This window comes from Brienomyrus brachyistius, unplaced genomic scaffold, assembly GCF_023856365.1.
Source record: "Brienomyrus brachyistius isolate T26 unplaced genomic scaffold, BBRACH_0.4 scaffold57, whole genome shotgun sequence".
In the NCBI taxonomy this organism is placed as follows: domain Eukaryota; kingdom Metazoa; phylum Chordata; class Actinopteri; order Osteoglossiformes; family Mormyridae; genus Brienomyrus; species Brienomyrus brachyistius.
Genome location: NW_026042332.1, coordinates 476,212 through 535,116, shown reverse-complemented (window position 1 = coordinate 535,116; position 58,905 = coordinate 476,212). Strand labels below are relative to the sequence as shown.

Sequence of the window (58,905 nt, the reverse complement as noted above, 5' to 3'; positions counted from 1 at the left end):
TCTGTTCCTAGTGTTTTATTTCCAGTTAATGTTTTCTAGTTTTTGGTATTTGTAAAGATCCCTAGTTTCTGTGTTTAATTATTATTAGTTCCACCTGTTGCCCGTTTTCTTGTGCCAGTTTTTGTTAATTGTTCTTTCCTTGTTAACCATCTGTATTTAAGTACCTGATTCTGATCCAGGTTGCTTGTGGAGTCATTGACTGTGTTTTCGGTGATTCTGTGATGTTGGTCATTTGGTTTTGTTATGCTTGCTTCCCTACCTGTTCTCCATATTGCACATTTTTGCCTTTGTAATCATTTTTTGTTCTGTTAGCTATATTATTCTCCTGGTTAGTTTTGACCCTTTGTGATCTTTTTGTTTTGCAGTGTTCCTAGTGTCCTCATTATCTATAATAAATGCCTGTTGTTTCCTGGAGCCGCAAGTGGATTGTCACCTCCTTTTTTCCTGCCTGAACCATGCCCTGAATCTGTGACAAGAACTCCCCAAGACCTTGACAGTCTCCAATGCTCTAGAGTCTAGTGGCGCTGTGCTTTACATCACTGCATCCGGCTCTTTGCAAAGGTTCCCGTTGGTGAGGGTCGCTCAGCAGTTTGCAGCAACCAGGCCTCAGGCCAGGGAGCTTCTGGGATGGTGCACCAATAGGAAAAGAGTAAAGGACCAAGTTGGAAATGATGAGTCAGTCCAGTCAATAGAAATACACCACATTTGTACTGGAAAATGAAGATATTACAAGACGTACGAGGAAAGTTAAAGATCAGAGCAAAAATATGGGACTACATTTAAATGTGAATAAAATATGACCATCAAGATGACAGCTAATGATCATCAACAACAAAGGATCCAGCCACCATGAAATAAGTCACTGACTTAGCTGTGATAAAGGACCTGGAAGTATTGACACTCATGCTTCTCTAAGATTAGGCATTTTCAAGGTTTGGAATTTTCTGTGACTCTTTGATGTGAAAACTGGGTACGGAGGAAGCAGGAAAGGAAGAAACGATCAGATTAAAGGTGTTTTATTGTGGGTAAATTCGAGAAAATCATGATGCTTGGAATAGCTGAAAGTAGAAGGAAAGGGACAAGGCTGATGGAGTCGATCAATGCATCAATGAACGTGCCATTGGGAAGCCTCGAGTGCCAGACAGAAGATTCTGGAAGGAGGGTTTTTATATAATTTTCATTGCCATTATTGTCATGACCTGCTCGTCGGCTCCTCATGTGTGCCACGCCCCCTGCTTACCCACGTGTTCTTTCCCGATCGTACCCAGCTGTGTCTGATTATTTTCAATCAGTCCTGTGTATTTCAGTCCGTGTCTTACCTGAATCCTTTGTCTGTCATTGATGTCAGTTGCTGTCGAATGTTTCTTGCCCCGTATCTCGCCATTAAATCCCCGTTTGTCCTGTATCCTGCCTATTTCGCCTGCTTTTGCTTGCTCTCGGAACCGTCCGAGCCCCGATCGCCCAGCGCCCCATTCCTGGGTGTGACAATAATTATTATTATTATTATTTATGAACCACTTAATCCACTTACTATCTGTTTAGTGGGCCTCTCCTCTTTTTCCGTCTTCTTTTACGGTATCGTCTGCTTATTCATTCTGAAATATTTGTCATCGTCTCCCTGCCACGACACTTAAAATTATCTTTTGGTCACACCTGTCATGCCCGGCTTGTCCGCTCCTCGTGTGTGCCACGCCCCCTGGTTACCCACGTGTTCTTCCCTGATCGTACCCAGCTGTTTCTTGTTATTTTGGCTTCGTCTGGTGTATTTAAGTCCAAGTCGTGTCTGTATTCCTTGTCTGTCATTGATGTTAGTTGGCGTCGAATGTGTCCCGTCCTGAGTTTCCCCATTAAATCCCCGTTTACCCTGTATCCTGCCTGTTTGCCTGCTTTTCGCTTGCTCTCCGACCCGTGTGGCCACCTGATCGCCCAGCGATCCATTCCGTTCGTGACAACACCATGCCAAAGTCACAGTGTCCTGGACACCATCCCCCCCCCTCCCCCCAAATGCTGACCTTACACCAAATGACACTTCAAGTGATTTCACTGTTGAAGACAAACTTCCAAGGCTGGAATAAAACAACGATAGTTTGGCTGGAGTTGTGTCGTGCTCCCGTCATCTTGATCAGGATAGCTGTCTTAAGTCTTGAGTCTTTTCTCATCTTGAGGTTCCATTATCAAAGGACATTAGTCTTGGCTTCTGCAAATAATGACATGGACATTGTCATTAACCATTAGGTGGCCTCTCTTCAGCGCCAAACAGGGAGCAGCGAAGCAGGTACAGGATATATAGGTAGGGTAGATAGCATAAGTGGGGACTCGAGTCACTGACTCACATCTCGACTTGGTCTTAAGTCACAAATTTGATGACTTGTGACTTAAGGCAGAACCGATGAAAAGACTTGGACTTAGACTTTAGAGCAAATGACTTGAGACTTGGACCCGACTTGGACCTTATGACTCGAGATGAGGTTATAGTCCCCCCTCTGGATACCATAACATTAATTTTATAATTTCACTGCATATTAATTCTCTGCTGTCTGCAAGTTTCTTATGCTGAATGCAAGGTCTCCTGAGATATCTGTCCAAAAAACTACATAAACATACATAACATGCGCTGCAAAAAATGACTTTTCAAATTTAAGATGAACTGCTTATGTTTTTAAAGAAGACGGCCTAAAACTAGCAAAATTATCTGCCAGTGCAGTAAAAAAATGTACTTGGTAAGATTTCCTAAAATAAAACAATATGCCTAAATGCAAGCAAATTAATATTATTCATAAGCTGTGTTGTTAGTTTATTAACATTAGAAATAAAATTAGAATTTTGTCTAAATATAAGAAAATTATACTTGCTTAGATTTTCATTTTGTTTTCAGTGTGAATGTAAAAACTATACCAGAGAGAGACTCTCTTAAACCTACTGTGGCGGGTTTTAATCACTAAAGATTAAAAAAAACAAATGACATAGATAGGGGCTCAATTTACATGACTCACAACTTGACTTGGACTTATAGTTGATGACTTGTGACTCGACAGCAACAATGATGGAAAGACATGGACTTGTGGACATGTGACTTGTGGACATGTGACTTGTGGACATGTGACTTGAGACTTAACTTGCACTTGCAATGTTTTGACTCAAGACTTGACTCGGATTCACCAAGAAGTGACAGACATCTGGTAGACAGACATGGAGGGGTTGCTCCTTTGCTGTCCCTGTTCACACAGCCAGGGTTGTGTTCACATTCTCTGGTGTTGTCTCTATTTTGCTGTTTTTTTTTTATAGCAAACCACAGCACACACAAGAGCAGGAGTAGCCGAAAGTTGCTTCTGTTTCCATTATTCAAGTTTTTCTCTTCTTGTGAATTTTCACCAGGAGCATGATGGGAAATAATCTCAAAAGGAATCTAGTTGCAGTCTTGCAAATAGTGACCCTGCAGGATCCCCAAAGTCATAGTTTGTGACTCTGAAACTAATGACACATTATTTTGAGATGTGAGTGGGTGTCAGACATTAGTCTTTAAAGTCTCCTGAAAGTCTTCTAGTGTATGCAGGGGCGCTGTAAAGGGGGGGTAAACGATGACGATTCTCGGGGCCCATAACTGAGAGGGGGCCCAGAGAAGCCCCCAATAAAATTGTGTCTCAGCTGTGTTGGGGGCCCTGTCAAGATTGTATTCATGGGGCCCAAAATCCTTAGCAGCGCCCTGAGTGTATGGTTACCATAAGTCAGCAGCACCTCAGAATTTGGTGCCATAGGTAGCTGGCTGTCTATGTTGGCTAATGGGTTGACCTGCACTGGCTAGGAGTTGACAATGACTTGAAGGTGCCTATTAATAAATAAAATAAACTGTAAAGAAGAATAATCTGATAATGTAGATAGTGGGAATGAGAAAAAAACTGTGGCGGAAATGTTCAAATTTCCATTATATTGCGAATGTTCTCAGAGTTCAGGTATGACACCTGGCATCTGTGAGCTAAGCTGCCAGCACTGTCATCCTTATCACACCTGTCAGCTCTTCCATGTGTCTCCGGTCTCCCTCCTGCTCTCGTATGTCCTCTGCCCCCGGTCTTACTGCTCTCCCACAGTCTCGTTCAATGGGCCCATTCTATGTCGCACCAGCTTCACTCTCCTTCCAGCAATTATCAGCACAATACTGCACTTGAGTCCGTCACCATCTGGCCTGGAGATGACAGATTATGCTCAGACATCTGGGCCACAGCACCAAGGGGAGGAGGTACCCGCGCGTGCCGGTGACCCCCGGTGCTCACACGGTCAGCCTCGTTGGCCTGCTCCCAGCAAAGTAGTTTGATAACCTGAGCACAACCACTCAAATCCATCTCCAGCAACTGAATGACCGGGCTGTGCACACAAACACTGCCTTCAGGGTGCTGTCGTCCATGAGGAGGCCCTCTGCACTCCATAACTGAATCCGTCATTGAGTAGTCAGTCATAATCGTCAGATACTTTAGGTTTTCCTCATCAGTAATGTGCTTCGTACAATCCTAATAAATGTATAATAATAATAATAATAATCATCATCATAACTAATTATTATCTTTTATACAGCTAGAGAATTAAAGTAAGTGCCAGAAATTTCGGTAATGCTTTACATTAACTGCTCCTTCATAATGCATTCATGGAACATTGATAAACATCATATCTTAACATCGTAACATACCTTAACAGTTTTAATATACACTTGTGAAACATTATATGAATATAATGTTTGTTATTAATGTATATTTATTAATTTAACATGTTGGAACACTTTCCACGTATGTTGTGTTCATTACATCGTAAGTTGAGGGGCATCTGCATACACATTTGAGAATTGAGGGTCTTAGGGTGCAGGGTTAGGCTATTTATCCGGCACTTCTGTGGGACGGAGTGGTGGATCTAAAGTTAGGGATCTGTGCCAGGAACTTGAAGGTTGCTGGTTCAAATCCCATAAATGGCCCACGTGATTCTACTCTGTTGGGCCCTAGAGCAAGGTCCTTAACATGCAATTGCTTTGTCCTGAGTGCGATGTTAATCTACATCCAGCCCTATAAGGAGGTCATCCAGCTTACAGGGAATAACTTGGGGGTTGGTGGCCGGATTGGCTCTCCAGCCACTGTAAAAAAAACTCACACTGGTCCATTTGGACTAGTGTGGTGTTGAGGTATCACCTGCCGCCAGGGACGGATTATGGGTTGTGTGGGCCCCTGGGCAAAATGTTCACGAGGGCCCCCCCCCCCACCACCACCAGCACCACCACCACAACCACCACAATTCAAGGGCCCTTGGCAGCCAAACGCCCTCCCTATAGGGTCAGGGGCCCTTGTAGGCAGAGGATCAAAGAATGTAGGCCCTCTAAAATAGACAAACAAAAATACATTGTTCATAAGCGTTGCAAATTGTTTTGGACTAGGGGCCCCACGGGCCCCCTGCACCCCAAGGGCCCCTGGGCAGCGGCCCCGCTGGCCCGGTCCGTAATCCGTCCCTGCCTGCCACATGGCTGCACTCAGGTTCTCATCCCTGAGGTGGTTTGTCTTGTGGTGGGTGTGGCAACGCACTGTTATCAGTGCATGCTGCTTACCTTACCTCTGTAGGTCAGCATACGCAGGACACTTAACTCTCTGAGCCAGACAACACCCCACAATGTAGGGATTCAATGATTTGTATTTGTCATAATCATGGTATATAGTCAAGGGCGGCATGGTGGTGCAGTGGTTTACACTGTTACCTCACACCTCTGGGACCCGGGTTCAAGTCACCGCCTGGGTTACATGTGTGTGGAGTTTGCATGTTCTCCCCATGTTGTCGTGGGGTTTCCTCCGGGTACTCCGGTTTCCCCCCACAGTCCAAAAACATGCTGAGGCTAATTGGAGTTGCTAAATTGCCCGTAGGTGTGCGTGTGTGAGTGAATGGTGTGTGAGTGTGCCCTGCGATGGGCTGGCCCCCCATCCTGGGTTGTTCCCTGCCTCGTGCCCATTGCTTCCGGGATAGACTCCGGACCCCCCGCGACCCAGTAGGATAAGCGGTTTGGAAAATGGATGGATGGATGGATGGTATATAGTCATACTGTAACCTGCAGTGAAATTAAATGATGCCACTTAGCCTAAGCAGATAATTTCAGACCTTGGGAAGAGACCTGAGTGTGAATCCACACACAGGGAGCAGAAGTGGCAATCGAAGACGCACCCTGCAGGCATGCTCCCTCCTGATCCGACAGGGTTCCCACTCAAGCTGTTAACTGTTAAAAATTCATTACAAATGTACATGCATACTAATTACAACCTGCACTGTGAATATGCAACTATATATCCTAGCAAAATGTAATTCAGTTGATTGTGAAACCCATGAACCCGTAATCGTCTTGCGTGATGAGCTTACACCTTTACTTTGCTGCCATCTATTGGATTTAGGTAGAACTGCATTTCTGTAAATAAGCCAAACGTATTTAATATGCAGCATAAGCCCTATTGGGGTAAGTGGCTATTCATCCAGGACGTACGCAGTTCACTTACATTAGTTTGGTAGAGCTATACAAACCATTCAGCATTTAAAATACTACCGGTCTGATAGGTGCTAATGCACACCATACACCTCTCCACTTAATGTACCACTAATCGTGAGAGAAAGGGATTAAACGGGACCCCTCACATCTCGAGTAGGATCGTGTCTGTACAAAGTGAGAGAGCCTAACCGGTCATGCAGAAACAGGGCAGCTGTTGGACCGGCTCTCAGTGCCGTGTGAAAGGGAGGCACTTTCAATCTTCCGGGCAAGAGGGGACAGGTGCTGAGGCACTCGCCGCGTGTTGTAACAAATTAGCAAATACATTTACAATAAATTACTATTTGGCCTGGTATGACTAACAGAAGCTGCATTTTACTGAAATAGCATTTTCGTCTGACGAATACAATCGCATCTCCAGTAATGTTACTTATTGTAACCCAGATGGAAATGGAACGATTGATCCTCCCGTCGCTAAATTATACAAATAATATCGGCAATACCTTGGCATTAGTCCGTATCAAATCGAAAAATACAAAGTCTGTGGTATTTGCAGGGGCGTCCTAATTAAGTCTATTTTAGGGGGGCTTTCGCTTAAAATGTTTTCTCTGATTGTGATACTGATGTGTACTTGTGTCTCATCTAAAATTTTCAGCAATTGAAAGTATTCCCCACAATGCCCCACTGCTGTTCACCACTGACGAACAATTTCTGCAATTCCAGATCTTTAGGCAGAAATATGTTGTCTGTATAGGATATTGGATATTGGATATTGTTACACAAAAATACTTCTTTTTCTAGGCTAAATGAATAAAGCTGTACATTTGAACTATTCTGTTTCATTCGGTTTTCACATCAGCCACTAGGTAAATATCCCCTTTTAAACTATTGACAATACAAACAGTAAAGGATAATATGTATTGCAAGGATAATAGTAAATATATTATAAAGTATAACAAGTCTAACCTTTCCACTGTAAAGCTGAAAATAGTTTTGATAGATTGGTTGCTATGCTATGACGATTTGCTAAGGGAATGTCAACATAGGTTAGGTACGTAATCATTACACATTTAAAAAAATGATCACATTTCAGTATTTTTGTATATTTGTGGGGTTTCCCCCCACAGTCCAAGAACATGCTGAGGTTAAGTGGAGCTACCAAATCTCCCATGTGAGTGAATGGTGTGTGAGGGTGCCCTGTGATGGGCTGGCCCCCCATCCTGGGCTATTCCCTACCTTGCACCCATATCCTCTGGGTTAGTCTCCGGACCTCCGTGATTCTATATATTCTAAGCTGGATGAGTCCTGCATTTCAGAGACTTGAGCATAAATTTCCTGAGATTTAAACACAAAACAAGTGCGAGCATTGTAGGTTAAGTAAGGTGCTTTGTGCTGTTCTCCTGCACCACTTACTCAAATTGGTAGTAACTCATCAGTTTTCTTGCAGCAAATCTCTCTAAAAGACAATAAAACTGGGATTTGCTGTTTACACAGAGATGTTGGGTGCCTGACGTCACAGACAAAACTGGATGCCACCTAACAACTGGATACCACACCTACTACACTGTAGGCATCCAAATCCAGTAACAGGATGCAGCTGCCTCAAACAGACAAGAACCAGCAGTTCCAGAATGCTCATTTTAGGACTGCAGGTTCGGTGCCGTGCAGAGGAAGGTCACACGTGTCAATGCAGCTCCTCTTCTTTAATTTGCACTCAAGGTAAAACCCTGCAGCACGCTGAATATAACCTAAAGATTCCACAAATCATTAGCAAACAGCTGAGATGAGTTTAAACATATTAACCATGATCCTCAGTCCAAACATATTAACCATGATCCTCAGTCCAAAACAGTCTTATTCGAGCCTGTGGTTTGTCCTGAAGTCATCGGAATAAAACACAGTATCTGTTAGGAATGGAACACGTAGGATCTCAGCATATTTCACATTATCATTTCTGAAAATAAACTATCTGGTAATTAACTGAACAGAATGCATGGCTGGACCAAATACCCTCAACACGAAGGGTATGGTGAGCTGAGTGTCAGAGCACCAGAAATACCCAAAGTCCGGCCAGACCGGCGCTGGAATCTCTGCTGATGACTTCATGCTTATGTCAAGGTGAAAGTTACTTCCATTTCCTTGACAGAGGGTCGAGGTCTCTGGATTGGCGAGGTAATTATGCCTTACTGCAGGACAGGGAGCAGGCTGCTGAGGCCTCAATTAATATAATCCGTGATACTATAATAATACACCCATGGCTGTGTTTTTCAAAGGAATAGCTACCTTTAATATTCATTTACCTTCACCCATGTAGTACATACATGTTTGTAGACATCAGTGAGAGTAGCAAGCTGAAATTACACAGAAAATCCTTAGCAGTATTCATGATGCACCAGATCTGAAAAGGAGTGTACAGAAGTGGGGGCTGGATCCGGGCACAGACAAATTAGGCTGCTGCCTGGGCCCTGATCAGCTCAAGGGGCCCCAGGCAAAGTCATGAGAAAAATATATCTTATATACATGTCAATGCAGTTGCTTTGGGGCCACTGATTACCTGGGTTGCAGAGGAAATTAAACGATCATTTTCTTGATAGGGAGCCATCATGAGTAAAGCTTTGCCCAGGGTCCTTGAAATGGTAGAACCAGTTCTGTACATAACATGATAGTTTCTGGACAGCAGGGTTAGACAGGCCCCACTCCTCCCACCTGGGGGCGCTGTGGCTTTGAGAAAGTACACCCGGATTACAGTGGGAGTTGGCATCTGCTCCAGTGTGGTACATCCAGTCGGCAGCGGGCCCACCCCTACCCCAGAGGAGTGGCTGACGGTATGAAGCTTTCCTTTCTGCTTTGTGAATGTTACAAGTAAGAAGTGCAGTGGGGTCCCATACCTGTGTCTCACTGCGAGTGTTTGTGTGAATCAGTACAGCATGAATTACTTCATCAGTGACAGTAATTCACTGAATAATGAATAATTAGATTTGGCACTTTGATGCCAACTACAGGAACAGTTTTCTTTAGCATATCAGTGGCATGATAACACAGGATAGCAAGGTCACATGACGGTACGATGTCAGCCAATCAGGAGCGTTCTGCAGCTGGCATGGAGTACTGCTGAGGTATGAAGCAGAGCCTCATTCCTAATAGGTGGCTAACGCCCATCTGGGGCAGCAAGAGCACAGACATGGGACATAGCGGTCACTATACTTTATTTTTTGGGGGGGGGGGGGGGGGTGGAATAGCATACAATTTACCTGTACAATATTAAACAATCACTTCCAACCAGGCCTCTGAAACTGTTAAATGCTCGCAAAACAATAAAAATGGCAAGTACACTTGGACAGCAGTAAAGTCGCTTGTGCAAACCACACGCGGAACATCGGGGGGATGGTGAGCGCGGCCCAGCCGGGTTCAGCTCAGCAGAACCGCGCCGTCATTGGAACCCGAGAGTGCGGCTCGCACAGCACTGTGGGTCGTATCCTGGGCGACGCTCCCGGAGCAGGAGGTCACGCGTGTGCTAGGAAGCAGACCAGCGGGCAAGCAAACGGGGGCGCCTGAGGTAAACGAGATGCCGTCTGTACTGACCAGTCTTGGGTGGGGGGGACACGAATTAATACCACTAAAAATGTGTATATATATACACACACACATATATACATGTATGCATATATACAAAATGTATTTATGGAATAATTACTTTATAAAGATCCTTTTTTGCTTTGTGATACCTTAAAAAAATACAACAGATACAAGCTCATGCTATATTCACAATCTAAAAACAACATACATATTTACATAATGTGCATTTGCTGTGAAGTCTGGTGCCAAAGCATTTGGCTTTCATTTGGGGGGGGGGGGGGATGCAGATCTCCAACACTTAAAAGAAGGCCCAGGCCTGAATGTCAAGCATCGATACGGTACTGAGTGCCGTGAAAATGGCGCCACCTTCAGGATCCAAGAAGGGTCTCACTTTAAAGGGACACCTGGGCAGGACCAGCTGTGGGCAGGGAACCCAGTGGCTGCCTTATCAATATAATCATTATTCGTTATTCTTCTCCAGCAAAAGAGCGCATGATGCAGTAGCAGCTGCATATATGCCCATGTGCCTCTCCCGGCTCGGCACGTCACCGAGGGCGACCTCATGCCCACCCACCACAAAGTACCGATGCAGCCAATGCCAGCCTTCCAGTGACCGGCTCGCTGGTGGGTGGACACCCTCATAAACTCCTCCCCTGCCTCAGAAAAGTTGGCACCTGATGATGGTGAGCACGAGTGCCTGGCGATCTCGTGAATTAATGAGCTCTCCACAGGATAACTCGTTTAAAAATACACACGGCCTCGTAGGCGATGCCCATTGCATATAATCAGCATAATAGAGCATAGTACTGTATCCCTGAATGCTGCTGTGGTGTGAATGAGATTTTGCCATTTGAGACGTCCCCGAGCAGGACGTAGACTGACGCAGATGTCCCAGCGCCAAATGTCACCGACTCCCATGTGATTTTACCAGAAGGAAGAAAATAAGGAAGAAAGCAAGTTTTTATTGCTAAGCCGTGGACAGGTTGGGGTTTTCTGGGGCACAAGAGCACTCATGGGAGCTTTACTTACTCAGAAATGTTCTGAGGGCAGAATGAAAAATAACTGGTTCAGAGAATCAACAAATCAGATTGTAGAAGACGTGGGTCCAAGTAACTAGAGAAGTCAGGGCCAACCAATCAGATGTCTTGGTCACGCCTCCTCCAGTTGCTTGCACCCATCATGTTTCATTTTGCCCTCAGAACATTTTTGCGTAAATAAAATTCCCATGAGCCACGGGAGTGTGAAGGTCACAGGACACGAGGTGACATGAGGGCATCGAGGCGAGTGAGAGAGCTAACTGACGTCAGGCTCCGAGAGGAATGCCGATCCTGAGCTGCTGGGCACAGCTGAGGGGGGGGCATTGGTGAGCCTCGGAAAGCGATCCTGTGGAGAGTGGGCTGGGCGCGCCGATGGAGAAAGGAGAAGCACGATTCCAAGTCCTGAGGACAGGAACTTGTGCACATGATCAGAAAATTTCGGCCTGAGCAAAAACTGAAAACCAAAAGGTACGCGACTTCCTCCCCAAGCATTTCACTGACACAGCAAACCTAAACGAGGAAGAGGGCCTTTTTAATCACCTGTACTCTTAAATGATTGTATGTTTTCCATCAAACCAAAAAAATGTAAATGTTTCAGAAAAAAATACTTTAAAACACCAGGGAAAAACAATAATACACAGAACACTAAAAGCACATTTTAAAAAAGGCAAAACACTGTTTTATGTACCGATGGCCGTTATGGAATTGGCAGAGTCTGGCCACAGTTTGGGTAATATCTTACCAGGCATCAATACTGAAGCCACAAGCCAAACCGGCACCGATTGATTGAAGTGTTTTCTGTGAGAGGTGAGCTGAGGTATACCTGGTTGTGGGAGGTTTATGGTTTTTTTTTAAATAAAATTTGGAAGTGACTCCTTACAGATATCGTTGACTATGGTGTCATTTTGCTTTTCTCCACTGATATATGTACAGCAGCACACTAAACATTCAGAAGCTGTTGCTTACTGGCATCACAAGAGTCATTTATATAAAGAGTAAAACAGCAAATTCAGTGAGAAAAAAGGCCGCCCTTCTCAAATGAGCGCTTTCTGTCTCCCTTTCTCTTTCCTCATAGAAAAACTAGCAGGTGTCTATTTTTAAGTCTTTTTTTTCTTCTTTGATACAAAAGGAAATCTGCAAAAGTCTGATTTCGGTGGCGGCGTCCTTTCCACGTCTCCCCGTTCGGTCTTGGCTCCCGGTGCAAGATGCCGGTCTCCAGGCAGGAGTGTAGGTGAGAGTATTGGGTCCGAACCCATCTGAATGTGCACAGGGCTCTGTGTCCCTGCCCCACACCCCCCACAAGTCAGCTGCTCTGGGGGGTGGGTGCAATCGTCTGCTTTTAGTGCTCTGGGGACATCGCCACTTCCCCCATACCAGGATCCTGAACCTCAGACCACTTACCCCTCCCCCCCCGTCCCAACACCCCGATTGCAGTGCCCGCCACGCCCATCATAGGCTGGACTCCTTGGGTGGGAAGTCCATGTTGGTCACCATGGTGACAACGGTGACGATCTCCTCGGTGACGGCGACGCTTGCTTGCCGCTGCATCTGCACGACTCGTTCCTCCACGCAGCCGGCTGACAGTCGCGCCTCCGCCTCATGGTCCCAGCACTCCTCGATGGTCTCGCAGAGCATGGTCAGGCCCTGAATGGGAGGGAGGCGGAGTCAGCTTTGGCCCCACCCCCAATGGAACCCTACCCTGAGGGTCACTAGTCACACACCCCACTACAAATGTGCTGGGATGCCACTGTCAGGGACAGGGGGATATTAGTATTAAATTTGTGAAATGTTTCCTGACATCTACTTCTCAAAGAACGGTCGTATAAACAATGTAATTGTAGGATTTAGTCCAACTATAAATCACATTAACAAAGACATTGTCCACAAAGGCTCCACTGTCACCGACCAATTCCCTGTACCAGGATGTCAGGTCAGTGCTGTAATCGGTGGGAGTCTCTGTCACAGCCCAAGTCCCTGTACCAGGATGTCAGGTCAGTGCTGTAATCAGTGGGAGTCTCCGTCACTGCCCAAGTCCCTGTACCAAGATGTCAGGTCAGTGCTGTTATCGGTGGGAGTCTCTGTCACAGCCCAAGTCCCTGTACCAGGATGTCAGGTCAGTGCTGTAATCGGTGGGAGTCTCTGTCACCGCCCAAGTCCCTATACCAGGATGTCAGGTCAGTGCTGTAATCGGTGGGAGTCTCTGTCACCGCCCAAGTCTCCGTACCAGGATGTCAGGTCAGTGCTGTAATCGGTGGGAGTCTCTGTCACCGCCCAAGTCCCTGTACCAGGATGTCAGGTCAGTGCTGTAATCAGTGGGAGTCTCTATCACCTCCCAAGTCCCATTACCAGGATGTCAGGTCAGTGCTGTAATCGGTGGGAGTCTCTGTCACCGCCCAAGTCCCTGTACCAGGATGTCAGGTCAGTGCTGTAATCGATGGGAGTCTCTGTCACCGCCCAAGTCCCTGTACCAGGATGTCAGGTCAGCACAGTAATTGGTGGGAGTCACTGTCACCTCCCATGTCCCTGTACCAGGATGTCAGGTCAGTGCTGTAATCGGTCGGAGTCACTGTCACCGCCCAAGTCCCTGTACCAGGATGTCAGGTCAGCGCGGTAATCGGTCGGAGTCACTGTCACCTCCCAAGTCCCATTACCAGGATGTCAGGTCAGTGCTGTAATCGGTGGGAGTCTCTGTCACCTCCCAAGTCCCTGTACCAAGATGTCAGGTCAGTGCTGTAATCGGTGAGAGTCTCTGTCACCTCCCAATTCCCTGTACCAGGATGTCAGGTCAGTACTGTAATCGGTGGGAGTCTCTGTCACCGCCCAAGTCCCTGTACCAGGATGTCAGGTCAGTGCTGTAATCGATGGGAGTCTCTGTCACCGCCAAAGTCCCTGTACCAGGATGTCAGGTCAGTGCTGTAATCGGTGGGAGTCCCTGTCACCTCCCAAGTCCCTGTACCAGGATGTCAGGTCAGTGCTGTAATCGGTGGGAGTCTCTGTCACCTCCCAAGTCCCTGTACCAGGATGTCAGGTCAGTGCTGTAATCGGTGGGAGTCTCTGTCACCTCCCAAGTCCTTGTACCAGGATGTCAGGTCAGCGCGGTAATCGGTGGGAGTCACTGTCACCGGGCAAGTCCCTGTACCAGGATGTCAGGTCAGCACGGTAATCGGTGGGAGTCACTGTCACCTCCCAAGTCCCTGTACCTGGATGTCAGGTGAGCGCGGTAATCAGTGGGAGTCACTGTCACCGCCCAAGTCCCTGTACCAGGATGTCAGGTCAGCGCGGTAATCGGTGGGAGTCACTGTCACCGCCCAAGTCCCTGTACCAGGATGTCAGGTCAGTGCTGTAATCGATGGGAGTCTCTGTCACCGCCCAAGTCCCTGTACCAGGATGTCAGGTCAGTGCTGTAATCGGTGGGAGTCTCTGTCACCTCCCAAGTCCCTGTACCAGGATGTTAGGTCAGTGCTGTAATCGGTGGGAGTCTCTGTCACCTCCCAAGTCCCTGTACCAGGATGTCAGGTCAGTGCTGTAATCGGTGGGAGTCTCTGTCACCTCCCAAGTCCTTGTACCAGGATGTCAGGTCAGCGCGGTAATCAGTGGGAGTCACTGTCACCGGGCAAGTCCCTGTACCAGGATGTCAGGTCAGTGCTGTAATCGGTCGGAGTCACTGTCACCGCCCAAGTCCCTGTACCAGGATGTCAGGTCAGCGCGGTAATCGGTGGGAGTCACTGTCACCGCCCAAGTCCCTGTACCAGGATGTCAGGTCAGTGCTGTAATCGGTGGGAGTCACTGTCACCGCCCAAGTCCCTGTACCAGGATGTCAGGTCAGCACGGTAATCGGTGGGAGTCACTGTCACCTCCCAAGTCCCTGTACCAGGATGTCAGGTGAGCGCGGTAATCAGTGGGAGTCACTGTCACCGCCCAAGTCCCTGTACCAGAATGTCAGGTCAGCGCGGTAATCGGTGGGAGTCACTGTCACCGCCCAAGTCCCTGTACCAGGATGTCAGGTCAGCACGGTAATCGGTGAGAGTCTCTCTCACCTCCCAAGTCCCCGTACCAGGATGTTAGGTCAGTGCTGTAATCGGTGAGAGTCTCTGTCACCTCCCAAGTCCCTGTACCAGTATGTCAGGTCAGTGCTGTAATCGGTGGGAGTCTCTGTCAGTGCCCAAGTCCCCGTACCAGGATGTTAGGTCAGTGCTGTAATCGGTGAGAGTCTCTGTCACCTCCCAAGTCCCTGTACCAGGATGTCAGGTCAGTGCTGTAATCGGTGGGAGTCTCTGTCAGTGCCCAAGTCCCTGTACCAGGATGTCAGGTCAGCGCGGTAATCGGTGGGAGGCGCTGTCACTGCCACGCTGGCATGCAGGTCTCGTGCTTGCAAGTTAGCACATTAATGAGCAGGAGTCACAGCCAACGGACCTTTAACGCACTGCTTCAGTGTCTGTTGGAGACACATCCTGACCTAATTTAACTAGGCAACTTGACAGCAACCCCACAGCAAACACAAGTTGGCCACGTAATCAGGCACCACGCTGAATACGCAGGAGAACGACAGAGGTATGGAGGCGGATGCCCCATGCAGGCTAGACTCTCCCATAGGAAAGGCCAGGAAACCCACAGCGACTGGTGTGGGGTGGGAGCACAACCAGCAGTTTGGGGTGAAAGCAGGTAAAACAAGCAGCCTTCCAAATGTCTAGACAGGAAGGAAGGTGACACTAGCCGATGAAAATGAGTATCGCTTACTGTGGTTTTTGGGGACAATATGAGTCTGGTTATACAGACACAATAGGGAGTGAATACACCTTAGCAGGGGGGGCAAAAGGCAAGAGGCATATGGGCTCTTTATAAATCAGGATTTGAGGGTGTGACCATACCGGGGTACAAGGCCACAGGTCCCGCTGTGAGATACACAGCCGCCTAAGTGGATTCAAATCCAACCCAGTTTTGGGCTAAACCTATTAATATTAATTATAATAATAATAATAGGTTTCACTCCTAGTACTGTAATATATTTGTCAGAGTGCTGGACCACAATAAGAAAATCAATCAAGTTTAACAAAAAGTGGTCGCATCTGCTTCAATATGATTTTATTGCACACAACATAGTTGCGTTTCGACGTAATACTTTCCTCAGAGTGGACACTGAGGAGGCACTATGCTGAAAGGTGTCTGTGTTGTGCGCAGACATGCAATATAATCGTATCGAAGTAAAGTGTGACCTCTTTTCGTTAAACTTGCCGTTAAACTGAGCAAGTTTCCATCACGAGGCTGGATTGTAAGCTATTAATTATAAGCTAGCAAACAATATTTTCAAACAAAATACATATAATCACACACTGGCTGCCAGCTAATGGAGATAATAAATGCAGGTAAAAATGTCACATTAACACATCAGTCAACACACCATCATACTAATTGGAAGCACAGCACAAACAACAAAACCAAGAAGTACTCATGGCCCATGAGTAGTTGGTCTGCTTATTCTGTACTCATGGCCCGTGAGTAGTTAGTCTATTTTTTCTGTACTCATGGCCCGTGAATAGTTGGTCTGCTTATTCTGTACTCATGGCCCGTGAGTAGTTAGTCTACTTTTTCTGTACTCATGGCCCATGAGTAGTTGGTCTGCTTATTCTGTACTCATGACCCATGAGTAGTTGGTCTGCTTATTCTGTACTCATGGCCCATGACTAGTTGGTCTGCTTATTCTGTACTCATGGCCCGTGAGTAGTTAGTCTACTTTTTCTGTACTCATGGCCTGTGAGTAGTTGGTCTACTTAGACGGTACTCATTCCCAATGAGTAGTTGGTCTACTTAGACGGTACTCATTCCCAATGAGTAGTTGGCTATTCTTCAGTACTTGTGCGCTTACCGTGTGCTTCTGCCAGCACTCTCTCAGCACAGGCCGCAGCTTCTTGTGGACCACCACCTCTTGCATGTCCTCCAAGGAGGGATGCTGGCCCACTTCCTCCTCGAACGGGAGCATGTACTCGTCAACTGGACCTGCAGGGGGTGCATGGGGGAAAATTGAGGCGACATTAAACTGGCGTGGTGATCACTACACGGACACATTTATGAGCATGTAGAGGCACATATACTCAGGTGTGTTCACATTTTGTTTTAAAAAAACAAAACCACACAAGCTTTCTTCCACAGAGTACATCACTGAGGGTTTCGTTTCATTCTGGTCCCTTACAGGACAAGAACAGACCCCCTTGTCATGATGAAGAACTTGTGTCCCCCCCGTCTCGTACACACGAGCAGTGGGCATGATCTCTGGGTTGGTGGATCCCTAACCCCGCCCCCTCCAGTGAGGCCCGGTCCCTACCGTCGGCGGCCGTGCAGCGAGACGCCAGCTCCCACAGCACCAGGCCCACGGCGTACATGTCTATTCGTAGGAAGGCATCACGCTGGAAGTTAATGGCCCCCTCCAGAACTTCGGGGGCCATGTAGCGCCGAGAGCCCACCTGGAACACATGCTGGGATTAAACTGGCGCCACCCCCTCTCCAGTTCCCCGCCTTTATAAGCATATCGCTAACCTGCCCCCCCGGGGCGATGCCCGCCCGCCCACCCACCTTTATAAGCCTAACCCTAACCTGCCCCCCCAGGGCAATGCATGCCCACCCACCTTTATAAGCCTAACACTAACCTGCCCCCCCCAGGGCGATGCCCACCCGCCCATCTGCCCACCCATCCACCCACCTTCATAAGCCTAACACTAACCTGCCCCCCCAGGGCGATGCCCACCAGCCCATCTGCCCACCCATCCACCCACCTTCATAAGCCTAACACTAACCTGCCCCCCCAGGGCGATGCCCACCAGCCCATCTGCCGCCCATCCACCCACCTTCATAAGCTTAACACTAACCTGCCCCCCCAGGGCAATGCATGCCCACCCACCTTTATAAGCCTAACACTAACCTGCCCCCCCCAGGGCGATGCCCACCCGCCCATCCACCCACCTTCATAAGCTTAACACTAACCTGCCCCCCCAGGGCAATGCATGCCCACCCACGCTTATAAGCCTAACACTAACCTGCCCCCCCCAGGGCGATGCCCACCAGCCCATCTGCCCACCCATCCACCCACCTTCATAAGCCTAACACTAACCTGCCCCCCCAGGGCGATGCCCACCAGCCCATCTGCCGCCCATCCACCCACCTTCATAAGCCTAACACTAACCTGCCCCCCCCAGGGCGATGCCCACCCGCCCATCTGCCCACCCATCCACCCACCTTCATAAGCCTAACACTAACCTGCCCCCCCAGGGCGATGCCCACCAGCCCATCTGCCGCCCATCCACCCACCTTCATAAGCCTAACACTAACCTGCCCCCCCCAGGGCGATGCCCACCAGCCCATCTGCCGCCCATCCACCCACCTTCATAAGCCTAACACTAACCTGCCCCCCCCAGGGCGATGCCCACCAGCCCATCTGCCGCCCATCCACCCACCTTCATAAGCCTAACACTAACCTGCCCCCCCCAGGGCGATGCCCACCAGCCCATCTGCCGCCCACCCACCCACCTTTATAAGCCTAACACTAACCTGCCCCCCCCCAGGGCGATGCCCACCAGCCCATCTGCCGCCCACCCACCCACCTTTATAAGCCTAACACTAACCTGCCCCCCCGGGGCGATGCCCACCAGCCCATCTGCCGCCCACCCACCCACCTTTATAAGCCTAACACTAACCTGCCCCCCCCCAGGGCGATGCCCACCAGCCCATCTGCCGCCCATCCACCCACCTTTATAAGCCTAACCCTAACCTGCCCCCCCAGGGCAATGCATGCCCACCCACCTTTATAAGCCTAACACTAACCTGCCCCCCCCAGGGCGATGCCCACCCGCCCATCCACCCACCTTCATAAGCTTAACACTAACCTGCCCCCCCAGGGCAATGCATGCCCACCCACGCTTATAAGCCTAACACTAACCTGCCCCCCCCAGGGCGATGCCCACCAGCCCATCTGCCGCCCATCCACCCACCTTCATAAGCCTAACACTAACCTGCCCCCCCCAGGGCGATGCCCACCCGCCCATCTGCCGCCCATCCACCCGCCTTTATAAGCCTAACACTAACCTGCCCCCCCAGGGCAATGCATGCCCACCCGCCCATCCACCCACCTTTATAAGCCTAACACTAACCTGCCCCCCCAGGGCGATGCCCACCCCGCCCATCTGCCGCCCATCCACCCACCTTTATAAGCCTAACACTAACCTGCCCCCCCCAGGGCGATGCCCACCAGCCCATCTGCCGCCCATCCACCCACCTTTATAAGCCTAACACTAACCTGCCCCCCCCAGGGCAATGCATGCCCACCCGCCCATCCACCCACCTTTATAAGCCTAACACTAACCTGCCCCCCCAGGGCAATGCATGCCCACCCGCCCATCCACCCACCTTTATAAGCCTAACACTAACCTGCCCCCCCCAGGGCGATGCCCACCAGCCCATCTGCCGCCCATCCACCCACCTTCATAAGCTTAACACTAACCTGCCCCCCCAGGGCAATGCATGCCCACCCGCCCATCTGCCGCCCATCCACCCACCTTTATAAGCCTAACACTAACCTGCCCCCCCCAGGGCGATGCCCACCAGCCCATCTGCCGCCCATCCACCCACCTTTATAAGCCTAACACTAACCTGCCCCCCCGGGGCGATGCCCACCTGCCCACCTTTATAAGCCTAACACTAACCTGCCCCCCCCAGGGCGATGCCCACCCGCCCATCTGCCGCCCATCCACCCACCTTTATAAGCCTAACACTAACCTGCCCCCCCCCAGGGCGATGCCCACCCGCCCATCTGCCGCCCATCCACCCACCTTTATAAGCTTAACACTAACCTGCCCCCCCAGGGCAATGCATGCCCACCCACGCTTATAAGCCTAACACTAACCTGCCCCCCCCAGGGCGATGCCCACCCGCCCATCTGCCGCCCATCCACCCACCTTTATAAGCTTAACACTAACCTGCCCCCCCAGGGCAATGCATGCCCACCCACGCTTATAAGCCTAACACTAACCTGCCCCCCCAGGGCGATGCCCACCCCGCCCATCTGCCGCCCATCCACCCACCTTCATAAGCTTAACACTAATCTGCCCCCCCAGGGCGATGCCCACCCGCCCATCTGCCGCCCATCCACCCACCTTCATAAGCTTAACACTAATCTGCCCCCCCAGGGCGATGCCCACCCGCCCATCCACCCACCCATCCACCCACCTTTACAACCCTAACACTAACCTGCCCCCCCAGGGCGATGCCCACCCGCCCATCTGCCCGCCCATCCACCCACCTTTACAAGCTTAACACTAACCTGCCCCCTCAAGGCGATGCCCACCTGCCCAACTGCCCGCCCATCCACCCACCTTTACAAGCCTAACACTAACCTGCCCCCCAGGGCGATGCCCACCTGCCCAACTGCCCGCCCATCCACCCACCTTCATAAGCTTAACACTAATCTGCCCCCCCAGGGCGATGCCCACCCGCCCATCCACCCACCCATCCACCCACCTTTACAACCCTAACACTAACCTGCCCCCCCAGGGCGATGCCCACCCGCCCATCTGCCCGCCCATCCACCCACCTTTACAAGCTTAACACTAACCTGCCCCCTCAAGGCGATGCCCACCCCGCCCATCTGCCCGCCCATCCACCCACCTTTACAAGCCTAACACTAACCTGCCCCCTCAAGGCGATGCCCACCTGCCCAACTGCCCGCCCATCCGCCCACCTTTACAAGCCTAACACTAACCTGCCCCCTCAAGGCGATGCCCACCTGCCCAACTGCCCGCCCATCCGCCCACCTTTATAAGCCTAACACTAACCTGCCCCCTCAGGGCAGTGGTTCTGAAAGCAGGTCCTCAGACCCCACTGCCCTGCTTGTTTTCCAGCTATCCCTGCCCTACACACTGCTGATTACCTGAATCAGGTGTGATCAGTCAATCAGAAGCTGAAAGACAGCTGGGACTTGTGTGTGGGGCAGGGATAGCAGGAAAACAAGCAGGACAGTGGGGCCCGAGGACCGACTTTGAAAACCACTGCTCTAGGGTGATACCCACCTGCCCATGAGTGTCCCCCGCCGACTTCCCAGCCTCAAACTTCAGTGCCAGGCCGAAGTCGGCGATGCAGGCTGTCAGGTTGGTCTTCAAGAGGATGTTCTTGCTCTTGATGTCCCTGCAATGGCAACACACCCATTAATGATGAGTAGCGTCTTTGGGAGGGGGAGCTATATACTCAGTAAGGAAGAAGGTAGGGTAGAATGTAGTCAGGTGCGTCCCTAGGCAGTGCGTACAAAGACCTGTTTACTGAACTTTACTATAGCAAGGAGCTGGTGGAGCCTTGGTGGGGGGGGGGGTTACATCTTTGGCAGCCAGTAGGAGAAGCTTGGGGGCGGGACAAGAGCACTGTCATAGGCCGAATACCTGTGTGCAATAGCAGGCTTGTGTCCATCCTTGAGACCAGGCCTGTCCTCATGAAGGTAAGCTAGGCCCCTGGCCATGGTCTGGGCGATGTGGCAGAGCTCATTCCAGGACACCACGTTGGCCTTCAGGTAGTCAGTCAGTGAGCCCTGGGGAGGAAATGTACATTCATTACTGAAGGAAAAACAAAAAACAAACAAAAAAACACTATTGATGCCATCGATAACCACCAGGGGGCAGAGTTACACAGCTGGCACTGTATTTGCACCTTCTGTGCAAGACTGCATGAAAAAAAAAATCACCTCTGCCAATGAATCCCATCCCTCAAACTCTCTTAGGAGCAGCTGTTATATAACCATGTCAGGGTGTGGTAGCAGGAAAGCAGATTATCACGTTATTTCTGGCCAAGCTCTTCCTGGTTTTGGCCAGGTCTGGCATTATGCTGAGCCTTCCTGCAGGGGGAGCCGGCGCTCACCTTCTCATGGTAGGCGGTGATGAGCCAAAGCTCCATGTCCATGTTGGTGCCCCTCTTCTCAGCCCCCATGAACTGCAGCAAGTTGTCGTGCTTCATGCCGCTCAGGCTGTAGATCTCATACTCGTTCTGCCAAGACTGTTTATCCTGTGGAGGGTTGGAGAGGGGGGGCTTAGGACCGGAATGGGAGGATGGCGACTGTTTGCCACAGAGTGACAGACAGTGCGCGAACGGAAGGCACAGTTGCCCTAGGGGATCCGCCGGAGGGGGACAAACACTGCTTCGGTTGTGCTGGCATCCTAGAGCTAGTGTCGCAGTAACCAGTGTGTGCTGATGCTCATCAGTGCCCCTGCTGGCCACGAGGGGCAGTCACAAAATTATGGGAGAAGCATTTCTGTTTATGGAAGGGAAGCATGACACGTTTCAGGGATAGCGTGTTTTGTCCACAGCGAAGAATGCAGTGTTTTCATGTGCCGCTGACATATAATCTGTACGAGCTATGCAGCAGCGGGATCTGAGAGGCGGGAAGAAACAGTAAACCAGTAAACGAGTGTAAGAAAGAGGCACTGAGAGGCTGCATTTGGTCAAAGGAGCTTTTCCTGATGCAGAGCTGGGATTTTTAAACATTGAAAGTGCTTGCGATCCCACCTAACTGGGCAGAAAGACCGCCCCCTGCTGGAGCGGCACGAAAACATCACGTGTGACTTGGCATCACCAGGACCACGTACCTGGAGGGGGAAGATCTTGACGGCCACATAGTCATTGAGCAGCTGAGCCTTCCACACACAGCCGAACCGCCCCCTGGCCTTAATCTCCAGCAACTGCAGTGGCTTCTGTCCCAGGATAGGGGACGAGGGCATCGGTCCTGGGTCCTGGAAGACAAGTGGGGAATGTTACTTCATCACTCAAGCGTGGTGCTGCAATCCGTGACCACGGTAACCTGGATAAAACCATGGCGATTTCCACGAGTGCGACTCGGCCAAGTCACCACGGTCCTACGGCAGGGCAGACAGCCACCAAATTCACGATGAATAACCTGACGGTTCAAAAGCACTGGCTGCTCTCTCGGGTGTATGTGGTTGCCGGAAAATAAATTAAAAAATAAGAAATTAGAAGTGCTCCTCTCTGGTTGTTCTCACCTCTGCAGGAGCATTAACATAACCCAGATTGGCGGCGAAGCACGTGGCCCATAGTGCTACAGCGTGAGACAGCATGGAACCCGAGGAACCGCAGATCGGAGGCACACAGTGCTCCCGAGAATGGGGGGGGGGCGTGACATCTGTCCACCCAGGAGGAAGGCAGCTACATCTCATATATACACACACATACACGCACGCACGCGCCGCGCGCACGCGCACACACACACACACACACACACACACACACACACACACACACACACACACACACACACACACACACACACAGACGCATGGCAGAGACCAGACTCAGCTGAGAACTGCAGGACCCCGAAATCCAACGGGCCCTCGGTAATGGTGAGGAGAAGCGGGAGTGCATCAACAATCATTCTCATGCGTTGCAAAGAGAAAAATAAAAACAGCATAACCCAATTCAGAGTGATGTAATACTACCGAGTCCTAAAATGAACCTGTCAGATGAGAGGGGGAAGTTGGAATTTAAGAATATCGAGTTCGGCTAAAAATGAGAGCTGGGTTCCACGGAACCTTTGATGAAGGGACCTCAACTGCTTTGGCAAGACAGTGCAGAGAGGGTGAAATGTACGTGTAAATGCTCTCCAAGTCACTCCAGATAAAAACTTAAGAGAACCAAGCACTGGGATGTATTTACCAACCGTCATTATAACTGAGGGAACCGCTGATAAGCGACCCAAAATCCACTGGCTCTCGGCAGCTGTGACTGAACACAAACAGCATGCACAAGAGAGCCAGAAATAAAAGGGTCGGTCCACACCCCTCTGAGGGGGTCTGAGATTGGGAGGGACCTATACCAAGGGCGAACAGGCTGGCGAGGACAGGGGGGCCCACAGTGTGTCACTCAGGCCAGGGTGACAGTGTTGACATTGCTTAGGTTCAGCCCTGCAGGTGATAGCCATGATGACAGACTAAAAAGCAAAAGGTACAAGAAATTCTACAGTCAAGAGGTATATCCAGCGGAATAACCAGCATTAGAGACAAGAGGTATAATCAACAGAATAACCAGCACTAGGGACAAGCGGTACAACCAGCGCTACAGACACGCGGTACAACCAGCACTATGAACAAGCGGTACAACCAGAGCTACAGACACGCGGTACAACCAGGGCTACGGACAAGCGGTACAACCAGAGCTACGGACAAGCGGTACAACCAGAACTACGGACAAGCGGTACAACCAGAACTACGGACAAGCGGTACAACCAGAACTACAGACAAGCGGTACAACCAGAACTACAGACAAGCGGTACAACCAGAACTACTGACAAGCGGTACAACCAGAACTACTGACAAGCGGTACAACCAGAACTACGGACAAGCGGTACAAGCAGAGCTACGGACAAGCGGTACAAGCAGAGCTACGGACAAGCGGTACAAGCAGAGCTACGGACAAGCGGTACAACCAGAGCTACGGACAAGCGGTACAGCCAGAGCTACAGACAAGCGGTACAACCAGCGCTACGAACAAGCGGTACAACCAGAGCTACAGACACGCGGTACAACCAGGGCTATGGACAAGCGGTACAACCAGAACAACGGACAAGCGGTACAACCAGAACTACAGACAAGCGGTATAACCAGAACTACAGACAAGCGGTACAACCAGAGCTACAGACAAGCAGTACAACCAGAGCTACAGGCACGCAGTACAACCAGAGTTACAGGCACGCAGTACAACCAGAACTACAGACAAGCGGTACAACCAGCGACACAGAGTACAACCAGTGCTACAGAAAAGCGGAACAACCAGCGCTACAGACACGCAGTACAACCAGCACTACGGACAAGTGGTACAACCAGCGCTACAGACACACAGTACAACCAGCACTACGGACAAGCGGTACAACTAGCGCTATGGACACGGGGTACAACCAGCGCTACAGACACGCGGTACAACCAGCGCTACGGACACGCGGTACAACCAGCACTACGGACACGCGGTACAACCAGCACTACGGACAAGCGGTACAACTAGAGCTACAGACAAGCAGTACAACCAGAGCTACAGACAAGCAGTACAACCAGTGCTACAGACAAGCGGTACAACCAGTGCTACAGACAAGCAGTACAACCAGTGCTACAGACAAGCGGTACAACCAGGAAAACAGATAAGAGGAATAACCAGGGCTACAGACAAACACTACAACTAGTGGTATGACAAGTGGCATAACCAATCCTTCAAAGGAGCGGTTTTGCCAATGTGACACAATAATTAGAGATTAACTAACACTATAACCGACAGTATATCTAACACTACAATGTGGTGACTATAACTAATACTCTCCTTTTAAATGTATTCACTTTGTGGAAGTTCCTAATAAAATCAACACTGTGTTTCTGACAGAAAAACATAACTCAGAGAGGATACACACACACACACACACATATATATATACACATATATTAGGTACCCAGGCATATGTCATTCTGGGGACTCCTGTGAGCATAACTATAACCCTAACACGACGACCTTAACTACTACCCAACCTAACCTTAACCATAAGTAAGCAAACAAGATGCAAGACTTTTGGCATTTTCCATTGTTTATTGGAATTTACAGACTTTTATAAAATTGAGTTTCCTCCTGTAGGGACTGAAAAAAACTGTGCGATGAAATTTCCCGATACATTTCTGTCATTCCACCCGCTCTCTGTTCCCTGGAAGCCACGGCTGGTTAGAGAATACGAAGGATATGGGGCACCTGTGCGATTCAGCACATGGACGCAGACGGCTCTTAATTTCCCCTCAGCTGAATTTTATAGACGTACAGGGGAAGGGAAGCTTGATCGGGCGCACAGGATCTTCTCAGAATGTTATGAAATGTCAATTCTGTAGTTCACTTCATCCAATTGGAGGAAAAAAAAAAACACGAAGAACACAGCTACCACCAGGGGGCGCCAGGTCTCATTCAGGGCATGACCCCCACTTTGCCTCATGTAGGCACACATACACACACACACACACACACACACACACACACACAGCACACACACACACACACACACACACACACTGACCCCATCCTTGACAGGCCATATGGAGTGAGAGGTGATAAGGACGTCCATGCAAAATGATTCAAACTCAAAACAGCTCAAATAATAAAAATCTTAATAAAAGAATGATAACATAAAAGCGTGGGAGGGCAGGGGGGGTCTCATGGGAAACAGAAACCACGAGCACGGCGAGGTGATAACAGGGAAGGGGGGGGTGGCCAGGTTATCAGGCTGGGCCCACAGAGACGCCGGTGAGTTAATTAAACATGTCTTACCTCTATCATGATATGAAAGGCTTGCTGGCGAAGGGAGGAAAGCGAGAGAATGTTACTATTTCAGCAACTGTGGGATGAAGGCAAGATACTGTGTCTGTTTGTCTGGTGGGTGATGGGTGACTGGGTCAGAAGCTCTCTCCCACCACACCGACCCCCCACTCCCAGGGGGGAAAGATGCAGGGCGTCCCCTCGGGGACCAGACAGGCACATCCCACATCACGTTCCTCAACGCCATGGAAAACCGGGAGAGGTGGGCCTCGGCGTGAAATCACAGCCGAACCCAGCCGACGGCATCCCTGCGCCCAGTGAGGCCTCTCTGCGCCCAGTGAGGCCTCTCTGCGCCCAGTGAGGCCTCTCTGCGCCCAGTGAGGCCTCTCTGCGCCCAGTGAGGCCTCTCTGCGCCCAGTGAGGCGTCTCTGCGCCCAGTGAGGCGTCTCTGCGCCCAGTGAGGCCTCTCTGCGCCCAGTGAGGCCTCTCTGCGCCCAGTGAGGCCTCTCTGCGCCCAGTGAGGCGTCTCTGCGCCCAGTGAGGCGTCTCTGCGCCCAGTGAGGCGTCTCTGCGCCCAGTGAGGCGTCTCTGCGCCCTAGGCCTGGTGCTGATGCCTGTACCACAAAGCGAGTGGAACTGCAGTCCTTGTTTTGTCTCCCATGCCACGATCAGGGTATCAGGCCTGGCGTGACCCTAAACCTCACTGTCTGTGGCCCGGGGCCTCAGTGCTAATCTCTCATCCGTACCCTGGCAGTACCCTCAAAGCGGAGCCACTCAAACGCCCATTGGCGGTGAGATCTGATCGACCCCGCAGCGATCTCCTCAGAACCTTTGGTGATAGTTACAGCATTAGCATAAAAGACACTAAATGAGATGGTAAATATGCCCAAAAACGATGAAGAATGATACGGAAGTAATGGACAAGTGGTAGTGCCACCACCTCGAAAGGCTCTGACACCCCTGCCTGGCTGTCTGGATGCCAGCGACTTCACCCCAATCAGCAGGAATGAAATGAACATCTGCGCAACAGTCAAACCGCAGCTATCCCTCAATTAGGCATGATTTAGGTAAGCATTCGGAAAAAGAAATTAAAAAAAAAAAAAAAAAAAACTAAAGTGTGACAAAAGCAATTTGTAAGTTGCTTCGCATCACCCAGGCAAATTGGACACGATGCCGCAGTTGGGGGGGGAGGGGGTTTGGCAGGGCGGGGGTGTCAGGGATCGCTTGCAGGAGTGCAGCAGGGCTGCCCCAACATGATGATGCATTATTGATTACATGATGATGCGCCCTGGCATGGCGCCAGCCTGTCTGCCTGTCTGCCTGACTGCCGCACCCCCTCCCCCCAGAGACAGCCTGCATTATTTCTCTCTCTGTGCTCTCTGCCACCCCCCTCCCTATTGGCTGGAGACGATTCAGCCCCAGGGCGTAGGGAAGATCAAATGATGAAGGGGCGGGTGGCACAGGGGAGAGGTGTGAGGGGCCTGGTTCATTTGCATTAGCCCCTCCCTCAACACAAAATACCAGAATGGTGAAGTCGGCGAGGAGGCCGTTTTGGAGGAGTGAGGTTTCATCTGAGGGGCCAGATGACAGGAGAGTCATTCCAAGGGGGATTTAAAGCACCAGCGGTGATTAACTACCCAGAGGAAGCAGGACAGAAGAACTTCAATGTCTAAGAGCTCCCCCATCAGGTCATCCATCGGGAAATGGGATTCAAACTGATGTGAGGTGTGGCTACATGGTCAAAACACACAGCATCTCTGTCTGTATTCCCTGCAAATGAAACAGCCCTCATAACTGACCACAAACCCACAGATAAAACAGACCAACTGCAACAGGGTGGCACCAATTACACACCCGCCATCTTCTTCCGTCATCGAGGGAACCGGCAGACGTGCACTGATCCAGTCCTGGGTTAGAACGGTGCAAAGCGCCGGGAGACCACAGCAATGCAGCTCAGGTCTCGGTATGCATTCAGCCATCAAGCTTAAGGTATGGCAGTAAGCATTTACAAAGCGAGCCCTCGTTAATTCACCGACAGCCTCTGTGCTGGATTCCCGAATGGCTGCGGTAACTCCTAATTAAGGCCCATCGATTACCAGGCATCTCAATTAGCGTGAGCAGGGAGATGAAGGACAGAGCCTAGAGGAGGCACACGGGCAGACACGAACGCTCCTTTGGTTATACCGCGGGGTAACGCCACAGCCAGCAGAGGGCGCTTCTCACAGGGTAGACAGAAAATTTAAAAATACAGATGATTCTGGATGAGCTTTCACGTCAGCAGGTATAAGGTGGCGGCAAGATCCAACTGAAGGACCTGGACCCATGACTTAGGAGTTGCAGCCTCTGCTCTGTCTGTGAAAGAACTCAAATTACATACTCATGTACTGAACTTGTGTACTGAACTTGTGAACTCGTGTACTAATGATATGTACATAACCCTGATGTCACCATCTTCCTGAGGATGTCCCCCCTGCCCTCGGAGACTCCCTGTGCCACCTATGGTCCGGGCTGTCACGAACCGGGCCCTCACCCCCTCTCCCCCGGCGGCCTTCGCTCTGCTGCGCCAGTATGTCCCCCCCAAAGGACATACCCTGGCAACCCTGTGGGCCACGTTTCAGGCCCTGTAGGTCACCAAGCTTCCTCTATTCACAGTGCCATGCCTGGACTTACCTGTGTAGGCACCAGGACCGGGGGGTAGGCCAGCTTGTGGTGACGGTACATCCAGAAGGCAAAGAGCATGATGGCGGCCAGACCCATGATAGGCACCAGCGAGTAAAGCACAGTGTTGAAGAGCTGGGGCTTCTGGGTGAATGGGTTTGAAGTGGCTAAGGTAGGAGTGGGGGAGAGGGAGAGAAAGAGAGGGAGAACCCAGTCAATCCAGATGTGCTTAGATGCAACTATAAACCGATCGAGGAAAGAGAAACGTGCAAGAGGGGCAAGGAATCCTCCAAGCAGACAGGGGACGCCTTGCTCGACATCTTCTACGCCAGGGGTGGCCAGTCTTGTCCAGAAAGGGCCACTGGATATGCACATTTTTGTTGCAGCACCCTAATTAAATTAGTTTCTGATTGGCTGAAGAGCTCATCTAAAGGGGATCCCATAAACCTGCACACACACCGGGCCTGTCGGACAAAGACTGCCCACCCCTGGTCTAAGCCAACCTCATCACCTCGTCACTGTCCTAGTCGTGCCCTGATCACCGTCCTCGTCACTGTCCTAGTCGTGCCCTCATCACCGTCCTCGTCACTGTCCTAGTCGTGCCCTGATCACCGTCCTCGTCACTGTCCTAGTCGTGCCCTCATCACCGTCCTCGTCACTGTCCTAGTCGTGCCCTCATCACCGTCCTCGTCACTGTCCTAGTCGTGCCCTCATCACCGTCCTCGTCACTGTCCTAGTCATGCCCTCATCACCGTCCTCGTCACTGTCCTAGTCGTGCCCTCATCACCGTCCTCGTCACTGTCCTAGTCGTGCCCTCATCACCGTCCTCGTCACTGTCCTAGTCGTGCCCTTATCACCGTCCTCGTCACTGTCCTAGTCATGCCCTTATCACCGTCCTCGTCACTGTCCTAGTCATGCCCTCATCACCGTCCTCGTCACTGTCCTAGTCGTGCCCTCATCACCGTCCTCGTCACTGTCCTAGTCATGCCCTTATCACCGTCCTCGTCACTGTCCTAGTCATGCCCTCATCACCGTCCTCGTCACTGTCCTAGTCGTGCCCTCATCACCGTCCTCGTCACTGTCCTAGTCGTGCCCTCATCACCGTCCTCGTCACTGTCCTAGTCGTGCCCTCATCACCGTCCTCGTCACTGTCCTAGTCGTGCCCTCATCACCGTCCTCGTCACTGTCCTAGTCATGCCCTTATCACCGTCCTCGTCACTGTCCTAGTCGTGCCCTTATCACCGTCCTCGTCACTGTCCTAGTCGTGCCCTCATCACCGTCCTCGTCACTGTCCTAGTCATGCCCTTATCACCGTCCTCGTCACTGTCCTAGTCGTGCCCTCATCACCGTCCTCGTCACTGTCCTAGTCGTGCCCTTATCACCGTCCTCGTCACTGTCCTAGTCGTGCCCTCATCACCGTCCTCGTCACTGTCCTAGTCATGCCCTTATCACCGTCCTCGTCACTGTCCTAGTCATGCCCTCATCACCGTCCTCGTCACTGTCCTAGTCATGCCCTTATCACCGTCCTCGTCACTGTCCTAGTTGTGCCCTCATCACCATCCTCGTCACTGTCCTAGTCATGCCCTCAAAACCGTCCTCGTCACTGTCCTAGTCGTGCCCTGATCACCGTCCTCGTCACTGTCCTAGTCGTGCCCTCGTCACTGTCCTTGTCATGTACTTGTCACATTCTCGTAGTTGTCCTCCTCGTATCTCTGCCCTCAGTACGTCCTCTTTGGCGTCTCTGTTGTGACCTCCTCACACTCTTCATCAGGTCCTCATTCCCATCCTCCTCACATGCTGGTATTGCCCTACTTGTCCTCGCCACGTCTCCTCATAAGGCAGTCCCTATTACGTCCTCCTCATATCAGTGTTCCATCACCATCCTCATCCTTGTTGAGCCCACATTACGCAAGCAGGCCAAGAGACGCGCTGCTTACGCCCACAGCTGCTAAAATCGGCCTCTGGTCCCAGGCGGAAAACAGGAGCGTCTCTTCACAGCGTCACTTGGGACTGAACTCACACACAGTTAATTGAATGATTTTAAACTTCTCGTATTTTTGCACTCTCCAGGGAGTCAACAGCAGCCTGTCCTCAGCTGACTGCTCCAGTACACACACACACACACACACACACACACACACACACACACACACACACACACACACACACACACACACACACACACACACACACACACACACACACAGGTTTGTAATTAATATTTGTGGGGACTCTCCATTCATTTGTATGGGGAAAAACCTAATCCAAACATGACGACCTTAACCCCTACCCAGCCCTAACCCTAACCATAAGTAATCAAACAAAAACAGGTTGGTCCCCACAATGTAATATAAACCTAACCCACACACACACACAGGCAGAGGCACAGATCTAGACACAAAGGCACATACATACCCACAGACACACAACACAGGCCACTTGAACATCACCTGTCATCTGTTTCACAGAGAGCAGGCGATTTCCCAGCCTTAACTGGAATCTTGTGTGTTTGCAAGATCCTTTCATAACCCAGCAAGAAAGAGGTTCACAGATAACATGTTTCCAGAGAACTCCAGTGCAGTGCCCCCCCAGGAATGCCAGCGACGTTAATGAAACAGTTCCCTGCACAGTGGGCTGTGTTGTTGAGTCGGGGTTACAGTGCAATTGTGGGGGGGCGGCAAGGCAAGGCAGTCCAGCGTCCAGTCTGCTGCCCCTTAACACAGGGTCGGAACACGCTAACACCTACTCACCGCATCAACAAACGCAGTAAAAATGGGTCTCAAACCTAACCTAACCTAAATCCAACCCCTCGCACTCCCAGACAGCGAGTGGAACCGGCACATTCAGAAGCAGTAAGTCGCCTGAAGATGTGTTACCCGTGACAACCGTCACACGTGAGACTCACACGCTCTGAAAGCGGCGGAGTGGCGAAGCACCGGCCTGACACTATGAGTAACAGAACCGCATGCCTCACGCCGGGAGGCAGCAGGAAGTCACGGCTGCGGAGGAAGCGGCGAGCTGGCGAGGGTTTCCATGGCAGCTGACGGGACGGCGGGGGGGGGCTCGGCCTGCTCTCTGACCCTGTGCTAAACGTGCCAGTCACACACTGCAGTTTTCAGATCGGATAGGTGGCGTGGGGTTATGGGGGGGCTCTCGCTGACTACACGTCCTGCCAAGCTGAGTGACTAGCTGCCCTGCACCTTTATTTTTCTGTGGTGTGATCTCGAGGAAAAGCAGACGAGGAAGCAGGATGTGGGTCTGAACGTGGGCCAGCAGGGGTCACTGTGAGAGCGGGATAAACAGCCCCCCCGCCCCAACGGCACAAGCAGCCAAGGCGATAAATAACAGAAAAGTTAATCAAGTGCTTTGGCGACGCCCCATCTATTACGCTAACACCCCTCGAAAGACGGGAGGGCAGGTGGGTAGGGCTATCTGACGATCCACGATGACTCACAGCCGCCCTATGACGGCTGGCACTGCCCCTCCCCCTCCCCCAGAGCCCCATCAGGTGATTAACAGCGAGGCGACCGCGTGCCAGCACCGGGGAGGGGGAATACAAGCAGCCGCATGTTCAACTCCAGGGGGCTCCGGGCACTCACCTGTGACTGAGCCGGCTGTACGAAAGGGCACATCTGTGAATAGTAACTCTCGCACAAAAGCTGGGAGCCCGGGGACGCAAACTGGGTCCAGGCCAACAGGGGGCGTCGTTCCTGATCCAGGATCAGCATTTCTCCATGAGTCGTCATCACAGAATAACAGCTAGCGCTGACAAGCTTCCGAGCAGCAGGACTGTGACGGGGGCCCCTGAGCAAACCCCCCGCCCCCACCCCATACGCGGAACTGAGCTCATGAGAGGTGCGCGGGACACTTACTCTGCACGGGCTGTGTCTCTGGGCTGTAGGAGAACTTCTCGTTGCACATGTTGCCCTCACAGCAGCAGAAGAACACGTCCGGGCTCTCCTTTCTCTCCACGCACTCGCTGCTATTGGGGGGGAGAGGCACGGCAGTCAGTGGCGAGCAACCCGTACTGGCAGCCCCCCCGCGTCTCACCTAGCGCGGCATCACAGGGCACACAGCATCCAGAACCATGGCAACACAGTCAGTAAGAACGGGGGAGGGGGGAGGTGGGAGGGGGTGCCCCCTCCCCTCTCCTCCACCCCTGTCCCCTGGCTGGGGGAAATAAGTTGATAGTTGATGGGGCCACTGCGCTGGAGAGAGACCAGCAACACAAGGCACCTTGCATTTGGGGTATGGGTTGAGAGGGTGGCTCATTTTGATGGGGGGGGGGGGGGGTTGTGCCCGTATGGGGTGGGGGGAGCAGGATGGATCTTCACGGCCGGAAAGAAACGGAAGTTGGCAGGACGTCGGTACAGAGCCAGAGAGAGAGAGAGAGGCCGCCGCCCACATGCCTGTGTGTGTGTGTGTGTGTGTGTGCGACTGCATTAGACACACGCATCACAAGCATCTCACCCCCCAGCCCCCCCCCCCCCCGATCAGTCACACTCCCTAATTGCCAATTACCACTGAATTCCTGGCTCCGAGAAAAAATGTGCGTAAGGGAAAAAAACAGCTTCTTTCAGCATTTCATGGCGTAAATAACTGCCCCCCAAAATCAGGGTCCCGGGGGGGGTCAGGTACCTGTCGTAGCAGTTGACGTCGTCGAGCCAGCAGCCCTGCTTTACGACCTCGATGGTGCCCGACACGTTCTTCCAGGTGGCGAAGCAGTGCCGCCGCTTGTCCTTCTCGCCGAAGCACGGCTCTATGCCGCTGCGGTTGGTGCGGTCCTTCTCCCAGCTGGCATTGTAGTACACACACTCCTGCGTCTCCGAGTGGCCCAGGATAGCACCTGCCGGGGGGGTGGGAGTAGGAATGACACCTCAGTGCATCTATAGGCTCAGGGCGCCGATAGAGAAGCACGTGGTTCTGGGTCTTGAACCCTCAACGTAGCAGATACTGGCTCACATCCCACTCCTGATGGCTTATGGGGTGGGGTGACTGTCACGTGAACAAGAAACAAGCTGTTAGTGAGGTCATACACATGTGGATAAGCGGAATGAGGGGGCCGGTGTGTCCACGTGGGGGGGGGGGCAGGGTTTAAGGGCTTCCTGGAGGTCAGGAGAACCTGCAGGGCTGGCATGGGGGGCTTGACAGTGAGTCTCTAGCAGCACCCACCCACTCCCACCCCCCACCCTTTCAAGGCCTTTGTGGCAGCCTCTTTCTCAGCGTGTGCAGCTCGGCCTGTTCCATGCCGCTCAGCAGGCCTGCTCGCAACCCCCCCTCAAACATACACACACACACACACACACACACACACACACACACAGTCACACACACCCCTCCCGCCTGGCTGGCAGCCCAGAAGCCACTCCGTCGCTCTGAAGGAGTGTCACACACTGGAGCACAGTGTGTACAGGACAAGGTCCAGCAGCAATCAGGGGCGGAAAGCATTTCCCATCATGCCCCAGCAGAGCATATGAGCTCAGGCCGGTAATTAATTTGAGGAGCGAGGAACATCAACAGGAGGTAGTTGTGGGGGTGCGGGTGTGGGAGAGGGCTGATTAAAAGCACGGGAATATACCGCCGCCCTGCTGGGCACAGACGGTTAGCGCCAATTTTATTCTCTGTTTCTTTATTTTTTTACATATTGTAGGAGAAGAGGGCATGAACAGGATGGCTAATGCCTGGCATGGACATGCACTGACCTAAGCACCTGGCTCTGTTTCACAAACGCCACACAGACACACACACACACACACACACACACACACACACACACACACACACACACTCTGCCTGGTCTCTGGGTAGAGGGGCGAGGCAGGAACTTTGATGAAGCAGACTGCTCTGTTAAGTGTAAACGAATATTACTTTATTATTTGATTAATTGCACTTTTTTTTTTTGGGGGGGGGGGGGGGGGGCAGGTCATAAGATGAGACAAGTTGGAGTAGCTCCCGAATAAACAAGGTGCAAGTCCACATGGGGACCTGCAGGGGGCGCCATCACCAAAGCAGGAGGCCACATCTTTCTGCCGTGGGGCTTCCCTGCTCCCACTCTCAGGGTGGCGGCATGGTGCTGCAGTTAATAGCACTGACACCTCACACCTCTGGGACTTGGGTTCGAGTCTCTACTAGGGTTCCATGGGGATTCCTCTGGGGACTCCAAGTATGTCCTACAATGGGTTGGTGCCCCATCCTGTGTTGTTCCCTGCCTTGCACCCATATGCTCCAGACCCTCTGTTACCCTGAGTAGGATAACCGGTTTCACAAAACAAATGGATGGACCCACAGATGCCTGTTTATATCTATATTGGCTGGCTACCTCACTCAGTCCTGGCAACCCACCTGGAGATTCACAGTCTAGCACCCAATACCCTCAACGTGATGGCAGGTTGCATTTCTTGCGCATCCCAGAGCCATGCAACCTAATAAAGGATGTTACTGATGGGTAAATGAATGGGGCAGCACAGGGTCTCACATCTATAATGTATTTTGTATGTATATCATAGCCACTTCTTTGTTTTAACTGTTATTTTCTGTTATTTACAATAAAGCTTTTGAAACATTGAATTCTCGACCATCAGGAGTGATATTTTCCTGATTGGCTCATCTGTGGGGGGGGGGGGGGGGGAGCGTTTACAAGACTGAATCCCTGCGAGGGATGGGGGCCACACCCTCTGGCTGCAGGCCCCGCCCAACACTGCATTATCGATGACAATTGACAGGTCTCCACATATACGAGCCTGTCAACACAGGACAACAAAAACAAAGATATGGACAGAAAGAGGGAAACACGTGGTGGTGGATGGATGGAGACGAACATGAGACCTGCCCCCTGCATTCCCAATTCCCAATATGATGACACATAAAGGGGTAATGACTGATTAGTGGTGCCATGTCTCCAGCAGACAGAGGGGGGGCATTCTAAATCATATCCAGGCAGGATATGCGTTTCAAACGACCTTTTTCACATGCTACCCGTGAACTGAGGAGACTCATCTGAATGGCAGCAGCAAATCTGTATTTTTACGAAGAAGCCCTTTAGAATTAACGTAATCCGCCATGGCATACTAACACTGGCGGGAGCCGTTAGCTTTATGGTCGGCTAAAAACAAGCCCTTAAGAGGAGGCTTAAGAGTAACTAAATCTCCACCATTACAGGTATTGCTGAAGAACTGCAAACCCCCGGCCAATCCCTAACTCCGCAGCACCCCCCCCCCCCCCCAAAGCCCAGTTAGGAGGCCTGCATCCACGTAAGCAGACGCTGCTTTTCATGGCAAAAACTCTCGGTCTCTGACAGCCTTCCGGAATTTGCTGTGTGGTAAGAACACAAAAGATAACCATTAAGGTAAAATGACAATGGCACAGAGACCACAGGAAGATTTCAGGCCTTAAGCATGACACTTAAAAACAGGTCCGGCGGGTTGAACAGGAGATGCTCTTAATGATGAGGCGAGAGAGAGCGCCCCACTGATCCCAGGCCTGTGCCTGGAAACTCAAGAGAGGACCAATCAGGAGAGGTCTTTTAAAAACGGCAGTAATAGTGTAATTCCTCACACTGGAGGAACAGAGGCACCCCCGTCTCAGAGGCGGGTGCAGAAACACCCCATCAGGAGGCTCACAGGGCAGAGAGCCTTTTGGTATCAGCCCCCAGGTCAGACACCACCCTAATGGAGCAGGAATGGGCAATCGAAAAGGGCCACTGCGTTTTAGCCAGAACGCTGGAGCGTGAGCCAGCAAACAGACGTACGACGGTGCATCCAGCCTCCCTGAAACCGAGGTGAGGGATCCGAGCGTCTGACGTGTTTATTATTACACCCTTGATTAAAAGCGTCACCTGTCACCTAAGCACGGTGTGACGTGCTCACGGGTGCGCTGGGAGGTACCGACCACGGGGAGTCGACGGCCGGACCACCGCCGACATGTTAATGCAGTTTGGCGGCGATGGATGGCAGGATCACGGCAGCCGAGATCAGCCGACATGAAACGCTGGCATGCGGACGGAACGGGGCTCTGAATCACCTGCGGCGATGGTGACGGGCGGGGATACCGCCGTGATACTGTGGCGACCACAGAAACCGTACTTAACCCTGAGCTTTTTGGGGCTCCGGTAGCTTGAGACGAACCGTACAGTCGGGATCTTAGAAACGCGGGCAAGCCGTCCATGTTTTATGTAGAGAGGGCGTCCCTTACTCCCCCCCCGCCTGCCCACTCACGCCTCACGCCGTGATGCGCGGAGAGAATGCGCCCCACAGAGGGGTCAGGCCAGGCCAGGGGCTCCGTAAATAGGCGGGGGCTACTGTATCGCAGGCCCCACATTCCCTCAGTGTGACGGCAGACGCTATTCACCACAGCTAAAATTAAAGCAGTGTGCCGCTATATTTGAACACCTGGTATCCAACGACGCCTATGAAACAGCCCTGGGGACTCGCCTCAGCCGTGCCATGTGCCGGTGCCCCCTTCTGCCCCCACCCACCGCCGGTGCCCCCTTCTGCCCCCACCCGCCGCCGGTGCCCCCTTCTGCCCCCACCCGCCGCCGGTGCCCCCTTCTGCCCCCACCCGCCGCCGGTGCCCCCTTCTGCCCCCACCCGCCACCGGTGCCCCCTTCTGCCCAGTGCTCCAGACCGCTTTGGCTGATAAAAAACGTTTGCCTAGCCTTCATTTAGCATCACTGTGTGGCTCAGTGGGTTTGGACAATGTGCCTAGGATCAGAAGGTTGCTGGTTCAAATCCCAGATGTGCTAAAGAAAGGCCACTATTGGCCTCTGAGCAAGGCTCCTAACTGTAGTGGTTGCTGGGACCCGCTTTTGCAAATACATTCAGTACTGGTCAAAAGGTGGAAAAAAATGTTTATAACAGTTTACCTGGGTAGTAAGCGGATATTTGCTCTGGAAAAAACCCAACTTAACATTAGAACACATGAAAATTAACAGTAATTTCTTCTGGTTTGCCGAAAAGTCATTGGACGGCTTGATGAACATGGTCTCAGTTCCCAAACCTCTCCTCAGGGGCACCCCAGCCATTCCATGGATTCGTTACATTTCACCACCAGTTAATTAAAGTCAATTAATTGATTGACTTACTTGGTTAAATAATTCAGTGAGGTATTGATTAGCTATATGAGGTGAGCTAGAGGTCAAGCCTAAAAAACACATGGGTGTATTGGATGATCACTGCAAATATGGGGGCGATTTTAGGGGAGGTGCTGAAATTGCTAAAGCCGGCGTAGTAAAGGGCAGAAAATCGCAGCTTTACACCGACATCAGAATCATTTAAAGCATTTTCCTTGACTTTTGCAGAGCACTTTAAGTCTGCTAAACAAACATAAATGATGGTAAGCTCTGACGGGGGGGGGGGGGAATCCATCTTTCTATTGTATGTGGGCAAGAAAGGACGTGATTGGCATCACCCCCCCCGCCTCGCCCGTAAAGCCCCTTTCTCTCAGACACCCCCGTTTAATTACACACCATTACGTCGGGCTTTTCTCCATCCTGTAATTATGCCTCTGCCGCACGTTCAGAAAGTACTTGTTACAACTCGCAGGGTCTCCGGGAAGGGAGGGGGGGGGCAGTCTGCCTGCTGTCTCACTGTTAAACACTCTAGGGTTTAATATCATCACAGACGCAGGGTGGCGGTGATCTGTGCAGGAGTTCATCTGAGGAACACCAAAAGCCTGACTGACCCCCCCAGTCGCCATGGCGGCAGGAGGAGCTTGCCTCCCAGGGACAGGGCATGTTCCTTGAGATGCTGTCGTTATTATTATCATCATGGTTATAGTGGCTGTCACTGCTACAGCTCTGACAATACCCTGTCTTTGTACCAGAACACGCCAGGACATTCCAAGCACGGGTTTCACACCCCGCCTCTGACATGGACCGGCCCACATACCACGACTGCACGAGACTGTGAGTCTACGGGCCACAACGCCGCAGAACCGGCTGCTGAGCTGCACAGCCCCCCCCAGTGCCGTGCCGTCTGATGCAACAGGAAATACGAACGGAGCAACATTTACAGCATACACTGCAAATGGGGAAGAAAAGAGGACACCCCGCCCCCCCCACCACTGTAAGGAGCGGAGATCGCCGTCAGCGAAAGGCACTTGCTCAGGTGCGGCCAGAGAAAACGGCAAGATTAGCCAGCGGCGGTGGGGGGGGGGGGGGGGGGGAGGCAGCATCCCACCGCAAAGCCTGCTGAGGTTTAAAAAAATGCTGGGATCAGCAGGGGAAGCGGAGCCCTTAATCCCGCTGGAATGGACAGCGACCGCAGCCAGCCCCCCCGCACCCCCCCACCGTGATACAAAGCCATGGGCGCTCTCACTGCTCTACCCACAGGACTGTGGTGGCATTTGGAGGGGGGGGGGTGGGGTGATGTAATCAGCAGAAGAGCTGCTGTAAAAGAGAAATGAAAAAGGACAGAACATAGTCTGAGACACAGAGGACTGCTTAACTGTGGGGCCGGACGTGTTCTCCGAGATGGAGGAGCGCTTAACCCCGGCCTCGGAGACGGGGGACCGCATAACCGCGGCGACCGCATAACCGCGGCGACCGCATAACCACATCCTCGGAGACGGGGGACCGCTTAACCACAGGGCCGGATGTGGTCTCACTTACACACCAGCCATTTAGGACTGAGGGGCTTTTACGCCTGCTGGGACTCAGTTCTTGCTCTTATAAATAAGCCAAACAGGCGTACAATCAGGAGCCCACAAATCACAATGCAAACAGGGGCAACGCTACGGTCAAAAAGAGCCAAAAAGGTCCCTGGTACAGCCAGAACACGGTCACAGAGGTGCTGACATGCAAGTCGGGGCCAAAGCTCACCTCGCCCAGGAACAACGACACAGGAGGACATCTGACCAGCAATAACATCTCCATGCGTGTGAGTGACTGCAAACGGCACAAGTGTGGTTTTAAGACAGAGACGGATCAGCAGAATCTCATCACTGCTCTTCAGAGGAAACATACAACCATTTCCAAGCAGCTTACGGGACACTTATCTTGAAATGATACAACAGCAACAAACTTTTCAAATGAACTGCGTACAAAGTGAGCAACGGGGGGGGGGGCGGGCACCCTGCAGGGGGTTTTCCGCTTCTAGAGCCTTCCGGACAAGTTTAGCATGCAAAAAAGACACGATTCTACCAGAAAGCTAAACACGGCTGGAGAAATTAAATAAATTACAAATGTGTGTGTGTCTTGTGAGGAGAACATGATAAATGTATGACAAGCAGATTTAATCAGGTATCAAAGCAGGCTTGAGATGGGGGGGTTGGTCTGTCTAGACCAGTGTCTTTGAGGAGCATAGAGAGCAACATGTGTGGCCACGTCAATCTCACTTGGGGCCTCAAAAACCTGCTCTTAGATCTATTAAGCCCCCGTGATCCATGACTTCAACGGGGGGGGGGGGGGGGGTTACCCACAGCAGGGTCGCATGCCATTCCAGGACACCGCTGCAGGCCAGTTGCATTAAATCCGTATAAACCCAGAAGAGTCGCTCTCCATCTAGGTCATAACCACAAAGATGCTTTCTGGTCATTTGGCTTAAGTAGAGGGGCTCGGGTACGAAGACGCTGAGAGCGCCCCCCAGCGGCACAGAGACAGCACTGCAGTTGGGCCAGCCTGCCACCATTAAGAACAATCATAAGGAATGTTTATTTCGCACAGCTTAGTGTAGCCGGCAGCAACGCCATCCTGATCCCTGCCTCGGGATAAATGGGACATTCCAGAACATTCCCCTCACCTGGCGCTTTCTATATTCTGCTTCATCGTAAATGTCCACTGAGGGCAAAGCCACCACCATCTCGCCTTCGTAAATAATGACTTCATTCATATTTCATTAGACAATATAGAGCGATATCGCCGCGCGTGAGGAGTGTCGCTTGGGTCTCCGCCCAGAGACGTGCAGTCCGGTGACAAGGGTCGTACTGTGACCGAGTGCCAGGCTTTTACATGAAACGCGACCACTATTCCACACATCACTTCCATTTTTCCCGAGGCCGTTTCACCGGAGAAATTCGGACCATGTGGCTTCCTACTGAGGGACAGGCCAGCAGGCCCCAGTGGGGCAGATCCCACTCCCCCGTCGGACTGTGAACCCCTCAGCCTTGGGGTTGGACAGAAATGGTGGGGAATCAAAACCAGCTCGTTACTCACCCTCCAGACCCTGTGGTACTGGGCCCGAACACACTCCCTGAGCAAGTTCCCTCAGCCCGCCTCCCAGTGCCTGTACAAGGGCCACATAAATCATTCACAGCCTCAATTATTCATCTGGTGTTAATAATCTGTATCCACCATGCTATGACATTGGTGCTATTCTAGTCCAGTGGGACTCAACCCAACAGCTGTAAACCCACCCAAGAAAAGAGCTACTGAACTGTAGCAGCTAATCAGGGCTTTACAATTAGCTGACTGATTACGACGGGGGATGCTACAGGATACAGGCCTTCCTGAAGGGGGCGCTCAAGCCAACATGCTGGACAGCACTGCAAGTGAAGAAAACCAACTAACTGTCCCCCTCACCCTCCAAACTTGGCCACTGAGACAATGTTCCGATGCTTAAAAATCAGAGTTCGTCAAGATCACTATTGAGGAAGTGCTCTGCGTCAGTTATGTCAGCAAGACTCGTGGATGAGGGGCACGGGACCCTGCGGCAGGCGGGAGCAGGAGCGCTGTCATGTGATACTCAGCTGTCATGAATGAATGATACGTCGGGTTGTTGGCTAGGCCTTTCGGCCCGGTCGCCTCACCTCCCCTGCAAACCCGGGTGCGAAATGCATCCCGGACGCAACTCGCATGCTCCGTCGCTCACTCTCTATGGGGAAGTGGGAAATATTTCCTCCCGCGGGAGTGGATTCATCAGCGAGCAGCTTAATGCGACGGGGATTTGCGAAAATCCAGAGACCGGGACTAGGGAGGGGGGGGGCTTGCTGTCACTGCAGCCGCACCTGATCCTTATTGCGTTATGGCGCTGCATGCATTATTCAGCACGCAAACACTGCCCAGTGACGGTGGCCTGCAGCCCTGGCCGACTCAGGAGAGGCGATAAAATCAGAGAGGCAGCCAACAGGAGGCGATGATGACAAGGTCCCCCTCATACCACGAATCCGCTAGATGGTTCAAAACAGGACAAAAGGGGCGTGGCCTTCAAAATTGCAACCGACAGATTGCTGCACCCGCCCCGGAGCTGGTCAGCTGACTGGAGAATCAACAGCTGCTGCACCATCTTCTGCTCAAGCTGGACCTCCACCAGCCCGGCGATTGGCTGAGGAAGCAGACAGGGAGTCCAGGTTTGACCGAAAACTGCGGTGAACACAGAGAGAGCAGGAGCGCGCATTTGTTCATGGACACACCCCAAGCGACGTGAAACACCAGCGCAGATGTGGGCTCCGTCGCAGGATTTTTGATGCCACGCCCTTCGGAGGGTAATACGTGTAAGGGAAGCACCATCGTTTGTGTCCCAATGAAGAGGGGGGGTCGCGTGGAGCAAAGCAGCATCTGCGGCCACAGCGGCTGAGTTCAGGACTCTCCCTGCAGAGGGTAACTGTCCCCCCCGCAGCTGAGGGTATCACGCTAATCTTTCCTAGCTCTAGTGGAAAAAAAAACACATTTATCTGCACAAAAGGTATTTTTAAAGAGGGGAACCGGAGTCTAAATTTAGCGCAGGCCATTTCTATTTCGGAGCTTTGCTGGGTTTGTGACCCTTGTGCGTGAATTCTGTGTGATGTCGCCGTTTTTATTCACGTCCTCCGGAGAGGCGCCGAACGCCGCGTTTGTTCACACCACGCTGACTGATGGAACCTTCACGTCTTTTTTAAGAAATGCTTAGAAAAATTGTATTAAACAAAAAAAAAAATCCCAAAATAAGAATAGAAATAAGCCCCTCCCCATCACAGGCAAAGAGAGTAATTAATTGAGGCTCCCTCCTGTACGCTGCTGGCACGGAGATGATGGAGTGCAGGTGACATGCTAACACCCACACTGTCTGCCCTAATAAATAGCCACAGCCCTAAAACCTCAAAGAGGAGGTATTCTCAGTCTCTCCCAGCTTTCTGCCCAGGGGCGGGGGTGAGTGAGCCAGAGGGGCTAGACATTTACATAAATACCAGACTGAAGGTAGGTTTTCTCCCTTCTCCTGGTTTGGAGGGTGCAGTACCAGATACCCCCCCCCCAGGCACCCCCTGATGTGAAAGCAGCACATAGTTAAGGGTCTGGGATTCGGAGGGTCTGAGGGTGGGGGGTTTAGCTCCCAGAAGACCTCTGGCAGGGTGGGCAGCTTCGCCAAAGCCACGGGTGCGAGCTCACGCGATCACGGCCGCTCAGTGCCTCCACGCTATCGAGCAAAGCAGGAAAGTCAGAGGGAAGCAGGCGTGGAGGGAGGAAGAATGGGAGACAAACCCTCCACCGTCACACGCCGGCATGATCCACTGGCGCTGCCACGAAGCCAATCTTTCGGCCGTTTCAGCGCCGGGTAAAATCACTGCTCACACAGCAGGGCAGCCATCAAACAGGTGACGAGCGGTTAATGTCTCTCCCACAGAGATGCCGCTGTGATTTAGTGTGGATCCAGGGATCCTGTTTACACCCAGCATTGGGGTGGGGGGGGGGGGGGGCGCAGGGTCGCTTTTGGTATCAGAAGCACAGACCTTTAAAACCAGCCTGATTTACTGCAATCATATTTAGGTGACCACACCTGCCTCTTAAAATTATTCAAACTTCACAATTAAAGGTTAACGCTGACAATGACGGGAGTCAGCCTGATGAAATCTAACTGCTCGGCAAACACCCCGAGGTCTCTACGCAGTTCCTTGTTAATTACGCGCACGTTCCCCAATCCTGAGAAAAGACACACGACTGAACGACTTGCACGTCTGAGTGGAGAGTTAAGTAAACGGAAGGAAATTAAGGAAAACCATTTCCTGCGATCAGTCTGTCCCTACTAGCTTGAGGAAAATCAACTAAAAATATTAATCTGTTTCTCAGACAGAGTCTTCCGTTGTCCTTGCTTGTATACACAGTACGGTTCTTCAAGAACTTGGCAATAATTCGCCGCAACTTGAATGTAATCCGTAGCTAAGTGCGTGCAAAGTATACATCTAATACTATTGCGTTTCCTTATGCAACACGGCTCTCAAAGAGACAACCAACTGTCTCTTTGACTGAACCAACTGTGGAGCCGTATTTAAAGACGGAAGACGCAAAATATGAAGTGAGATTGTGTCACGTGTCTAAGGTGTGGGCTGTGGAAACCTATTACAAGACTGTTTTTGAGTTAAACCTGTCATCCAGCTACACCACAGTATGAGGAACATTTCAGGAGCGCATGTCCTGGGACCAGCGAGTCTCTGTCCTTATCACTGTGCCCCCCCACCTCTGGCAAAGAGCAAAGCTGCCCTTTTGCTATAAATACCCCCAAAGCCACTTTGCATCACATAAACGGCCGAAACGCCCCTTTTATTGGAAGCGGTTCATTAGAGGTGCTGTCTAACCTCTCCAGTTACCTTAATCTGCCTAGCAGAAGTTTAACAAGAGACTGCAAGTGGCTTATAAAGGGGAAAGTAAACGGTGCCCAAAGAACAATTAAACATAAAAATAAAAAGAGAAGCGGCGGCAGAGGAGCAAGGGAGCGGACAGCAGGCGGCGGTGGGGGGGCAGAGGGGGGCGGTACTCCCCCCTCGGCCAGTTACAGCAGCACTCAGCCAGGCAGGATGCGGGCAGCAGCAGAAACGCTCACTGGCTGACAGGCTGGGGCTGTGCAGTGGTACCGCGCTCCAGCTAACTGCTGACAGACCTTTTTCTGACTCTCAGGGAGAAAAAAACATGTATTTATCCATGTCATAAAATAATATTTTCATATTATTTGCACATATATATACACAAATACAGAAGGCAACATGAACATCTGCAAGTGTCCAGCAGTGTCCAGCGACTCACATCTGCACCTCTTAGGAGAGCTGGCTACACCACAGAATAATAAACCATATTAAACGACAGCACATGAGACCACAAAAACCCCCTCTGAACCCCCAATCTGATCTCCATCAGTTTCATTAACATTGACTCCGGTCAAAAAAATGCACTTTGGCATATTTCATTGGGCAGTTCCTTTAAGTACAGGGTATTAAATTAAAACATGTCCAATTAAGCTGTTTTCTTTGTCACTACATTACAGACCAGATATTACCAGACTGCCCACTACAGGCACGCCAGGTGAAAATCCCATTAAAAGAAGCGGAGATATTCATTCCAATTACCAGGGCAATCCTAGGAAACAGGATTTCAGTAATTTTATTCCAAAAGGCTCTTAGAGGCAATTCGGCCGTATTATATAAAGGCTTTAATAAAGAAAATTTGCTTGTGGGCAGCGTGTAGGAAGCGCCCGGTCTGCAGCGGCAGATAACGGTGCCCCAGCGAAGTCGGACTTTTTAAACATCAGAAAAGGAGATACCTATGTGCTCGCTGTAGTCATCATTCTATAGGCCACTAAAAGTACACCATGAGTATATCGGATTGTTTGAAAGCTGCGCGCATTTTTCCGATCACGGACACATTTCTACGGACAGAAAGATCAGAACTCAGTCACATTTAAGGTCAGTATAAGGGGACGCTTGCGCTGGATGATACCGGGTCATGCCACACTGCCACACGCAGCTAAGGCACGGCCACAATGACATTACTGATCGGTGACAAACGGCGTGTCAACACACGCACCGGCACATGCAAAGCGATTCCCACGTGTAACCGCAACTTCTTCAGCGTGACACTCGGGGAATGGGTGCTAGTGGGTGTAAAAGAATTAATGGAGGCACATCGAGTATCCTGGAAGTGACCCGCAACAAACCACCGAAACACATGCAAACACACATGCAGACCAACGCACTCGCGCAAACACGAACACAGAGGCGCGTGCGGATACACACATCTTTTTGCACATAGAGATGGAAACATATTCCAGCATCCGGATACCCACCTGATGAACAGGTGACGAGGAAAACGGCGAAAGCAAGTTTCGTAGCAGCTCCCATTTTTCGTAACGGTATCAAATCACCTACTGCGCCAAAATAATTATGGGAATAAAAAATAAATTAAATCCCACGGCGGCTAAACCCGGCGCTGATCGTGCACTTCTGCTGCACCCGGGGAGCTGAGTGCAAAACGCAGAGATTCCTGTGCAGCGCAAATGCTAGTCTGGGTACCGGCTGACAGGCTCTATCAGCAGTTTGTTGGCAAAATCCTAAATCCTGGGAAAAAAGAGACAAACCCTACTCCAAGATCCCCTGTGCGGACAACTGAGTTTGACAACCATGTGTCATTTGGCGGAAAGCTTATTCTCCTCACGTCGACAAAGGGGAAAAAACAAGCAGCCACTAAATATTGCAGGGATCCCACGTGGAAAATCCTAGGATGTCAGCAATCGTCTCACTTGGAAAAGCTGGCAAAACACAAATGCTGTTCTAAATATAATGCGATCATTGTTTATCAGCTTGTTGCTTTGGGGAAGGGGTTATTACAAGGCAGGTATCCGCAACACTGCTGTTCAAGAACTTAGGGGAAGAAAAATCACGTACACATGTGTACATATATTTTAGAGGAAGCCAAGACCGGCGACATGTGAAATGCCGTCTTTCGGGTGTTTTGGACTTTTTCACAGGATGGAGCGGGGAACCGAGCCACTCCGCAGCGAGAGCGGTGACATGTCACCATCTGCCCGTGATCGATGGCATTAAATTAAATTAGAATGAAAGGTCTTGTCACTCCAGCCCGGTCCGCAGTCATGAAAAACGTTCTCCCGAGAATGGGTTCGGCGCACATCCACACTTCCTCGGAATCGCGAGTGACCCAATCCTCAAGAAAGTTGAAGGGGGGAGGATCAGCTCTTCTAGCAGGATTCAGGTCCACATTTCGGGATGCACTGCCACGGCGCTGCTGAAAATTCCAGAGAAACACCCGGAAAACACGCGGGCATCTCGGTGCTCTGATCGAACCGGTACCAGACCGCAACCACCGCGCTGCTGAACATCGATCCTCCCTCTGCTGCAAGACGCGGTCGGGAAGCCCGTCGCCAGCCCTGGCTTATGTAGCCCGAGAGGACCCGATGAGAGTCCGGCTTCAAACCGAGGTTTTCCGGTCACTTCTCGCCGATCCGGAGAGGTAAGGAGGTGGACTCTGGTGCCTCGAAGTGTTCGTCGGCTGTCTCCTTGCCCGAAGCTGCCAGCTCCCGAGCGGTCCCCTCCTCCTGCCGTTTCCTTCCCATTCAGTGAGCAGGCTGGATTCAAGATGGCGGTCGGCACGGATTGTTTGTGTTTTTTCCCCGCATCTCCGTCCTCCTCCCCCGGATCGGCTCAGCGAGCGATAGTCCCGCACGGCCGACGAAGATGACTGACAGGGAGGGTCGTCCAATCAAGAGCGAGGAAAATTGCGTCCGTTCCACGAAGGACTGCCTCCCTGTTTGTTGGATATGACAGCGGTACCTTTCCATACAGAGATGACTGACAGGATGAGCTGTCCAATCCAAATCGAGGAAAATCCCGTCCGTCCCACAAAGGACAGTCCCCTGTTTGTAGAATATGACCGCGGTACCTTTACATACTGATATGACTGACAGGATGGAGCATCCAATCCAAAGCGAAGAAAGTCCTACCCGTTCCATAAAGGACAACCCCCAGTTTTGTGGGGTATGACAGCAGTACCTTGACATACTAAATGACAAGATGGGCCGTCCAATCCAAAGCGAGGAAAATCCCGTCCGTCCCACGAAGGACAGCCCCTGTTTGTGGAATATGACAGCGGTCCCTTTCCGTACGGAAACGACTGGCATTGCCTGTGACCTCCTGGAAAACAGGCGATCGACCTACCGGCAGTTCCGTACGGGAATGATGCGCAGTGACATTCGTCTGCAAGGGCACATGTTTTATTGAACACTTGCACAGATCGCTTTCAAAATATAATAAATGAATTTAAAAAGCAACAACGTCTCCTAATTCGTGTGGCTATTCGATGCCTTTGAAGTAGCCATTGAGCCCCTGTTACCGGATATATATATATAAAATGTAAACACGGTGACCGAAGTAATTGTATTACCTCCGAAAAGATGAATTAGTAATGCATTGCAACCAAGAAAGGAAAAAGGATATGTATAAATATTTTGGAATCTGCTTATTATATTGCATAATTTGCTGCGTGAGCTGTGTAATTCTATTTCAAAGGTCTGCTTTTAATATTTTACTGAATTGCCAATACAAACAACATAATAGCCTAAGGTGCTTTGTCTCATGTCACATGATGAGTGTGCTTCCCAAAACCTGGTGCCTGGCTCCCTGTGTTACATCAGTCCACACTCCTGAGGTGCCCCAGTCCACCATGTCTTACTCATCACCTTGAAGTACCTGTTCTCCAGAGAGGTAGATTCACCTGTTATATGGTGATAATCACATTAAGCATCGCCTGTCTTAATTAAGGTGGCTGATGTCTGAGTTTAAACAGCCCTCCAGATTACCTGGCTTTTGGCTCTCTAGTACTGGGTGTTCCTCCTCTCTGTGATCTGCTCAAATATGTCATTCCACAATGTTCTGAGCCACTACAAATATAGCTTAGTTAGAACTGGTGACCGCTATTGTGAAACCGTGTCGTGTCCAGACTACGTCACAGTGGTGTCACTTTGTTTCTGCGTGCAGATTACATCCATCATAAATGGTAGGAACCTTAATTTTTTTACCTAGCTGTAGGTTGGCATCTGTGAATTAAATTCCCCTAGAAGATCAGCAGTTATGCGCATCTTAATGTTATGATCGACACTCTTCAGGGAGCAGGTACCAGGCTGTCCCTTTTTGTAAGATGAACAACATTCCCAGCACACCTCTCTCACACACTGAGGCTCTGTCACCTTCTCAGCCTACATGCTTACATCTGAAATTGTATCTCGCTCGAAAATACTGACAACTGCTGAGCATTAAACCGACTGAAAATGAAAGAAATATGTTAGCATCTGCCCTATATGTTATACACATGCGATAAATTTTAATGAAGGACAAGAATATATCAAAAGATCCAAGGCTGACCTTTTTGGCAACGGTTGGGAGAAGAAATGGATATTCGTTTTAAAAACACAGCTCGCAGAACACAAGTGTTTAAGTCTTCAGTGTGCTCACCACAAATGTCTGTAAAAAAAAGAAAAGGATTTGACCTCTTTTGCAACAAAACATCAATTTTTCTTTGGCTTAGAACACTTTCTGATTAATATTCCTCATAATCCACCCTTTAATACCTGAGATCCAGCTGACTGTATTTATCATTTTGCATCATAAATAACATCAATATTCTGATCCATGTGATCAGTGTACGTCATTGGATGAGACTGCATCATCCATTGAGACAAATATGAAGGTTTTTGGCTTTGTATGTTATATGAACTATTCAGAATTATTGCATTTCCAATGCAAATTCTGTCCTAGAAAAGATTCCAGAAAAATCCAAGTAGCTTTGAGGAAATCCTTTCTGAGGATAAAAGGGGTCAATCTCTGTTTTTTTGGAATGTCTCCTTAGTATCTATGGATATGTGAGCTGTTTAAGTGCATCTAATCCACTATATGAGGGATACAGTTTGATGTTAATACTTTTTATAGGACTGTAATATTTGGCATGATTTTCTGTTACATATTAGAAAGGTGATTTAGAGATCAGAAATAATATTAAAGGTCAAACAGACTTTCTGGGAAAGCTGGGGGGTAAAATGTTTAGCTTAGCTCAGTCTATATAGTCCAACCATAAACAATGTATTTAGGAGTGGTTGGACTTTTATCATCAAATACAGATATGTGCCAATGGCTGTGTTATGAGGTACGGATATTCTGTGCCTTGATAGTGGTCGATACAGCCCTGGGTGTTCAGGTGATGACCTCCACCCACTGAAGATTCAGGGCTTACAGCACTACAGGCAGGTTACGGACAGCAGCCAGAAATGGTGCCGAACACTGCAGGGGCAAAAGAGTCTGTTTCGCTCCGTTTTGCTTTTGCATGGAAACTTGTGAAAGTCTGTGGCAAAACCCACGGAGCTTGAGAGCAGCAACGCGGCAGATGTTGTGATCTTGGCCAAACAGATAAAAATAATGCTGAGAGGAGTTCAGGAATATAATTTGAGATTCTAGCATCTAGGTAATCCTCAGCTCAAAATTTACAATAAATAATAATAATACATTTTTTTAAAATAAAATTTCAGTAGTTAATAGTACATTAGGAGATGACAGAGGTCTTGTTTTCCCCTACATTTTCAGTTTTGTATAAAGTATGTATTGTAATTTTATACTTTAAGAGCTTGTGGCCATTTATAGTATGTATAATTGTATTTGTTTGAACAATTTTTCTATTTGAAAAGGGATATGAGACTGAACTTGAAAATATACATTTTATGAAAGGATTCTTCTCCATAAATGCAATGTGATTTTTCTGGATGTATTCAATAATGATGTTTTCAGATAAGTATCTGCAGGCTATACAGTTTCCTTCAAAGACTACAGACCATATTCTGCAGTCAAACTAATAGCCTCATAAATTTGTGGTCCTAAAACAAACAGCATAAAAGCATCAGTGTGAGTGGCTGGGATGGGAGAGAGCCGCTCACAAGGGCCATGCTCAATGGCTCAGGGATATTTTCAAAAATTTACATCTGGGAACTTACTTTTGACTTGAAGTTTTTAAGCCCACATTAAATGTGGACGGAGCTCTGTCTTGGCACCAGACACCCAGAAGCCTTTGTGTGCAAACTCCCGTAATGCAGGCCTTTAAGCAAGATCGCATTCTGCTTAACCTGCATGCCATTTTCGGGTAGTGGGGAAGTTTGTTTATGAGATTATTCACTGGAAGCGGCTGGCAGAGGCCGAGACCCGTGGATAGAACATTTTCAAGGTTACATACTAAAGGATTGGTCGTGATGGACGAGGTAGTTATTCTTAATCACGAATGATCAAAAGATAGCACCCCCCCTCTGAGGATGGAGGCAGGTGTGCCTCTAGATGTCTTCATTCCTCTTACATAGCAAAGCACATGGATCAGGCCTTAGCAGTACTCAGATACTTGGGATATTGGGACTCAGCGTTAGAAGTTCCTTGTATGCTTGTTTGTTTATGAAGCAGCCACTTAGCGCTGAAACACTCTGTCTTTGTTATGCTCACATGATCCTGCACCTGTGGTTTATTTCCTCCTTTGAAGCCTAACATATAGCACGGGCAATATCAGACAGGTCGGGCATATTGTTGTTTCGTAACAGGCAAAGGACTGTTCTAAAACATGACCTAAATGGTGATTTGTTGCCTTAAATGCAGACATGACGTCCTTTCTTGTGGTTTATGAGTTCACCATAGCTTTTTATCTGTACCCAGAAATCTTCCTGATCTCTGCACTACAAAGGAAACCGAAGGTTGATTAACAAAGATATGTCATCGCGGTGCTTGTACTTTTAGGAAGAGTGATCTTAAAGCAGGCAACAAGGCATTCAAGGAAGCAGCTTTTGATCTATCATTATTACTGTATGTTAGCAGTTTGCTCCAGAAAATCTCTTATGTCACTGCTGGAGATCACATCAAAATGTAGACGCCTGGTGCCATTGAGAAACTATAAGACAACATGAAATTTATATGGGCGATCCTAGGATTAATAAAAGATTTAATCGCACTTTGTCCATAAATTCAACGTCTTGCTTAACATTTTATTCTTTTAAATCTGAACAAGTTAACGATCTGCTGTCCCAGGTTTTGCTCAGCAGAGCTGTTTACTCCGATCACTTCGTCTTTAAACGTTAAGCCCACGTCTCACGGCTTCGTCACGCGGTGGCCCGAAGCCGCTGTAAATCGGGTTAATTCCTCTTGGCTTCGATCGCGTTAATGGTGAAGGAGCAGCTTTGCATGGAGATCACAGAGACCTGGCTCGCCTGGCACTAACCTGGCTAAACACACCCCAGCCGTCACTCATGAAAACGTAAATGACTATTAAACATTCCTTATATACCCATATGGGAGCAAAAGTGAGACGTAGTTTGTCTTACAAATGGCCCTGTAATCTAACTCATGCTTACATTTTTGATACCAGGCAATGTTATTGTGTTATTGGGATGGCTAATATTACTGGAGAGCATGTTGATGATGCTTCTGGAAGTTGCCATGGTAAAATGGACTTGCCCATGGTTATAAAACTGTGCCCAGTTCTTTCAAACCTGGCAGTACTTTGCTGTAATTTTACCACATTGTCAGGGGACGTGCAGTTTTGAAAGCATGAAAATGTGTTTCTGATGTATCGGGGTATTTTTTTGCGAGTTACACTGAGCATCCATCCATCCATCTATGATTCACCTTCTGCTTATCGTGGTCAGGGTCATGGTGATGGGGAGGGGAGGAGGAGGGTTGTGTCACAATGCAGGGCACACCCTCTGAACTAGCGAAACCCGGAGCAGCCAGAGGAAACTCACACAGGAATGGAGAACATCCAAAACTCCAGACACACAAATATAACTGCACACACACACACACACACACACACACACACACACATGTACACACGCACACACGCACACACACACACACACACACACACACACACACACACACGTAAACAAACAAACACACACACAGCATCGAAGTAATTGAAACCCCTGACTTGGTCTGAGGCAGCAGTGTTACTCACAACAGCCCTTTATACTTATCAAGTTATTTATTATGCATTGTTTGAGGGCTTGGATGGCAGGAGATACATTATATATATATATATATATATATATATATATATGGTGCATATACCCTACTCTGATAAGGGAATAAATAAAGACTTGGGTGTCCCCAGATCCCCAGCAGCAGCCGAGGCACAACCCATGTTAGTGGCTGCTTTAAATCAACACTTTAATGCACTGAGAGACAGCAGGCTTCATAAGTTACAGCTCCGCATTGGCAAACATTTGTGTAGTCAGTCCCAGTGTGAAATTCACATACAGGGCTGCTGAAGGTTTGTTCCCAGTTCTCATGTCTATGAGAGCAGAGGCACAGTGTATGGATGGCTCCTCATTGGCTGACGGGATACAGATAGGACGCTGATTGGTGCAGTTGGAGTATAAGAACACCAGAATACCATGTGACCTGGAAGGGGCCTGTCAAAGAATGCTTATATGACACCAATGGGCAGTCCCCATTTTAATCAGATGGCTTTCCAATAACTTTTTAATAATATTCCCCATATTATTGCCTAAAACCAGTACACAAGACATAAGAACCATGAGCATTAAGGTAGAGCCACTGGACCCACAGTGGGACCGTAGACATTGGTCATTTTCAAGTTGAAGCAGACTGTCCTGCTCTGATGATACCATGCCACAATTTTTATATATATAAACATTTGGGTCCAGAGACTTGGATGATGCAATTGCACACATCTGTCAGGACCAGCGGTATCCCAAAGATATGTGACAGAGAAAATTCTATCACTACAGTAAAAGCTGGAAAGGCTCCCAGACAGAGTCCCCTACAAAAATCCCATAATCCAAAGCACAATGCCAGCTGATGAAGAGAGCTGAGCGCAGACCACGCCCTCAACACCTTCGGGCGACGTCCAAGACAGGCCCTGCCTTCCTCAGCCTTACCGTGCTTGTCTGTAGAAGCCGTAACAAACAAGAGAATACTTCAGACGTTGTATATTTTTTTTTCCATCTGAGCAACTGGGAATTTAAAGAACATCTTGGACAGGAAAGAAAGGCTGCTTCCTCAAGGGGTAACACTCTATTCCTCAATGTTTAATGTGCACATAAATGACAAAGGGTTTGGGGGGGGGTGCTTAGTTATTGCAGGATCCACAGGGGCAGTAACTGGACTGAACCTAAGAACCACATCATTGTAAGTCACAGCAGGCAAAGCCTTCTAAACGAAGAACGTGTCCTACCAACCTCCACGGACAGTGTGGGCACCCTTTCTGCTCACGAGATGGTTCATGCTATGTGAGGAACTCGAAGACTGGTCAACCCTGGCTGTGGAGGTCTGCTCCCCTTCAGTCACAGACAGACCAAAACCAGAACTTTCACTCAGGGACACTGGATTCACTAAATACGTCGTCTCTCACTAAGATTATGGAACACAAAGACTGGTGAGAGTGTCAGCAGGGCTTCTCATTGGCCCTGGCCCCCTGCTTTGTGGGCATCTTGACGTGTTATGGTCTGATTTATAGGTCACCTGTATCTCCTGGGGATAAACTCTGTGATGCAGCTTGTTGCATGAATCTCAGGGCTGTATGATCGAATAGCAAAGACCTGATAGATCTGTTATCCTCTTTTAGTCACAGAACTATTAAACCTGAATTTCAGATTTCAGCCTCCTGTTTTTTGTGATTTAAAGCTGCTCAGCACCAAGTAAAGTTGTCACTGAGTGAGAAATGATGTCATGTTGCTCAGTAGAATGGGAAGCAGCTTCTTCCTGTCCTTTCACTTTACAATTTCTAGGCTGAACACTGACTAAATAAGTGTTACATTATATTGATGAAAAAAGACCACATTCTGTGCTTCATTTATAAGTTATGCAATTTGCAAACTGGTAGCAGATCTGTGCGCTGAGCTCTCCGCCGACTGCGCTGTTCAGCAGTGAGCCCCGCGGGGCCTCTTACGGAGTGTAGCGCAGCTTCCCAGAGACGCAGAAGCGAGCCGGAACGCACTGTTCTCCATCGCTCTCGCGGCGCTTATGTAACGGAAGGCTACGCACTCGGCCTGCCTCCCTGCACGGGCACAGGGCGGCGCGTCTCGCACAGGAAGCGGCGGGCGCAGAGGATGCCAACCCCACTACAGCACGGATGGCGGTTTGCCCTGTAGGCAGAGCACCGAGGTTTTGCCGGCGTGCCGAGTAGCCCTGATGCAGAAGGGCAGAGCTGCAGGGGCGACTTCGCTTTCCGTCACACCACATGAGGAACGTGTCTGTGAGGAGGTGGTTCAGCTTCACATCACAGTCATAATTGGAGTCACAATCGGAGTAACAATCAATCACAATCAAACTCACAATCAGATCCATGATCAGTCACAATCAGGTATCGTTCAAAGTGTCCATCTTTCCTGATGTTCCCAGAAAACTATGCCAGTACTACAACATTGCTACACCTAAGAATAATAACGTACAAACAAATAATGCAAGTACACCTCTGAGGTCATGGGTTCAAGGCAGGATGGCGCATTCACATTATACACAAATAGCACTTTTATAAAACAATATTTATACTAAAACAAATTATTTTTCAACATTACCTTAAAAATGATGTTCGGGTAATGATGTTACCATGTTAACACTGACAGATCCTTTGTTAAAATATCAAACGTAGAAATAACGTTCCATTAACATTAAGAACGTTCCCTGCCGCTTTGAGAGGCTCCTCACATAACATTGGCTGATGTTTTGAGAACGTCCCCTGTTAGCTGGGAGAGTGACAAGCAGAATCAGAATCTCAGTCACTGTTAGACAGATCTTTAAAAGCCAAGTAAATTAAACATACAAGCAACATTAAATATCTGTCTTCCTGGTTGTGCCCCGGTATATCATGCAAGGTGACTTATGTACAGTAAAATCCTGTTATAACGGACTTCAAGGAACCTGGCAAAACAGTCCATTATATGCAGAGTTGCTGTATGTCCAGAACACAACTACAGGACACCATTTACTCATGCCACAACTCAGCAGACACACTTGTGGTATAGATTATTATATTATACATGTAGTAATTCAACTTTACCTGACCAGATGCGTAACTATGAATAATCCCAACTACATATCAGCGGTGGATATCACTGGCACGCCATGCGTCCTGTTGGTGGTGTCATGTCCAGGTGCAGGCATAGCAGGTAAGGAGGTATGTGAGTCTATGATACGGGGTAGAACGGGGGACAGCAACAAATATGAGACAGACGGGAAGGAGAACTCACATAAGGACTTCACCACAGAACAACATTAATGACAGGACTAGGGAGACTGACTGAACGCACATTTAAATACCAGAGACTAATCAAAACTACATGGGACAGCTGGTTACCTCGGAATATCACATGGGGTTAATGACCAAGGTGTGGCACACAGGAGGAGCGGACGATCGGGCATCACAGAACCCACCCCCCCCCCTCCGCTGTCAGGACCTGGAGAAAACAAACCAAGAACATTAGTGAGAAACCGGGAATAGGACAGACACACAGAATGGACACAACGGCAGAAGCCAGGACAATACCTGACACAGAACTGGAAACACAGACAGGCACACCAAAAAAGGATACACCGGGGAAACACAGAGAGGAAGAAAAAAGGGGCTGGGGGGAACGCCAGAGACACAGGAGGCACAAAACAAGGAGGCAGGAAGGCAGAGGACAGGGGAAAATGGGGAGCCCAGGGGCATCCCAGCGGGCGAGAGGCTGGAGCCAGAGGGACCCTCGGCAGACGTGAGGTAAGAGCAGGAGGGGACCTCAACAGGACCGAGGAGGCTGATGGAGGAACAGGCGATGGAGTCGAGGAGGGAATCGGAGGGGGAACTAGTGGAGGCGAGTAGGGAGAAGAAGGGGAATCCGGTGGAGGTGAGGAGGGAGAAGAAGGGGAATCCGATGGAGGTGAGGAGGGAGGGGAAGCTGCGGCAGGCGTTGGAGGGGGACCTGCAGGCGACTGCTGAGCTAGAGCCACAGGGCCTGAGGGCAAGCCAGGGGGTAGAGTGGGTGGGACACGGCCCCTGCGCAAGTGTCCTCTCCTCTTATGGGAAACCGCAGTGAAAGGTGGAGCCCCAGCCAGGGTCTGCCATAGTGGGGTGACAGGGCAGTCATTCCTCTGGAGGGGTCCACTGGGGCTGGTGGTGTGGGATCTGGGTCCTGAGCTGGGGGGACCAGAGCCGGAGGGACAGGGACCACAGGTGGAACAGGTACAGGGGAAGCCAGAGCATCAAGTGCAGGCAGATCTGGAATATCACGTGTGGACAGGTCAAGCACCGCTGGAGCCGGAGCGTCGACTGCCGGGACTGGGACCGCTGGGGCCGGAGTGTTGACTGCCGGGACTGGGACCATAGGAATGGGCACCTTGTAGTCCATGGACATCAGGTACTGGCAGATCTGGGACATCAGGTATCGGTGGGTATGGGTCAACAAGGAGGTCATGATCAACAGGCAAGGCAGGATGAACAAGCAGGGCAGGATCAACAGGCAGAGTGGTGGGCGGAGCACTGACCGTTGGTGCAAGGACCTTGGGCAGCGTTGCACCAGGAGCCTCAGGCGGCATCGGTGCATGGACCTCGGAAGGCGGCGGCGGCACAGGGACCTCGGGCAGCGATGGTGTAGGGACCGCCGGCACCAGAACAGCAGGGGACGCCGCAAGAACCGCTGGCACAGGAACAGCAGGAGGCACAGTAGGAACCGCCGGCACAGGAACAGCAGGAGGCACAGTATGAACCGCTGGCACAGGAACAGCAGGAGGCGCCGCAGGAACCGCCGGCACTGGAACCACTGGAGCTGGGGTTAGCTCCTTAGCAGTAGGCGTGGTCCCTATTCAGAACTGCGGGACTCGCGGGATGGTATCCCACACTGACCTGGCCCCTTTAAAAGCCAGGTGTGCTTTCCGGAAGGGCACCTGTGCATGTGAAGTGAGACTGGCGACGCCCTGGACGAACACTGCCGTGTTTAGGTTTTGGAGGGGCTCCTCCCGATATTCAGTGCGGGCACTGAATGTGGTCTCCTCTCTTTTTGCTTCTTCTTTTTCCTCTGGCTCGTGGATGTCAGTAGAGGTTGGGCCGCTTCTGAGAGGACGGACAGCGGATTGACAACCTCTGTGCTGTGTAGCGCGACTAGCTGGGTTCTCCCCTCTTCTCGCTGCACCAGCTGTTGGAGATTCTAATGCACCTCACTTATGAGGTGCGGGTTCCCGGGCGGAGACATCTCTTGCAAGATGCTTTTCCTGCATGTTCTTAAAGGAGCACGACCAGGACCAGCGGACCTCGTCCGTTATAGACGATATTCCATTATGAGCGAGTCCACTATAATGGGATTTTACTGTACTTATGAAACATGAAGCACGTGCACGTGAAATTTCACAGTAGACTGTCTTCATACAGTCAGAAGCCGCATGGGATGCAGCAGAGGGTGAATGAATGAATAAATAGCAAATGTATGAGAGTTACAGGATCCCAGGGGGGTGATTCACAGAACAGAATTTCTACGTAAGCCAGACAATCCAAATATAAGGATTGTCCAATAGAAATGTCACTTACCTCTCTTCCTATTGGAGAGTTTTTACAGTTGGTTTAAGTTATCTGGTTAAGTGGGAAATGCTGCTTTGTGAAATATCCCCCAGATAACTGAAGTGCAAAGTTTTTGCTGTTACCAGAGCAGTTAGTGCTGGTGAGGGACGTGGCTGTGGGACAGAAGCTGTCCATGTGTCTGGTGTAACCTGGGGCATCAAAAACAACTGAAGACATCTGTTCTCTGTCTTCATGTTCTTGAAAACTGCGAACTTGTCTCTTGTTGTTCCGTCTGGTTGATAAGGGATCAAGTGAAACTTTGGAAAGAAAGCCATTCAATCTGGCCTGTACAGATGTAATTGCACACAGAACTCACACAGGTACTTTGGGCTGGTTTCTACTTTGTTCCATTGAATTAAATCCTTCCACAAAACAGACAAATATACTTAATCAAAGACAGACAGTAAATGCCTGTGAGGAGCTCAAGACTGATGGGAACTGCAAAATAGAGCAGTCTTTGTCAGGATTTGAGCCGTAAGTCATTCAGAAACACAATTATTTTTTTCCTTTAGTAGTTTTAATCTAAAACTTTAAGTACCTTAGTTGTTATCTTTCATAAATGGCTA

The 58,905-nt window shown here is 50.3% G+C and overlaps 1 protein-coding gene and 2 long non-coding RNA genes across 4 annotated transcripts; 1 reads left to right on the top strand and 2 right to left on the bottom strand.

The window, feature by feature from the left end:
• Positions 1 to 9,685: 9,685 nt before the first annotated feature.
• Positions 9,686 to 47,555, bottom strand: LOC125724534 (activin receptor type-2A-like). 2 transcript variants are annotated; one of them, XM_049001275.1, is made up of 11 exons: positions 46,044 to 47,555; positions 33,721 to 33,928; positions 32,955 to 33,064; positions 29,095 to 29,249; positions 22,722 to 22,865; positions 21,997 to 22,140; positions 21,525 to 21,670; positions 21,162 to 21,276; positions 17,429 to 17,567; positions 16,973 to 17,103; positions 9,686 to 12,753 (listed from the first exon to the last, which is right to left on the bottom strand). In XM_049001275.1, the coding sequence occupies exons 1-11, from the start codon at positions 46,096 to 46,098 to the stop codon at positions 12,559 to 12,561; spliced, it is 1,542 nt and encodes a 513-aa protein (XP_048857232.1). In that variant the 5' UTR covers positions 46,099 to 47,555; the 3' UTR covers positions 9,686 to 12,558. The 2 variants fall into 2 exon arrangements, with proteins under 2 accessions (XP_048857232.1, XP_048857231.1); XM_049001274.1 differs by lacking the exon at positions 9,686 to 12,753 and adding an exon at positions 26,437 to 26,460 and having other exon boundaries at positions 16,107 to 17,103; positions 46,044 to 47,554.
• On the top strand, positions 13,517 to 14,792 carry LOC125724536 (uncharacterized). The gene is made up of 3 exons (XR_007387215.1): positions 13,517 to 13,588; positions 14,138 to 14,259; positions 14,748 to 14,792. It is a non-coding gene; the product is annotated as an uncharacterized LOC125724536 (long non-coding RNA).
• LOC125724535 (uncharacterized) lies at positions 13,638 to 15,323 on the bottom strand. The gene is made up of 3 exons (XR_007387214.1): positions 14,598 to 15,323; positions 14,415 to 14,536; positions 13,638 to 14,170 (listed from the first exon to the last, which is right to left on the bottom strand). It is a non-coding gene; the product is annotated as an uncharacterized LOC125724535 (long non-coding RNA).
• Positions 47,556 to 58,905: the final 11,350 nt, after the last annotated feature.

What these genes read in the sequence shown, in the direction of transcription:
- LOC125724534 (XM_049001275.1), bottom strand. Translation starts at nt 46,098, where the DNA reads ATGGGAGCTGCTACGAAACTTGCTTTCGCCGTTTTCCTCGTCACCTGT. An exon ending in GACGTCAACTGCTACGACAG is followed by an intron (nt 33,065 to 33,720) that starts GTACCTGACCCC and finishes CCCCCCCAATAG; the next exon opens with CAGCGAGTGCGTGGAGAGAA. An exon ending in CGGTCCTGGTGCCTACACAG is followed by an intron (nt 22,866 to 29,094) that starts GTAAGTCCAGGC and finishes CTTGTCTTCCAG; the next exon opens with GACCCAGGACCGATGCCCTC.